We start from the raw sequence: 59531 nt of genomic DNA on the forward strand, positions 1-59531 counted from the left end.
TCCAATGCAAATGTATAATGGTCATCGACAGGAGGGATGGAGCCTCAAGTCCACAAAGCATCAGCAAAAGAGACCTTGAATAAATGGTGCATAGTGGGATTGTACTTAAATAATACTGTGGCATTAAAAACAAGGAATGTTTCTTGTACATATGCAGTATGTGTATAATTGTATACATTCATAATGAAAATCTGAATTCTGGAAGTATACCAATATAAATGTTGCTGTCCCAGCTAAACTATGAACTATGAACTTCATCACATCCCATTTTTTTTATTAGCTTTTACAATCAACCTTTCTTTATTTTGATTTCTGCCAGGAGAATCATGCTATCTGTCACACGAGCCTGTGCGTGCGTTCCATGAATGAGGGTGCACCTCTGTGTCTGTCCACGGCTAATCTTTTCTTCTACTGCCGCAAATATTTTTGTGCTAGTTATGCCCGCATGCTCAAGTACCTCTTTTGGGAGCGTTAACTCACACTTTCTCAAAACACCTTGTATTTTCCCCTTTGATAGAGCCATTGACTGCTTGCTGACTACTCACACACTACTCTTAACCCGCCGCCATCTGCTAGCAGAGCAGCAGCTTAGGGCCGGCGATGCAGTCAGCTGTGTGTTTAGTTCTGTGTTACCACTTGCGCTTCTCAAGTGGTAACACAGCTGAGTGCATGGCCGACCCCCAGCCGCTATTCTGCGCCCACAGTGGAGGAAAACAGTTTGCTCTCTTTGACCGTTTTGAACGGTGTGTTTGGCTAACAGCTTATAGAACTACACACACAGCTGACTGCATTGGCGGCCCTCAGCTGCTGCTCTGCTTTCAGAGGCCCAGGTATTCCATGCCTTGTTTATTGTGCATCAAGATGACGTTTATAGGATTATTGCCGAAAAATAGATCAGCCCAGCCATCTGCATAGATTAAAATGAAAGCGTATCTATGAGACGTGCAAGTGAAAAACACGTCTGACGCAGTTGTGGTCTAAGCAGGAGGGAGCCAATTGTGGGTTGTATTCATTTATTTAAACATTACAGCATTGGTTATTGAAGGCACACCTGGTATATATCTAAGTGCACCGTTCTAGTATTTAGTTTACAAGCTCGGATAACAACGCAAACAGAGGGAGAGCGACTTCATTCTCTGTTCAGGTGGACATTATTCCACTATATTGTCATTGTTAACTGCTATACTAATGTTCAGAATGTTAAATTCTGCTTTTTTAAATTTGGTAGCTACATGTAATGCTGGTTATTCCACACATACTATTTTTAAGCAAAGCTTCCTTAATGCTACAACAATTAGTTATATTACTGAATGTTAAATTGGACACTACAGTAATTGTACAGTAGCATCATAAAAATGCAGTCACGTGGTAATTTGACTATCACCATTATGGCACAGGACATTAGTACATCTAGTAAATCAACTTTTCTGTATGCTGGTACTATTTAAAGAAGTACAGTGTCACGAAAGGTCTGGCAGGTAGCAGGCTTTGTCATTTAACCGAGACATAGGAGACAGCTGACTCAGTAGGACTGCAGTCATCTCTCAGACAGACACACACAAACACCAACCCTGCATAAACTTTACTATCATGCTGACACTTTGAGACTGTAATTAGCTTCTGAACGCTTCTAAATGTAAGTATCAGGACAGCTGCACACATTCTCAGGCATACTTTGCCAATTGCCTCTTCAGTTCAGGGTGACACATAGCATACGCCAAAAAGGCTTGAGACCTTGACTCCCTGCTACCTCTACATTAGGAGAGGCCTAACTTTGATGCGGCACCGCAGAACCATGACAACACATAACAGGCTTCAATCCTCTCACTCAACATAATCCCCACCATTACAGCAACTATCAACAGAAGAAAGGGTGGTGCTGGCGGACAAGAGGCAGAGCTTTGTGCAGTTGATCCGTGGTAAAGTTCAGAAGAAGGGTAAGAGTAGCCTACGGGTAGTCATCTGAATTGTTGCGCACATCTTTGGCTCGTTGAGGGATTCAAATTGGTCTGGAGTTGTGCTCATAGATGACTGCCTCTGCCATTAGGAGGAACAATCGATCAATCAGAGGTTAGTAGACGAGATTGCAAAGGGGTACTCCATCTTCCTACATTTTCTAGTTGGCTTCCTAGCGAAGTGCCTAGCAACATTCAGGCCTATGGGGTTTAAGGACCCAAGCATGAACCACAACATTGATGGTTTGAGTCTTGCAGGAAAGCTTTATTTCATTTAGTTCCCTGTTATATCTCTGCTGTCAAAGCTTTTATAAAGTAGATACAAACAAAGTAGATAAAAATTACATAAAGCTAGCTAAATTGTATCCCCAACGTCAATCCCTGTGTCTGGCTTTTTGCATCTGGGGAACCACAACTTGGAGAAGCAGCAGAACGACAAATCATAACACTATTGAACACACATGAGGACATCCGGCTGGATATCAAGAAAGAAGTTGTTCCGGAGAAGCTGGACCAGGAGGAGCAGATGGTATCAAGTAGGGGAGGCAAAGAAGAACATGTCACAGCCATCACCTGAATAGTGATTGGCTACTGGGAATATGATATTGCCATCATCCCTGGCCCTGGGATGCGGTGGCGGCTTCAACAAAAAACAAATTAAGCACCTAGCCTGGTTGGAACAATGAATAGGCATCTTTCAAACTGAGTAGGGTTACTTGACACAAAGATACAGGAGCAGAGTTATCTGCGAACAAGTGGCCTTCAGGGACTCCAGGACAGGAACGGCTGACCTAAAAAAGCCACCCATAAACCTTAGAGGGGGTAGAATAAGGACCTGACCATTCAAGTTTCAAGAAAAGAGTGTATGAGTGGAAATCCAGCAGTGTCACTAGTCTGCTGACTGGTGTCTTTTAGTCAGCAGAGAGCTGACACAAACACACATCCAATAGTCAAGGACTACGACAGCATACACTTTGCTATCATGCTGACACGGTGAATACTGTAGTTAGCGTCTGAACTCTTCAGACACTTCCACATATGGACCGTTTTCACAGCAGAAATTTTGACTTAGTCATAGTAGGAAAACCACAGATGAAATTAATAAAATAAACAATAGCTTAATTTCATTAAGTGCTCCAGTAAGCTATTTCAGTGAACAATGAGCCAGTCACAATACCAGGGCCTCCCATAAGAGGAATGCAGCTATCATTAATGTCAATGAATACACCTGTGCTTTTCCTACTATTACATGTCAAAAAGTCTATTAGTAGCATGACACATGTAAGCAGGCTCCTCATACTCCACTTCCACATATATCCTATATCTTGAAGCAAAACCTGGCATGGAGCGGTGAGCATTTTGTTTGGTGTTTGATACCTTTTATGACTTAGATCCTCATAAAGCTGTATCAATATGCTGTGTGTGTTTGTGTCACGTGGTAATGTGTGTTTGTGTGTTTTTTATGCCTGCATGTGTGTCAGTCCTTTCATTAAAAGGACACAGTTGTTTCGAGGCGAGATGTTCTGCGCTGCTTGCTCGCCACTTAAATGGGAGAGCACACGCATTACCCACAGCTTTCTGCTGGCTTTCTGCCGTTCACTCCTTCCCTCCACACCCTCTCTCCAACCGTATCTTTTACCCCCTGCAGTCTCCTGTTCTCTGTATTTGATTAGGATATCTCAGGCAGTCCGATCAGAGGGCTGTATGCTGTGCAGAGATCCATCTGCATACAGCGGTCGTTTTTATGCTGTGGGTTAGCCCGCACAGCTTCCAGGCTCCTAATGCAATCTGAGCCATTAGGATACAATGGAGCCGGTGCAGGGCAGCGTTTAGAGCAGGCCTGACAGAGTGGGGGCCAGCCCAGTGGTCTATTAAGAGGGGCTATGCACCTACGCAATGCACTCACTCATCACCTCTCTGACATTTATCATCAGTCTGGTCAACAACAGGTGTCGGATTTGGAGAAATAGAGGAAAATCAGCTTTCTTTTCTTCATTGACTGCCCGTGTAGTTCTGTCAGAGTGTGGTTATGTTGTTCAGTAAACCAAAGTATAATTTCAAGGTACTTTTACTTTACTCTGGTATTTCTATTTGATGCAACTTTATACTTCTACTGATTTCGGAGGCAAATATTGTATGTTTTGCTCCTCTACATTTGAATGGCAGCTTCTAGTTATTATAACTTTGCAGACATATTTTATTACATATGGAGAAAGCCATGCCAGCTGTTCCCAGTCTTTGTACTAAGCTAAGCTAAGCTAACATTCAACTTACCAACATATGAGTTTTATTATCTAAGTCTCTGCAAGAATACACATATTACCCAAAATATCAAACTTTTCCTTTGAAGTAAAGGACTTGAATACTTTCATCCTTGTTTATTTACAGGGTATTTTACAGCTAAGAATAGGCGAGAGGAAAAAAGTAGCCTTTTATAAAAAAAAACATTTTAACATTTAGAAGGTGAATGGAAGAACTTCGCTGGAAATGCTGATTGCTTATTTGTGTGAAGGAGTGTCTAGGTGTGTGTGTGTGTGTGTGTGTGTGTGTGTGTGTGTGTGTGTGTGTGTGTGTGTGTGTGTGTGTGTGTGTGTGTGTGTGTGTGTGTGTGTGTGTGAGTGTGTGTATGTGTGTGTGGTGGGAGGGTCTTTTGTCGTTTTGGTCAGAATCTAATCTATCCCTCTTTCCCTTCACTTCTTAAACTCCTTGTTCATATGCTCACATTTCCTACACATTGTACAGGTTGTGTCACTTTGAAGTTTTATTGTGATTTACATAGTATAATTTCCTGTAGTCAAGCTTTTATGTGGCTTTAAACTCAGAAGGAAAATAGAGAGAGGACTCATCTGTATACTACAGCCTTGGCATAGCAACTGCCATACCAGTTTATTATTCCTCATTGTATTCTATTATTCACTTTCTCATTCACATATTTCTCACACCATACAGCTGACGTATGCTGCAGGGCAGAACTGTAGCGTAACCTTTTCATTCAATGGGCCCATCATTACTCCTCTGTCAATCCCCTCTGCTTTCATTGCTCCAAACTCTCCATCTTTCTCTGCTGCCCTCTAACCTCTGTCGACAACATTAAGACCAGTGAAAGATATATACTGCCGCCATTCCTATTTTCTGTCAGTCCTAAAGTCCCCCTGGGCCTCTGGCTGCCCTTTTTTCCATTTACTGTGTATCGTGTACGTATATCAAATCTCTTGCTCTGTCTGCTGTGTTTCATTGGCAGAACAGCTGTAAAGAAACTGATGCCAGAAGATTTGAGGAGCTGTATTAAACATTCTTAACATTAAGATAGCAGCACACCACTATTTGCTATGCAATAGTGGAGTATTAATTTCTACCTGAGCAGAGATTTGAGTTCCATCCTCTCAGTTTGTCTTGGTATCCAAGTTTCTCATTGTTTTGTTTACATAGCCGGGCCGGCCGCACACACGCTTTTAGTCCACGTTTGTGCATGTGAGCGTGCCTGACTGGTTAGCTAGGCCGCTGCTCTGCCCTGCTCTAGGCAGTTACAGCTAATAATGCCGTCCCAACCAACAGCGTTGTCGTGGAAGAGTAATACCAACCCTCCGGTTCCCCCTCAGGTAAACACTGATAGCTCTGTCAGCTCTTTTGCTATTGTTAATGATGTTAGCACGGTAAACTGCGAGCCACAGGCTCGCCATTGACATGTTGAGAACCATTGAGAGGCAAAATAAATGCTCCCAATTGCAAATTGGACGTTTTACTCCATTTATGGGCACCCATTAGTGCACTGCATCTTGATTTCCATTGGAAGGGTATAGAGCTCTTTATCATGTTTTATCTAACAGAGGGGCTTTGAAAAGGGCACTTTTACAGAATTTTCTTTACATGGGGGCACCAAAGGGTTTCCCCATTTGTTTTTAGACTCATGAACACTGCATTAATTCCTTAAGCGAGTGCATTTTATGATTATTTTCATCATTGATTAATCTCTTGTGTATTTTTCTTGATTAATAAATGTATTGTGTGATCTGTAACATAACAGGAAAAATGTTCTTCTTAAGCCCAAATTGACTTCTTTAAATGTCTTGTTTTGTCTGAAAAACAAAAAAAGAACTTAGTCTTCAATTAATCCCAAAGATCAGGTCCAACAAATACAAGAGTCGGATAAGTATAAACTGTACATTTTTTCTGCCCTATAGTCCCTAATCAAGGTAAATGAATGGCTTTGATCTGTGATGGTGCGTACCTGACCTTTGACCTTTCCCCAGGCCTTTCTGTGAAGAATTTACCGCTTTTTGAACCGTTGAGGCCACTTTCCATCACTGACCCATCACAAATCCGCCCAGGGCAGAAACAAAACATCACTGCATTTATTTCTACAGTAATGAGGAAGAAACAGATGAAACAATCCGCAGTCAAATTCAGTATAGGAACCCGGGAAGAGCCTTTATAAAAAAAAAAAAGGGCTGGACAAAAACAAATAAACAAACAAAAATTTGAATTGACTTAATATTAGCATCAGGTAAAATTTAGTACTGATGGTCTTTTTTATTCATTTTTGTCCTGAATGGACCTTGTCTGTCCTCCTTCCACATTAGCTGTCTGAGTGAGGCATTGGCATATTGGTGGTGTTTTCCAAATACCTGAAATTATCCTTCACCTGATATGATTTGCTTTATTGAAGCCTGTCAACTTGCATAATCGCAGGATAGGTTGACCTGTTATATGGTATCAGTCTAATCCGCTCCCACACTGTTCCGCGTCAGCGCTCATCCGATTAAGTGTGCCCACAACGCACACAGAGACCCAAAATGTTAAACCGATTAGCCCAGGTAGAATAGTATAATTATGTGGGATTATTCTGTATAGACTTTGTAAAGTTAGAATTAGAATTATACATGTAATAGTCTGCTAGGAATTAAATAAAAAACATCCCTGAATAAAAACTGCAGTTACATCCATCTCCTGCTAATTATCATTAGTTTTTTTTTAATGAGGCCTATCTTAGGGCATTAATTATAAGACTAATATTCAATTCAATTAAATGCAACTCCCTTTATCCCTGCAAGAGCAATTGGCAGCTGGTGGCCCAGATCAACAGATAAGAAAAGAAAAAACGAATGTATTATAGTTGGAGTCTATAACGTCTTATCATAGTCCAAACCATCAATTCTCCAAAGTGGTTCCTGTATTTATCAATCATAAAACAGGGAAGTGGGCAGGTCCTTCCCACCTGAAGGGGCTTCCACAATCCACACCCTCCTACACGTCATGTGTTGGGGGTTGTCTTTTTGTTGTTGTTTTTTGCAAAAGCAAGATATATTTTTGTCTTCCAAATTGATTCAAATAAATGTGCAAAATGTTATATATAATGTGAAAATGATTCTCAGAATTCCTGTGTTTTTAAGTTGCCAGAACCAGCCTCATTTTACAAACAGGTGCCATATGCGACCCAATAGACCATTATTACAGAAGCATTAGTTAAAAAATACCAAATAGATCACATGTTTTCTAACTCTACAGTAAAAAAAAAAAAAAAAATAATCACCCCTATATAGCCCGGGTTAAATACATTCGTTTGGCGCCTACATCTTACAAACCCCTCCACCTGTTTTCAGCGCTTATTTCGCTCCTCTGATTCCGTCCAATGGGAACGAGCGGCAGGTCTGGAGGCGGAGAAAGAGGCAGATAAGTTGGAGGAGAGAGTGAGAGACAGATCCGAGGAGACAGAGAGCTGGAGATTGAGTGGAAGTCGGTGGAGCTACATATTAAATCACAGACTTCACTGCTCGTCTGATGACTGTTACTTGACGTCCGCCTTTGCATCCCCCCCCACCCCTTTCCTTACCGGTCTTAATGTCGCTGCACGTCTTTGACGTCTTTGACGCGCAGCCACAGGTTGACCGATTTAATCCAGTCACTATGGATTATTCCTCCTCATGTCGAGTCGATTGTCACTGACGAAATCGAAATGGGCTTCGTCGAGAGATCACTGGTGATTGAGAGAGAAACAACCTGATCACATCCAGTGGAGCGGAGACGGAGGGAACATCTGCGGGGAGCGACGCACAATTTCGAGGGGACGAGCGAGGGGACCTGTGGAGGGACTTGTATGAAAGGAGGCGAAGCAAAAAGATGATGGGATGGCCGTGACAACATGAAAAAGAAAAAGTGTGGTGGTCTATTTTCATCCAGCCAGTGATTTCAACACATCTAACCTGGGGGACAGGGACTGAGAAAGAGAGAAGAGGTAGGAGGTAGGTAGAGAAACAGACAAGGGAGGAGGGGGCCGTGAAGGTGTCTGGTTATATCATACTGAAAGTAGGTTATTGTTTTGGATCAATCAAATGCAGCCAACTTATGGTTAACTGAGACAAACACACACACACAGTCACAGCACTTCTCCTGCTGTCAAAACTGACTGACGTGGAATTATTATTCTTTAGTCACTCAGCTTGATGTCATTTCGGTGGTGTAGAGCCTGAGGATGTGCACCATCCTTCTGGCTAACATCAGTGCAACACAGATGACATGTCATGGCATAGATTAAAGCATTGGGGGATGTGAGAGAAGGAGAGGACACTGGGTGACGGTGAGAGGGGCACTGACAGAGGCTGACTGGGCAGCTTACTCAAATGTAACTCAAGGAATAACATATTCCCCAATTATGGCCACTTTTCTTCACTCTGCTGCCCCTTCTTTGTCACACATCTTCAGCTTTTTGAGTTCAGTCGTTACCCTCATTTGTTTTAACTAACCGCACTCAATCACAGTCCTCCCCCGCTCCTCCCTCCAGCCACTCACTCTCATTCTGCCCTGTGTGCATTGCTACTGTCATGATGAATAGTCTGTGTTCTCTATTTTTCCACCATTTATTCTTCTTCACAGTTCTTCTTGTTTTGTGTTTGTCTGTAGACAGGTGCGTGGCCACATCCGTGACCATGGAGCCTCCCCCCTCTCTGAGCTTGGCTCTGCTAGGAGGGAGTGAGGATGAGGACCAGCGCTTCCTCCTTCCCCTGGGCAGTATATCCCATCCCTCCACCACTGGCAACCAGCCAGGATCAAACCACTCCAACCACATGGGAGGATCCAGCCTTGATCGTCTAAATGGCGGCACCCCGTCCCCGTCCCCTGCCACGCCCAATTTGCCTCCAGCATCGCTCCCCAAGTTGCCCCTGTCATCCTCTGGGGCCCAGCCTCTACCTCCGCCCATCCCCAACGCCCTGCACCCCACCAGCACCCCGCTCTCCTCATGCCTGGGCTCACAGCATAGCCTGAGCGGGGACAACTCCCCAGTGTACAACGCCCTCTTTTACTCCTCCCACTCGCCCTCCATGGAGCGGGAGAGGGACAGAGAGCGAGACAGGGACCGGGAGAGAGAGAGGGGCTGCAAACACAGACAGGCCAGCCCTCTGGTTCACCGTAGGGACAGTAACCCCTTCACGGAGATTGCCATGAGCTCCTGCAAGTACACGGGTGGAGTCATGAAGCCCCTGAGCCGCCTCAGCGCCTCCCGCAGAAACCTCATCGAATCAGACAGCAGCAGCGAAACCAAAGAGGGTGGCGTTTCAGCTGTTGCCGGGGCAACGGCAACCGGGGGGCACGACCGACAGCGAGAAGCCCCACCTACCTCCTTGGTGGTCCAGTCCTCTGCCAATCAACCCCTAATTCAGAGCCCTCCAGAGATTGTGATTTCATCCAAAGAAGACTCGCCGTACCTAAGAGCCGGGTATGACATCACTGATTCCACTTCCAACCAGATGTCCATCTATCACCAGAACCACGCACTGGTGGAGAGCAGGCGGGCGCAGTCCGGGAGGGGCAGCAGGCAGGCAGGGGTCGGGGCGGCGGGGACCGGGGCCAGGGGCAGCACTTCCAAGGCCTCCAAACGGAAGAACCAAAACATTGGCTATAAACTCGGGCACCGCAGGGCACTGTTCGAGAAGAGGAAGAGGCTGAGTGACTATGCCCTCATCTTCGGGATGTTTGGCATCGTCGTCATGGTGATTGAGACGGAGCTGTCGTGGGGCGTGTACACCAAGGTGAGGGGACAGACCAATGATACCTAAAGGGGAACTCCACTGATTTTACACATACAGATCCCTTTACCAGTCATGATTATTATCACCACAGTTGTATAATGTGTTCTGTGGCTCAGGAGGAGCATATAACCCTGATGATGTCATAGTGATGTCATTTGGTTTATATCAGCTTGGGCTACAATCTATCAGGCAGGGAGGATGTAATGAAAGATGGATTATGGAATGTGATGGATCCAGTGTTATTGGAGTTAGACTCTCACTAGGGACTAAAAGTTGAGATATCTCCACCTCTGAAGATTTGAACCATTCTGGGTTTAATTTGTCAGTGCAATAATAAATTGGTAGATTGCACCTTTTTAAATGTAGCCTCAGTACGTAAACAAAGTCCACAAATCTCACACCACGCTGTCTTTATGGTTGTAGCGTTGCGCACTGGTGCTTAGCTGGAAACTCCTTGGTTAACTTTGGCTAATTCTGGGTTAAATGTGTCTTTATTTTGATTTTACCCTTTTAAAGTGACTTAAGATAAGATAAGATAAGATAATCCTTTATTAGTCCCGCAGCGGGGAAATTTGCAAGGCCTGACTTGTAGTGCTTCAGGCCAGGACGACCAAACTTTAGGTGTTTTGGACACGTAATTGGCCAGATAATTAGAGTCCGCTTTCCCCAGCTAATCGTGTCATTCAAGATGGTTACACCCAACTAGGTCTGACCAGCACCTTGCCCATGTTGTTTGCTTGTTTACTGTTATGACCAGGCTTGACAGTTGCTGCTTCTGGATGATGTAATACAGCGATGCAAAGGACATGGGGGGCAGAGTATCAGCAGGAGGCCAGGATCTCATTTGTCTGGGTAATGGGAGGTGTAATAAGCTGAATGGGCCCCTGGCTGCTGTTGTCGGTTAATTTTGGTTGTATGTTTGTGTGCCATATTGTCTCAGGGAGCCTTGAGCTCACCTTCCAGATGCAGACATGCATTCTGCCCCTCGTTCCATCTCTTCTTTCTGTCCAACGTGTCACAGAGGTTTGGCTTTCTTTAGCTAATAAGGTAGAAACATTACTTCCACTTACGCAGTTTGTCGTGCATGGATCACTGATAATGTGCAGGAGGGTATGGGATCATATGAGAGCACAGGGTTACAGGTAGCCTATGAGATTAGGCCTGATGGGTGTGTCTCTCATCTCTATCTCCCTCCCTCTCTGTTTGTAGTCTCCAGTTGATTCCTGGTTTATCTCTGTTATTGTCATTGCTATAGAAATCAGCCTGTTTCCTTTTTGTGTCTTCGCTTCTTCTCCTTGCCTCTGTCCTCCACTGATTTATGAAAAACCTTTGTTTTAGGGGCTATGTCTTTTTATTAATGAAAATTCATGGTTGGAATTTCTTTCTCTCATGCCCTCCCGGTGTCCTTTCTTCCTTTCTGTCGACGTACTCTCCTCCCTGAAGGAGATTTCAGACACTTTTTACGCTCTCTTTCTTTTCTTTTCTTTTTCAACTCCACATCTGTCTCTTTATCCTGCTTTCTTTCTTTATTTCTTTCTTTCATTCTTTCATTATTCTCGGCACTCTCTCTCTCTCCCTCTGCTCCACTGCTCTTACAGTGGGCGTCAAACTGGGGGAGTGTGATCGGAAGAGAGAAGCGGCTGGGCGAGAAATTAAAGGCTGTAGAAGAAGAGGAAAAAAAGGAAAGGCGATAATGAAAAGCCTGATTTAGGTTCTTAAGCTACAACCAATACACTCCTCATCTGAATCGGGCAGCATTGTCTGTCAATAAGAATTGATGGACAACTGTGAATTCAAGAATGGCGGCCGCTGTGTTTGCCAGTGCTCTCCCTCTATATTGGTAAATTGATGTTTATTAAGGGATCTAGTTCAGCACAGGAAGTTAAAATTGAGGAAGAATAGTATGTTAATATCTTTCGCACCTCATTGTTTCCTGTCAGGGTTGAGAGTTAAGATTGCCTCAGCAAAACCTAATCAAAATTAATTTCTAAATGCAGAGTGCCAAGTTATATATTTCTTTATTTTTTATGGTTTGCAGATTTGGGTTGACTCCAACAGACACTGGAGTTCTATCAGACAGGTTATCTAAGCCCTCACTTAGATAATTGAGGTGGAAAGAAGCCCGCTGGTTGTTGGGGAAAAAATGGATATCGAGATTTGTGAGGATGAAAGAGAGAAAGGAAAGGGAGATGGATGGGAGGACAGCAGCGAGGAAAGTGAGGAGGTTCATGCAGTGCTTTAAACCAGTCTAGAGGGGAGGCCTTGAATGATTTTTCGTATTGATTATTGATAATCACTCTCCCACACATGCACTGTCTACTGTACAAAACAGCATATTAAATGCTGCCATACTGTGTGCATCTTTGATGTATGTATGTGTATATATATATATATAGATAGATAGATAGATAGATAGATAGATAGATAGATAGATAGATAGATAGATAGATATAGTTTCTGTAAACTTAATGTGTGCGTGCACGGGCTATGAAGGATAAGGGGAGAGAGGTTAACAGAGGAGGACACAGTGTTCGTGACTGTGGGTATAGTGAGTAAGCTTATGTATATTAATTTGTAGAAACAGTTTTCAAAACCCTTCAGCACATACTGGAGCTGAACTGTGACATTCATTGTATTGTAGCTTCTATCTTCAGTGATTATTCTGCCTGATTGCAACTCCATCATCAAGGCCGCTTTTGAGATCAGCAAGATAAGTTTTGATACAGATAAAACTGCTCTTACATCTGTATATTCAGCAGCGGTGGAAAGTAACATTTACTCGCATACTGCACTTACAAGTACAATTTTGATGCTTTGTGCTACCTTAGACTTCCACTTCACTACATTTCACAAGTAAATATTGAACTTTTTTTGTGCTACTTTAGTAAACAGTAACTTCCGTTTTACGATATGACATAAAAAACCTGATGAAGTTTGTAATAGACAATGAAACTGTTATTGATTAAATGGCCAACAGGATATATAGTAGTTAAAGCTCTGCTTCATCCAGTCCCAATACTTACACATTGATGCATCATATTAGCAATCTATTGATATAGTAAATAATAATGTATTATTCAAAGAGGCTAGAACCACACTTTTACTTTGGTACCTTAAGGACATTTTGCTGATAATGCTTTTGTACATATACTTGGGTAAGATATTACTTGTGAGGGAGTATTTTTGTGGTAATTTCTGCTCAAATAAAGGATCTTAATTCTTCTTCCACCATTAATATTCAGTGCTCCAGGCAGTGGCAGAGAAATATTGTATTGTATAAGACAAATCACAATTTTTGAGCCACAATACATTATGCAACGAGAATATTGGATGATTAATAATTCATGAATGTGAAAATATTTTATTTGCTTTGCAGAATTGTGAGTTTTCCTCCCAAAAGCATCCAAGACTATAACGTATCTAAAGTCATGTATTGAGAGTTTCTATATACTGTACATCTACAGTGTCAAGCATCACATTGTATTTTTAACTCCTTTCATGATCAGTTTCACTGAGGACCTTGACACTTCAAAAATGTTAACAGCGGCATGAGGACATTTCCTCTTAAAAACACTTTTACAAGCTTTCTATTATTGATTTTATGAGGAACAGGTTAAAGGGGAGGGATTCCCAGTCTGACACGTGTCTCTATCTCAGAATAACAGAGGCCTTTGGACACCTGGGACCTGTCAGATCAATAGATCACTTCACAAAGGCCCATGTGGCTCCTCGTTTCAGGCACGCAATGTCTCACCGCTATTCCGAGGGAGCGCACAGCTGTTGTCAACTTCACCTGTCATGCCGTCAATGCACACTATTGACACCTCGACATATAGGATGGGCGTGTGTGTGTGCGTGTGCGTGTGTGTGTGTGTGTGTGTGTGTGTGTGTGTGTGAGATATAAGCAGAGGGACGGGGTATCGTGTGAGCATGTGCCCACCTACATCTCATCCCAAGCATTGACGATTTCACAGATTAGCAGCAGTGCTCGCCTCCATTCTCCCCTCCTTCCTTCCTTCTTCTCACTTACGGGGAGTGTAAATGTTCCTCCCCTGGCGAGTCTTAAATACGTCTCCATTTCCCAAAGGGGAAATTGCCATCTCAGCAGGCTTTCAGCATCTCCCACATTTCCCCTTCCGCTACCTCCGTCTCCCTCCTCCCCACCCTCGCTCCCCTATCTGTGACATTTCTTACAGACATTTACTGGGGACCTTTCCAGACCTTTCTATTTGAGGCCACTCACAATGGTCGCATGGTGCTTTTCAGACAGCACATGAAGATCATCAGGGAATTAAACTCACCAACTGCCATCATATTCTCTGAAGGAGCTATCAGCCATCTCAGCACTTCTGCGCCGTTCTCCCCCTCCTCTCTTCCACCTCCTCCTCTCTTTTCCTCCACTACCACTCCACTCTCCCTTCATCTTTGAGATCACAGGCTTCTAAGGGACGGTAGATCCCACAGGTTTTGCTACTAACGGGTACAAATATGACCATTTCTTTCAGCGTAACAAGGCTAGGCTACCTCTCTCTTTATGTGTGAGTGTGTTGGCAGACATGGGTGTGTTAAAACTTGCATCATCTGCCAGTAACACAAACATCCATGTCTGTATACATCATCTCCTCCTCCTCAGAGCTCAATACACATACTACATACCACATAGAGTATGTGTATTGAGCTCTGTCATATTAGTACTCATGGATGCACCTGCTAGTGTGTTTGTGTGTATGTGTGTGTTCACCTCTCCCTTTGTCTGGATTTAATTGAGTGTGTAGGGCCGTAATGGCGTGTGTCAATGTGCAGTTGAGTGTCTGTGTGTATGTGTGTTTTTTCTGGTAAGGTGACATGGCTCCTCTGTCTACTGCCTGTTTCCCTGGAGACTGATTGCAAGAAGGCATCGCTCTGACAGGGAGAGACCCCCAAGGCTAACTCATTACAACACACTAACACACACACACACACACACACACACACACACACACACACACACACACACACACACACACACACACATACACACATACACATCCACCTTCATAGGCGTTACCAACACATGTAGTGAGCAACTTATCACTACGTGAGTAATGTGTTGGTAAGCAACATGTATTTGCTCTCCCATCTGTGTCAATAAGGTTTAGGTGGGGTCTATTGGGGAAAACCCTCAACTACATACTACCTTGTGTGTGTGTGTGTGTGTGTGTGTGTGTGTGTGTGTGTGTGTGTGTGTGTGTGTGTGTGTGTGTGTGTGTGTGTGTGTGTGTGTGTGTGTGTGTGTGTGTGTGTGTGTGTGTGTGTGTGTGTGTGTGTGTGTGTGTGTGTGTGTGTGTGACTGCTGATTGAACTAAAGAAGCTCAAAAAAGCTCATTATCTCTGTATGCTGTCCACCAAGCCATTGATCAATACACGCTAATCGCACACTTACGCACAGCTGGACAAAAAGGAGGAAAATACGCACACTTACACACACGCATAACACATGCACACACATTCAATCATACACAGTAAATGTCATGGTAAAGGGATAGTATCCTTCACTCAGGCCAGTGACTTCAAACTAACATTTATTCAAAACATTCTTGTTTACTCCTTCTCCTGTTTGTTTATAAGGATGTCCAGAGACACAATAACAAAATGATTTAAGATTACATTGTGTGGATGCAGCTATTTTTTGAAGTTTTAAAGGGAGTATTGGATTTCTTATGGAACGTCAGTTTATCTGTCTGCTTGTAGAAACCCGTTTTCATATCAGACATTTTGATTTGTCATAGTGGGAAAAGCACACGTTTCATTAATAACATTAATTATGACTCTGTTCTATTCAAGAATCCATGAAAGCCATGACAGCGTGACAGTGAACCAGCATGCACAAATACCGCTCATTCTTCATCGATTTGATTATTTAAACCTGTGCTCGTACCAGTACAGTGCTGGTTGCCTGGCAACCTCGCAGTGGCAACAGGATTCCGGAAAAGGTGCTCTGCTCTTCGGACAGAGCAGGCTAGCTGTTCCCCTCTGCCTCCAGTGTTAATGCTTAGCTAATGGCTAGTTCGATACATAAAGCAAGGACATAAGACTGGTACTGATTTACTTGTCCAACTCTTGGCAAGAAAGCAAGCAATTTCCTGCCAAAATATAAAACTGTTCATGCAAACAATTTCAAATCTTTTTAAGTAAAACCCAATTCACACGTGTTGCATCTGCCTGGCAGCGAGTTTCTGCATGATTTAAATTTCATTGACTGTGATATTATGTCCACAAAGGTCCATGTGGACTGTACACACTACAAGCTCGCCGACGGTTCTTGCACTCAAATGGTGGACGCTTGTTTCAAAAATAGGCTGCACAAGAATCTTAATTCTTGTGCAGCCTAATATTCTTAATATTTCTTAATTAAGCTTTTTCTTGTTGTTCAGCCAAATACAAATAACAAAAGGGCTCTTCTTCTTGCAGTTGTGCGGTCGAAATCTTATTTTCTTGTGCCACAGATTGTAGAATGTAAATAAGCGTGTGTGCATCTCCTTTACACATGCAAGTCTGCAGCTGTCCACATGCCTGTTGAAGTATGAACAAACCCTAATTTATGGACCCCTGCCAGCCAATTAGAAGCAAATATTCTCAGTGGTCATGGTATAAAAAGAACTAAAATGAACAAAAGGCAAGCATGTGCGCACATATGTCTCCGTCACAGTCGAGTCATTTACTATACAGGCAGAGTAAATGAAGTTGAAAAAGGCAGAAACAAAATGCTCTTGACAGTGTTGTTTGCAGAACTGAGAAAAAAGCCTGTGGCCAACAGACGGCTGGAGGTAAAAGTAGAGAGAGAGAGAGAGAGAGAGAGAGAGAGAGAGAGAGTGAACTCAAAGCAAATCACATTTCAGCTCACCACTGTGACTGTGTGTTCAAACAGATGCACAACAATGTTGGCTTCCTTTGCACCTAGTTTGCTTCAGTGAGTACAAATGAGATGTTAGCAGAGGAGAAACGGACCAAGACAGGGAAAGACTGTGAGCAAGCAGAGAGTGTAGAGTCAAAGATGGCTAGATGGTATTTTCCCCATCCAGTGCAGTGTATGGGCAGAAATATGTGTCACTAGAAACTGAATTGAATCAAAAATTATGAATATTACATGTTTAATTTGAATAATTGCATTGAAAGCTGAATCTGAATAGCACAATTTGAAAATGAATTTAGTAGTTTGGAACTGAATTCCAATAAACTTGAAACTAAATGTTATATTATGAAATTGAATTCAGTTGCTCTGAAACAATAGCTGATCGTCAGCTAGCGGTTGTAGCAACTAGAATTTGTGATTCAAATTCAGTTTTCATGGCAATTATTAAGTGGAGCAATTCAAATTCATATATAAATAAGTTTCTAGTGATACATATTTCACACTCACTTCATGCCTTTCATTAATGCCATTAAGTCCATGGAGAATCTGCAGAGACCGTAATAGAAACTCTAGTGCTCTCTGTTTTTACAGGAGGCTGACATGCAATATATACTCAGGAATCAAAAATGTAAAGTAGATTCTGCTTATTAAAGTCATGAAGGAAAGGCTGAGTAATGTGTCTAAACTCAGTGTGAACGCTCAGATTAAGTGTGTGTTTGGCGATGAATACTTAACAGCAGACATATCTGATCTGAGATGCTGCAGTCTTAAGGTTGCTCAACTCTCCTTTGAGGAGGACAGCAGGCTGTTGAATTCGTCAGGCAACCTTGATGATCTTGAGAATGAATGCACTTTGGGGTTTTTGTGTGCTATATTCTGCAGTTCAAAGACTAGTCCTTGATCTGATGTAGACAAAATGAATCATTTAAGCGAGTGTGGCTTTAAAGAAACCAAAGCACTGAATGTCTGAAGTCAAACTAAATGCATTTACCCGACGGGGCATTTTTTTTTTTTTTTTTTTGCAATAAATTTGTGCAATAAATACGTACGTCAATGTATGAAATGTTGGTCAAACACATGCTGTATTTGGCAGGTTTTATGTGCTAATTTCATTCCCTGAGTCCAAACCACGGCAATCTTTATCACTCCCTTTAACCTTTACAAAGGTAGTGCATATTAGATCCACTCCTTCCATTCTTACCTTATTACCTTATTACCACAATAAAAGCCCTCGACATATATTATTCACAGGCGGGTATTTTGTATTTTTGTGGCTTTTATTTGTCATGTACATGTGTAAAGGCCTGATATGTTTTGTTTCACTGCTGATTCCAGATATTTTGCATCAATATGCAGATTCAATTTCACACCAGGTTGAAAAAGCTTTTGAAACCGAACATTGACACCAATCCACTCAATAAGAAATTAAGAAATAACACCTGAAACCTGGCGAACAGGGACAAATTCAATCTCTGGTAAAAGCCAACATCTGTCTAAATCTTATTCATTCTCGTTTATAAATAATAGACACATACATTAAACAAAGAGAAAACAATGTAGATTTACCTGAATGGTTTGTTGTTTATTCATTTCTTTTTCCTCTTTTCTCAAAAATGTCAAGGATAATTCTACATTTTTTTCTTATTGTCAACAGATCCAATGAAAAGACCCAAACCAACAAAAACTTGATCATGCTAACTGTCACAGTTTGTTCCTCTGTCACTCTTCTTCAGCCCCATTCTCCATTCTCCGACCCCTCTGTTGCCATGTTCCTTCCATCCACCAGATGTCCTCGGACTTTCCCTCCTCGCCCTCTCACCTGACACACACACGCACACCCACCTACACACCTGCTTCCAATTCCCTCATCTGCTCTGCCTGGCTTTCCCTGCTCCCCACCTATTCACCTGCATCACCTAATCACCCACCTGTTTTCCATTCCCTATGATGAGATCCAAATACCCGTTCCTTTGTTCCTTTTCAGTTGTTTATTGTTGCAATGCAGTTTCCTACCACCTGTTGCCTGTCTGCCTGGCTGATCGCCTGCCTCACTTGGACCCTTGATTCCTATAAACCCATTCATATTCTTGTTTCTCCATTATTAATCCTGCTGCCTCCTCTACTGTCTGCACCTGGGTCCAATCCCTGTTGCCTCATACACCAGCAGTGACATTAACAACTATTGCCTGAGTTGCCAAAGCCTAATATATATATTATTCCACTGTGCCATAGATACTTAAACTATTATCCTACACATCAATGAGCCACACTTTTGCGCAGTGTTCCTTCATACAAGTCCTGCTGTCGAAACTCACCACAGCGCCAAAGGCAAATTAATCCAATGCTGAAAATAGTCCCAAACAAATTACCTTATACTCATAGTAACGTAAGCTAAAAACTACAGTGACCTGCTTTTTAAGAAAATTACTTAGTTTTTTTGTTGTTTGTGTATTTTTATCAAAAGCTTGCTATCATGATAGGGTGATAAAACAGAATAAATGTCCAAAACAAGATGTGCTTTAAGCAAAATGCTCACATCGACATGCTAACATGCTCCCAATGTTAATGCTTGCATGTTGATGCTGGAAGATATAATGGTAGTTTTGAAAAGTAGTTGTCATACAGCAGTTGTTGGATGAACCAAAATGTAGATGAAAGGTCAGGAGATACATTTTGTACAATTCATCCTCTGGGGACCATAACAACCTGTACCAAGTTCCATGGCAATCAATCCAATAGTTGCTGAGATATTTAATTTTGAACAATGAAAAAAAGGAATGTCTAGGGATCACCACAATCTGAAGGATTCGTACTATATGTAACATGAATGTTTGTAGAAAAACTCCATGACAATCAATCCAATAGTTGTCGATATATTTCAGTCAGGACCAAAGTGGTGGACTGACATACAGACCCACCAACCGACCGACAGACAGACTGACATTGCCATCCCTAGAGAGCCGGAGCCAAGCTACCAGCATGGTTAACAAGGTTGCCTGATGCATGACAATTATGGATGAGGTGAAAGCAAAGAATAGCAAAAGCTGAAGCCACATAACAGTTCCTAATTTTAGTTGGTTTACCAGTGTGTAACAGAAGGCATTATTTAATGTACTCCATGGCCACTTACCAACAAAATGAGCTTTGTTAAAATAGCTAACATGCACGCCTTCTTACTATCACAGCTTTTAACATCATGTTGCTCAAGCTTCATTTCCTTTCATTTATTCCCATTTGGTTGACACACGACCAACCATGCTCCTTCCAATGACAATATATTCTGAAATGAACACATAACTCAATAGAGAACAGCTTACAGACCAATCTAATCAGTTTCCTTTTTATATATCTTCTGGATTTCTTTATGTAGATAAACTAGTGCTGTTTTTCTGGGTGCAACTGTGCTAATGTGTTTGTGTGGGCATATATGTGTGTGCACATGCGTATGATAAGGCTTTGCTGTGCTCTGAGTGTGTGAGGTGTGGGGGTTAAAGAAGCCACTGAAGTGCTATGAGTTGTATTGATCGGAAGTTCCCCAGCGCATTGATTATAAGCCCTTTGAAACCAGACAAGCTAAGGATTTAAAGCTCAGCTGCAGTGATATTGAAGGGTGGAATACTTGCATTCTTCTTCCGCTCAGCGTTTTGAAGTCTGTTTAGTAAATGTTAGATCTTATTGTCTATGCTAAGGCACTGCCGCTATGATACACTTGCCATTTTAGCAGAGGAGTGACAGAGGACATAGTGTGACATCTGGGACTCGCTCCAAGATGAACCTGACTTGTGACAGAATGTGTGTGGGATCTTTAATAAAATAAAAAAAATGTCATTGTACTCTGAATATTAAAACAAACATAATTACAAAATGTACCTTCAATTTATGTTATGTTTGTGCTGCATGGTCCTAAGAATCTGTTTGTACATTTTCTCTCTACAGAGCTCCATGTATTCTCTGGCCCTGAAGTGTCTGATCAGCCTCTCCACAGTCATACTGCTGGGCCTCATCATAGCCTACCATGCTCGGGAAGTTCAGGTAAAACACGTACACAAACATCCACAGGCAGACATACTTTTATGGCCTATACATACCGACACAAACTAACTCACAGGCTTGCTTTGCTGGGTCTGTGAGAATCGATACTACACTCATGTCTGTGAGTATGAAGCTAGTGCTGAGAGGAGCTCAGCTTAGCATGAAGACTAGAAACAGGGGTGAACAGCTATTCTGACTAAATCTGCCTGTAAGCACCCGCGAAACTCACTAATGAACACGTTTAATATCTTGTTTGTTTAAACTGCATACAAAGTTTAAGTATGCTAGAAAGTATAGCTAGTGTCAGAACAACAATTTGTGGATTTGCTAAGGGCTACAACGATTTCAAGACTAAAGGGAAGCTGGCCAGGAAATAGAACCACAACTTTCGCAAATGAGTGAGCTTCAGAGATGCTAGAGCTGGTTGGAAGTATTTGGTTGCACGCACTGCAACTGACCTTAGAAAGTTCGCACTGTTGGACGCAGTATGCCTATAATTGAGATATCTACTTTTTCATTACATTGCCCCTTGAACTTTGACGCTCTTGCTTTTATATCTGGAGGCTCCAAGTTGGTCTATCTGCAGGTGCACAGTACAACTGGATGCCGACTACATGTTACACTCTTGAAACGGTCACAGTTTGGTAGGTTCAGGCAGAAAAACTAATTGGTTAGGTAAACAACACTGTTTAGGTTGAAATAAGTACATTAATCCCAGAAGTTATCTCACAGGGTGTGTCTTGTAGTAAAGTGGATGTGTCGTGTAGCCTTCGAGACTGCACATACACCGTAGATAGCGTCATACTGCAAAATGGGATTGCAGGCAGTAAGACATCCTGGTATTTTTGGCATTTGACAATGGGTATTGGAACATACTAAACCTCTTTCTGGCATAGTAAATTGTATGGTAGTATTGATATTACATTACCTTTGGAGAGAGCCAGGCTAGCCGCTTTAAGCTAAGCTAAACTAATGAACTGCTGGTTGTAGCTTCATATTTAGTGGAGAGATATGAAAGTGGTATCAATCTCCTTGTATCACTCTTGGTGAGAAGGCATATTTCCCAACATAGCGACTGCTTCTATAATGCCTTCACCTTTTAGTTTAAGGGTTGTTGTTTTCTTCAAATATTTAAGCAGAGGCTCATCTGAGCTCTGTCCACAGTGTACATTAAGTTGCCGTCCCTCAGGCTCCTGAGATAGACCAAGAGACCCAGGTGTGTGTTGGCTCCAGCCAATTAATGACTGTAATGAGGGTCTTTGTGGGATTGGCAAAACAGTCTGCATTGCTTAGCATCGAGTACATACACACTGAATGTTAAATACACACTCAGCCAATAACAACCCTGTCATTCAGCAGATGAATCGACACATAAACATGAAAACACACACACTCAAGGCACACAAACACACAAAGCAGCAACCTCTTGTACAGCTGAAACAATCAATCAGAAATGCTTTCATGCTTCTTGATATCTGTTTTTCTGTTTGTCATTTCACTAATATAATGGTACCACGGTCATTTAGCCGGGGTTTTCATCTGTAGCCATTTGCAATCGATGCACATTGACTATTTATGGGAGCCTTGCGGGAGTTGGACCCAATGAGTGCCCCCACACCAGCTATTACTCCCACCAGCTAAACCACTGAGCAACACTCATCCATCTCACCGGATATTAGTTTAATGCAGTGGCTTTTTTTTTTTAATACATCACAGCTTGGATGTTGCTGGAAATGTCTATTATATTTCCAGCGGGTCTGTGATGGAGATTCTGATGCATTCTGCTCTGAGGTTTAGGTTTTCCCTCTGAGGATCAATAACTAGATGGCCGTTGCTTATTCACTGACATACACAGGGGCTGATTGACTGGCAATCAGTCTGTAATGGGCAGCCGCTGTGTATTAAGTTTCAGGATGATAAGAATGTTTGTGTATATTGTTAGGCATTCATTGATAAAAAAGCCCTGGTTTCTGCTCACAAGTTTGATGTCACATACAGAGTCAGTCATCCTCCCACGCACACTATGGCTGCAACATGTGACAGGCACATTAACACCGTCAGGATAAGACAAAATGGATACTGTAAGGCCGACAGAGAGAAAAGATCTTCAGTTAACGTCGAGAAATGGTTGCTTTTGATTAAATGTGTTTGGGAGTTAGGGTAGACGGGCTGTGGAGGTATATGGGGGGGTATCACAGCGGGGGAGGTGATGTTGGGATTGAACCAATTATCTCTTTTGATTTTAAGTGAGGACGGTAATAATTTATAAGCATTTTTACCACACAGCAGCACACAGCTTTAAAGGATAATCTTGGTCTATTACTGCTTGAGTATTCTTTTTTGTCCTTTTGGCCATCATTGCTATTGGTCATGATAACACTGTACTCACAAAGATTTGCTGAAATCTGGGATCACACTGACATTGCAGTCAGATAATCAGGTTTCAACAATTTTGTGTAACTGCAAAGTTGAGCACACCTGCAAACTGAAACTAAGGCTTGGTTGGAAGTTGAAACAGCAAGTTTAATACATTTTACAGTTTTTGTTTTCCAAATATCTATTTTTCTAATTAACACGATGTTATTATAACCAAAAGTAATGAAAAAGAACTGAATTATAGTAAACTGGAATTATCCTTTAAACGCGTTATTGAATGTTCCTTAAACCTGCAGGTTACATGTCTTTGGTTACTTGGTGGAAGCAGAACAATGATGATATTGTAACTTTGTTAGCAAACAGTTGTTTATGTACATATCCAGCAGTTACGGAGCAACTTTATACATGGGGCCCATAGAGCAAGCGCACCAGCGTTTCCTCTAAACCCGACTCCCAGCCCTCATTTCAGCTCTGTTCTCTGGCTCATTTATGTCAACAGAGGAATGTAAAAATAACTCTGGATTAAGCTACTAGTACAATTACAATTCAAAGACCTAATGCTTTAAATATGGGCCATTCAAGTGTTTGTACTGGGGAGTTGATTCACATCAAAAAATGATCCGCTGAGTTACAGACATCTCTTTCCCAATGTAAGTCTATGGGGGAAACTCTTTTTGGGCCCCATTGCATCACCTGACCGGCTGCTATTGGCCACTATATAATATTTACTTCAAAGCTCTGCGCTCTTTCCTGGGGCTTGAACACAACCTACGTTTCCATTTACCTTGCTAGTTAGCAAAACCACAAAAGGCAGTGTTGCACACGTCATTCGGTCTTCTGCTTTGGAAGCAGTGATAAACAGCCTGGCTCTGTCAGTGATGGTGTGCAGCATCCTAGAGTGCATGCTTTCGTATATGTAGGCTACAACTACACCTACAACCATACACATGTTTCATTAAATGCATGTTCCTTTTATTATTCAGTACCTGCCTGCTGGCGCCGAGCCCCTTTGCTTAGGCTATAAACATGAGCAGCATAAGAAGTGCCAGTTTTTCTCTGCTTTTTATGTTGGATTTTGGCTTCAAACGCAAACACACACACCAGGAGCTGTGCAAAATGAAAGGCATTGTTCAATAAAGATCTCATTCTCAGATTATGACACACTCTGCCGGAGCATTTTGCCCAGCATGTAACAGGATATTACATGCACGGACACACAAACTTATACACACACGTGCACGCACACACACACACACACACACGTATAGGCTACATTCGCACATAAAACGTTAGAGATCAGAATGATCTTATCGGGTTTAGCTGGCATTAATACCACCTTTCTCTCTCTCACACCGATCTCCATTTCTCTCTCTCTCTCTCCTCATGTCTTTTATCTCACAGTACGTTCTGTTTACCACCATCAGTGTGCTTTGCTTTTTCTTTCTTTTTTCTTTCTTTCTCCTGCTGCTTCTTCGTCATTATCCGATTAGATCTGTCTCCTTTCTCCTCTACCGGGCCTCAATTCAATTTTGTTGTTGAGTTTCACATCCTTTCTTCCTGACTCCTCTCCTGCCTCGTTACTCAGCATTCAGCTTCTCACCTGTACCCTTCTCCTGTTGTACTTTAACACTCGCCTACTCTTCTCTGTGCCTAAAAACCCTCACTGTCTGTTTTGTTTTGTTTTGTTTTTTTTTTATCTTTTCCCCTTTTCTCACTTCTTTCTTCTCTGCCTTCCTCTTTTGAATGTTTCTCTCCTCTTCCTGCTTTCTTTTCATCCTCATTGTCTCTTCTAATCTGTCAGGGGACAACTCAAACCAATTGTTCTCACACAATCTAGACTGTATTGAATTCTCTGTAAATCATCACTTATTCACTGCCATCAAAGAAAATAATTTGAGTTCTTGTAAATTGTTGACAGTAATTATCTTGTTATGGAAGAGATGAAATTGTTCTCAATATAAACTAAATGCTGTAATATGAACTCAAAGCAAAAGTGTGTTTAATTTAAAGGGTTTTGTCACAGTGAAAAATGAAAGGGAGATGAGAAAGTATTAATTAAAGTGAGGACATTGCAGTTTTGTGATGTGGCCAGTCAGCTGAGCCAAAAATTAAAACAAATGACAACTTGGAACATAAAAAATCGTCTGTTCTAACTTTCTTTAGTTTTCTCTATTTTTGGATTAAATCAGTGAAACACAAATTAGCACATTGCTAAATCCTCTTAATATTTGACAGTGAAATATTTGCTGTTGAAATACCCAAATGTTAAATTTTCACAGTTATCAGTCATGTTTCAACATTTTACTTTGATGGCTTCTGATTCTTACCAAATTTGATCAAGCCTGTCATGTTCTCTCGGTTGTTCTCAAATACTTCTTTGAGCAAACTAATCTCAAGAATCCTCCTTAAACGTGTGCCAAATGCAGCTGGGGTTCTGACTGTAACAAAAATACATTATCCCTGAAATACCATCTCATCATCACATATTACCAATTTATCAGATTGTATTAGTGGTGTGGCACAAATGGTTCTAAGACCCATTACTATATTATCTTTCTATTTTCGGAGGTACATAAATGTGTTTACAATTCTATTCAATACAATTATGATAAACGAATTAGAGTGTTTCCTAATAGGGATTTTCTTCATTAATACAATAAATATATTCTTCCAACTATTTAATAAATCTACATTTTGATCATCAGCCTACAGCTATTCCATATGTTCATAATCAGTGATCATAATAATACAATGCTTATAATTCAACAACACAAAAAAAGAAAAGGAATGTACTTTCTCTTCTTTACCTCGTGGGAGAAATAAGCCTGTTTTTGTCCTGATCATATCTTGGACCTTGACAAAAATGTACAATTATCAAGGGCCTGTTTAGGTGGATATTGGTGTGTCAGCTGGTATTTCCAGCTCTGCTGTGCAATTTGCATAAAAGCACAAGATTGGACTGCAAGTGGCCATCGGACCCCACTGGCTCTGGCTCAGTGAAACATTTCTGACATTTCACTTGGAAGCAGTCTAAAATTAATCATTTCAGTTCTTAACAGAACAGTTTGTTCCTACACATCTACAGGTTGAGACGTGTGTTGAATTAAGCAGTTTAAGATTTTTTCTTATCAGTGGTTGTATTAAGATTTCTTCAGAGAACAATGAGTTGCACTGGTTTAACTGAACTCATGTTGTCCTCAAAGGGAAACACACATAAACATCTGTTAACAGGTGTTGGGGAGTACATGGGTACAAGTATCAAGCTTCTTGTGGCTCCAGAGGGAGCTGCATGAAGTCTGCCTCAGATGATGTCACTTTAATCAGCGTCGGTTGGTTCTGAAGACTACAAGTTTGAAAACAAACAAATAATCTGTGGGCTGTGGTGTTAGAAGTGAGTTTACCAGACCTCCCTGACAAGCTCCTCACCTCTGCTTGAGGCTCAAGGCTACATTAACACATCCAAACCTCTGAACTGTTGGCTGTCAAGTTGCCTTGTGGGTAATGTGGGTGCACGGTTTTTATATATATATATATATATATATATATATATATATATATATATGCATGAAAATTTTAATTCTCTCTGATTTTAAACCTATTTTAAAACTGTCCATCATGAGTGTGACAGTGTATGAGTCCAATGCTAAACTAGTGGGGTATTCTTTAAGATATATCAGATGTTGTCCTTAAATATACATTCACAAGGGTTTTGAGACAGAGAAACTTTAACCAGACAAGATAGATTATGTTGTACATTAATTATTGCTGTATTTTTCAGGTCATATTTATTCATTTCATACTGTGTATATACACTACCCATTTTCTCTACATAAGATTTTGATAACCATTCTCTAGAAACACTGACGATAAAATACATTGCCGTTACAGACATGATTGTAGTAAATTGAACAGTGTTACCATGGTAACAATACCATATTCCTGCTGGACTGTGATAAATCATTTTGTACCTACTTTAGGAATACATTGGATAACTTTCTTCCAAGTGTAATATATGCAAGACAAAGTTAACATCTTACAGAAATTTTAGCTCCTAGTAGCTCCTTAACTCTGCAACATCAACATAAATCCTTTTCATGTGATTTTGTAATCATGGTTTCATCTCGCACTTAAGAATGTGCTCATTTTATTTTTTTACCTTTTGAGTTTTCTCTTTGTTTGCTTCTTTGTAAGATTGCATCTCTGACTCTTTATTACTGTGTTTAGACAACTGATGACAGATGGAGACAATTATAGTGCAGATATTATTAGAGTTTGAGCAGAGATTGTTATCACCACCATGAACTCAGGAGACATTTTGAGAGAGCTGTGATTGACTGTCCAATCTGTGAAACCACACACCATTAGTTTGAGTTAACATTGTACCCGAGTGAATGAGATTGGTCAGGAATAATGGAGTCTGAGGATTGAAATATCATTGGTCTATGATGAGCCAAGAAAACCCTCTAAAGACAGCTGTAATGATGAACCACAGATTCCAAGTGGCCCTTTGGCTCATCGGAAAGATTAATTATGAATACGGCTAAAATCAAGCTAAATGTTTGCTTAAAAAACTATCTGCAGATAGTGTTTAGTGCAGCATCACCGGACGTCCATGCATGCACATTCATGTGTGGGATGTGCTGGTCTTTTGTGCTCCCTAATCGGCCAGCTCACCAGTGGCCTTCTCTTTATTTCTTCACACACACACACACACACACACACACACACACACACACACACACACACACACACACACACACACACACACACACACACACACACACACACACACAGACAATGACACAGGCACAGACACAGACACACACACACACACTTCCAACAACAAAAACCTGAATGAAATGATTCATTTTTGCTCATAAACTTGCAAGGAATTCAGACTTGAAAGGCAAAAATTGAATTGTTGTTGAAACTAATCAAATAGAAACTCTCAGGGAGTGTGTGAGAAAGAGATATTTCTCCATTCCATTAGTGCACTTTAAGCATTGGTGAACTTTGTTATTCAGTTACTTTTAGAGGATTTTAGAAGCAGTCCATTCATCAAGAAGACACCAGCTTGGCACTCTCAGACACTCAAGGCAAGCAGATGGTATTAGGAAAATAAAGTGAGCACTAGTTTTCTAAAAAAGGATTGTCTCCTTTAGTGAACCCGCAGTCGTGAGATATCTAATACTTTGGACAGACATTTCATGATGTCATGTTCTGCAGACTCTGCATAATGTACATCCGCCCAGGGAACTGTAATGGAATAGATAACGAGAGTGAGGTATAAACCAGCATCCTCCTTAGACTGTAGACATGAAAGAAGCATTTCACCCGCTCATTTCAAAGAAATGTTATCAGATGCAATTTTTGTCTTACTAGCCTCTGGCCATTTTTAGTAACAGTTTGTTTTTTGTATTTTCACTGAGTGAAGGAGATTCCTGGTCTCAAGACACCACTGGTGGAATCCTTTCTTCACTCTCTCCCAGTTGCTATTTTTAGACTTTCTAGTTGAAAACTAGGCAACATCGCTCCTGCACGCATCAAAACAGTGAACCTTTGCCTACCTCTCACACTTTCCAACACTTCCTTTTTCACTTTCCTCTGTTGTCGGTGTAGAAACAGTCGTGAGGGTGTTCCCCTCAGAGCTGCAATGACAGTCAAGGAAAGCGTGTTACCCTCTCTGCATATTCACGTATATCTGGGTGTGTGAAATTATTGCTTGAGTGTGTCCCAGTTATTTTCTGCCTGCTCCAGGAATTTCCATGCTGTAGGACCTAGACAATTAACCAGACATGTGACTATGTGTGTTAAAGTATGTGTGCTAGCTTTTCAGTGTTCGCTCTGTCACCGTGTTCTTCAGTGATTAGGGCCGTCTCCATTCCACACTCAGGTTTATTTTATTTTTTTCACCCCTTTGAAATGCCGATTTGAGGCTGATTTGCCTACATCTACCTCTTTTTGGAGAGTCTGTGCTGCACTCATCAGGGCCGTCTGGATGTGTGTATGCATGTGATGTGTGTGTGTGCATGTGTGTAAAATTGCTGGCTTGGCAGAGTCTGGCCAGCGCTGCGTCTGGCCAGCGCTGCGTCTGGTTCCGTGATGAGAGGTATCTGCAATCGGGGACTTGACACGATTACCAAGATACGATGGCCAAGGGCACTGGAAGGGGTCGAGGCATGGGTGGGTGGATGGATGGAAGGAAGGCTGGAGGGGAAAGATAGGGGGGTGACAAGTCCAACCGGCAGGTTGCAGATGTAGAAGTAGGGGACACTTTAGGTGGAGAGTCTTCTCACCCGTGAAAAGACCTCAGCCCATCTTTGCTGCCGTCATATTCACACATTTATACTTTTTCCTTTTTTGCCTCCATACTCTCCCAGAGGCCTGCTTTATGTTTGTCTTTCCTCTTCCTGTTTCTGCCCTTCTTCTGTCTTGTCCGCTTTCTGTTGCCTTTCACTGTCCCTTGCCCTTTGCCCTGTGATGCCACGTTTTGTTAAAATTAAGAAAATAACAGAAGATTTTCCCTGTGGGTTTGTTCTTTATGTCCCAGTTTATTTAGCTTTGCTGTTCCCTGACCTTCCTCCCCTTTCTCCCATGATAAAGTTGACAGTTTTTCTGTTTGAACTCCCTCACACACACACACGCACGCACACACGCACACACTTTTCCTCTTCTCATCCCCTCCTCCCTCATTCCCTCCCTCTGTCCTAGTCATGTAGGGCCAGTGGCACTCACTCACTCCCATTGACAGATGACTTTCCTAATGGAATTTAATTATTTATCCCTTCCTCATGGCGATTTAGCCAGGAAAAGACCAACAGCAGGAGCGCGAGGGAGGACAGGACAGGAGGGGACCGATGGGTGGAAGGAGGAGGAAGGGAGAGCCGCTCATTTCCTTCAGTGGCAAGAAACTGGATCACCTCTGTTTTGATTTGAAGAGATGTCATTCAGAGAGAGGGAGGACGGGGAGTGAGGGAGGAAAAACAGGGAGGTAGACAGAGAAAAATGAATAATGACTGGTTTGCAGAAAAAAAGCAATGTTCTGAAGTGTGAATGAATATACATCAAGTTTTGGTGTCCTACTCTCTGCTCAAACAAGCACACACACAAACTTGTTTTTGTCACTTATGAGAAAACTGTGTTGACTTGTATTAATTTCATTAGACTTACCATAACTACTATCCTAAACCTAATTTTATCCATAAAACAAGTCTTAACCCTTAAATTCAGTGGCTTACATCATGGGAACCAGCATTTTGTCCCCAAATAGGACGTCAGTCCTTGCAATCTGACGGCTAGCGACTAGTTAATGTCCACAAAATGTGACTACACACACACACACATATAAACCTTTGCAAGTGTTAGACAACCTGTCTGTGCTTTCCTCTCTGTACCTCTTCACTCACTGTCACACACCTCTCCCTCTTACTCCCCATATCTCCCTTTTCTTTCTTCTTGCCTCGTCTCTCTCACTGCGTTTCTCTCTTTTTGACTCCCTCTTGCTCCTACTCTCGCTCTCTCTCTCTCTCTCGCTCTCGCTGGGGATCCTAATTAAGCTTGGCTGCTCTTTGATGTTGTCGCCTTGGCAACAGTCACCATGACGAGGCTGGGTCTGCACACTCTCTCTCAAACTCACTCAGGCATACACAAATACACACAAGTACAGTACACGCAAACACACAAACCGACACACACATGCACGCTCACTGAAATCATTAAAGAATACAGGCAGCGTTTGACCCTTGGTTCAAATGAAGGCTTACACAATGACTCAGGCGTGTGCGTAGGCTACATATGTGTGTGCACACATGTTGACTGCGTGTGTTACAACAGCAGAACAGGGGAAACACTTCCTGCTGAGCGAGATAAAGATAATAGATGAAACATGTGGTGTGTGCATCCAAAGGTGGGTGAGGGAGTGGCAGGGCTTCAGTTCGCCTCCCCCGCTGACAGCGACCAGTTGGCTATGACACAAAACGGCTGGCCGCCATGCACGCTTGTTCTAACGTTTGACCTGTAATCGTAGTTTTTTGTTATCCAAAATAAATGTTTGTGTGGGCCAAAAGCCCTTGAGATGAATCATGTGGTAAAGAGCAATTGTTAGTACCGGCTGTTTCTCCAGGCAGCAGCATCTGGTTAACTCTGCTGATTTACAGCAGGGGAGTTCCTCGTTTCTCTCACTGCGCCCCGGCCTTTCTTTATAGGATGATGTGCCTCGCTCTCTCTTTAACCTTTTCTGTCCACTGCAAGAACCTCCTGTGAAAACATTTTTATTAATAATTGAGACCTAGAAATGTAATTCTATTTTAATAATAGCAATTTCACTGCTAAATCGAAATCGAATCCGGTTTCCAATGTAAACCAATCAAGTTAAATTCTTCTTTATTTATATGAGGTACTATGTTTTGTCTACAGAAAATCCCTTAAAAACAATTTCTCTGTGCTAGAAACAGGTTGAAATCCTCATTATTCTACTGCCCTGGCAAAAATACTGGCACTTCCTGAAATTTACTGACTTCCTATCTTTATCTCCTCATTTCCTCTGCTCTTCATCCATCTCTTTCCACTGCCTCTCCTCATCAACCACATCTCCTCCCCCACCCTCCAGTTCCTGTCAGCCCCATAAGGAGGATCGCCCCTGTAATGAAACCTTGCTCTTATCACTTCCCTATAACAACAGCTTTGGCAACATTATCAAGAGTAACCAAAGCAATTAGGAATAAACACATACATACAGGGACAGAAAACGCCAATTAAAGTAACGATGTTAGGCACGTGCTCATGACACTGAGAGAAATATAGTGGTGTTGTTTTTGTTTTTAAATTGTGATTGCGATCATTAGCAGCAGGTTTTGCAGCTTAGATGACTTTTATTTTAGTAAGAGTTCAATTCAGTTTATTTTGGAGTTGTAGGTTACATAAAAATGAGCCGAATCACTGAGTAGAGACTGAATAGATTACTGATTAGATGGATGGTATTTTACATCTCAGGAAAAAGACATTTACTCTAAATTGCTGCTTGTTCCTTTAATCAAAAGATCAGTCAGCTGTACTGATGAGTGGACTGTGCCAGCAGAGGATCACGATGAAAAGTTTGCACAGTGGCGCGTTAAAAATAAGTGTAACTCCTTCCCTCTTGTAACTCTGCTCATGTCCTTCCTGTCCTCGCAGCTGTTTGTCATCGATAACGGAGCCGACGACTGGCGCATCGCCATGACGATGGAGAGGGTTCTGCTGATCGCTCTGGAGCTGCTGGTGTCTGCGGTGCATCCAGTGCCAGGGGACTTTAAGTTTCAGTGGCGGGCGCGGCTGGCCTTCTCATACGCGCCGTCGCAGGCCGAGGCTGACCTGGACATGGTATTGAGCGTGCCCATGTTCCTGCGCCTCTACCTCATCGCCAGAGTCATGCTGCTGCACAGCAAACTCTTCACAGACGCCTCCTCCAGAAGTATAGGTGCCCTAAATAAGGTCAGAAGGGTTTTGTGCTTGTCGGTGTGTGTATGTCCCCAGTGCAGTTAAAAAAGTGTGGTTGTCAAAGCTTTTGCGAGATAGAGGCGAGGGGGGTTGTTGTTATTGTAAAGGTATTAAGGTCAAGAGCTCTCTCATCGGAATGAAATCTGTGTCCACCTTGTCCCTTTCATTCGTTGCCTCTATCTCTCTAACTATCAAGGCCTTCCTTCTGCTCAGTCCTTCCCGTCAACCTGTTTCTTTTCATCTACCAGTTCAAATGCCCTTCCTCTCCATTGTTATCACTGGAGATGGAGACTTAGATGTAAGCTGTGGTGGATCTTTTCATAATACAATGTGAGATGGGAGCATGAAATGAGAACAAGATATTGCGTACGGTTCAAATGGAGCATGACAAGGACTCGAATGAGATTGCAATACCAGTGCGGAGAAATGTGCGCAAGCCGTGCAATAAATGATTGTCGCCACGTTTGTAACGACTTCAAACGATAAACACATTATTGTAAAATCAGGAAGAAGGGATGTAGCGTGTGGTGGAAATATGCAAAGTACAAAACGGAGGAGGAGAGGAGGACGGCGGGAGAGATGGAGTAGATTTTTAGATGAGTAATTTAGCGGGTTGTGAGTGTATCTGTGATGGCACAACTCTGACCCGCAGGTTACAGTGATGTGGAGGAGGTGAATCTGCCACTGAAATGCAGCTCGAACACAGCAACTCATTTATTACATTACATTACAGTCATTTAGCAGACGCTTTTATCCAAAGCGACTTACAATAAGTGTATTCAACATAGGTATTCAAGAGAACTACTAGTCACCAGAAGTCATAAGTGCATCTCCTTTCTTAAACAAGCATCTAAAAGCATAAACCAAGGAAAGCAAATTACTACGAAAACAATAATTGCAACAAACTAATACGAATACAATAAGTGCTACAAACTAATTATTATTATTATATTCCTTTATTGATCCCCATGGGGGAAATTCAAGTGTTGCAGCAGCTCAACTACACAGACACAGACAATAAATACACATACTATACAACAAAATAAAAAAATAGAACAGGAATAATACGAATACAATAAGTGCAGCGTACTGATACGAATACAATAAGTGCAACAAACTAATACGAATGCAATAAGTGCTACGAGGAAGGCTCAGGGTAGTACTTCATGAAGAGGTGAGTTTTCAGCCTGCGCCGAAAGATGAGCAGCGACTCTGCTGTCCTGACGTCAGTGGGGAGTTCATTCCACCACTGTGGGGCCAGGACAGAAAAAAGCTGTGAGGTCGATCGGCCGCAGGGACCTCTGAGCGACGGGGCAACCAATCGCCCTGAGGCAGCAGAGCGAAGTGGTCGGGCGGGGGTGTAGGGCTTGACCAAGGCCTGGAGATAGGAAGGAGCTGTTCCTTTCACTGCCCTGTAGGCTAGCACCAGAGTCTTAAACTGGATGCGAGCTCTTACAGGGAGCCAGTGTCGAGAACGGAGAAGGGAAGTTGTGTGGGAGAACTTGGGGCGATTGAACACCAGACGTGCTGCAGCTTTCTGGACAAGCTCCAGAGGTCTGATGGCCGACGCCGGGGCTCCGGCAAGTAGTGAGTTGCAGTAGTCCAGGCGGGAGATGACCAGAGCCTGGATGAGCACCTGCGCCGTCCCGTCAGTGAGGAAGGGGCGAATCCTCCTGATGTTGTAGAGGAGGAATCTGCAGGAGCGTGTGACCGATTTATCAGCTGCTTAACCCTTCCAGGGCTCAAACGTTGCTCTCAGATCATCCATCTGCCAGATGTTGATGACAAATGAGCCACGGATAAAAACTACACTGAAATAGGCCAATTACTCAGAGACACTGTATAGCTTGACCGGAGTCAGAGGGTCGAGCCCCGATCTTGACTCCAATTACAGTTGAGATTCTCAGAGAGCTGCCGCTATCAAAAGCTACTCAGAAGACTAATTAGTAAAACACCAAGTCTAGGTGGGAAACGGTGAACAGGATGAGGATTCAGAGCTACGCAAAACTAACCCATGAGTTGACCCATTTTGTGTGTGTGTGTGTGTGTGTGTGTGTGTGTGTGTGTGTGTGTGTGTGTGTGTGTGTGTGTGTGTGTGTGTGTGTGTGTGTGTGTGTGTGTGTGTGTGTGTGTGTGTGTGTGTGTGTGTGTGTGTGTGTGTGTGTTTGTGTGTGTATTGCAGGTGCATTTTAACACCAGGTTTGTAATGAAAACCCTCATGACTATATGCCCCGGGACGGTGCTGCTGGTCTTCAGCATCTCTCTGTGGATCATCGCTGCCTGGACCGTACGAGTGTGCGAGAGGTCAGTGCTGAGGCTAGTTGAATTCGATTTGTTGTGTTTTTCAACATGTGTGTGTGTGTGTGCTAAAGATGGAGTGACAGACTGACGGAACGTGAGTGGACGGGGAATTCAACTGAGAAATTAAATTAAATTGGCAGGAAATATAATCTGGGACATGTGTGCAACATGAGCCGTCTTTAGACTTCAGTTTATGAGGCTTTCTCGCCAGTTGTACACTTAATTTAATCCAGGCGATGGAGTCATTACATCCTTTGTCCATTTTGTCTCATAAATCCACAATATAATTGTGTCCTGAAAGGCAACACTTCATTATTTAGCACACTATGACAACTATAACTTATCCTATTAATGACTGTAGTATAATTATATATATATGAATGAATGATTGATAACATAGTATAACATAGCCAGAATCACAGTACACTATATGATATGATAAACAAATGCACATGAACAAATCCTTACAGTATGGTATTACATTCAAATTTTAAACTGTTTATACACATATAAAAAAGTAATTCACAGGCCAGTTTAAGACTGTTTATGAATTTGTTCAGAACATATTGAGTTTAAAGGTTCATTTTTGACCTTGGACATAATAGTTTGACAAAATCAAAGGAATAGTTTGATTGACATTTTGGGGAATAAAAGTGCAAGATAAGCAGCCAGCAGGTAATTAGCTTAGCTTAGCATAAAGACTGGAAACAGTGGTGATGAGAGGATTTTGTTACCCTTTTTTAAAAAGCCAGGGTACAATTCTTAATGCTAGCCGCTAAGCTAACCAGCTGCTGGACTGTGGCTTTATAGCTAAAAGATAAATATAAGAGTGGTATCTATATTAAAATAATAAAGTCCATTCCCTACATTTCTCTCAGGCCTTTCAGATGCATCTTCATAAATGGAGGATGTTTGCTCAGTTGTCATTGAGAGGGAAACGACATTTATTCATGAAAATACTTAATTAATACATTTCATAAATAACTATAAGAAACAAATGCATCGTATATCATAATTACTACTGTGTACATATATTTAATCATTGACTCATCATTTGGTTACATTTACAAATTACATCACGGATGGAATAATAGTTGTTGACATACAATAATGAAAACTGAAAAACGAACACAACTATATGATAATGTGTTGTTAATGGTTTGATAATTGTTTATTCACTGGTAATAGGTGCAAAACAGGGGGTTAAACTGAAATCTTACAGAACATTTTTATGTTCTCAAAGTTTTTTTGGGACATTATATGAAAGTAGAAGGCAGATGCTCAAATATGAAACAGCTATTGACATAATTGTCTCACTGCTATTACCGTTTTCCAACGGGATATCCAATTGTGTGCCTACATTAAAGATTGATAATCAGATTTTATGAATGATGTATTATTATTGATGTAACATCAAGTGGAAATCAAAAAGTGACCATCCCTTTTGCCAGTTTAAAGGCTTTTAGAGATAATCAGGGAAATATGGAAAAAATGTCAGCTGGTTAATTAGCTTGATTAGATGCAACATAGCCCAGCTGCTGGGAGGCCTTTGTTTGGTTTACATCCAAGTTTAATTGGCATTTCCTCTCCAAACCAAATTATCAAAGGAAAAATCAGATTCAATGAAACTGCTTTAAACATGGTGAAAATTTGTGAATTTAGAGAGTCTCTTTAGGCTTGGAAATAGAGTGCTCAGAGCAAATGTCCACATCGCCAACATTCAAGGCTGAACTTTACGTTTATAGTTTTTGTGAAAACAACTTTGTGTCAGATCTGCACCAAATTTGGTTGCTATGGCAACAGTCTTGTGCACAGGCTTGCAGGATTGACGGCAGCAAGAGCTGCTGTTTATGTGTTGTGTTCTCTTTCAGGCAAAAAAGAAAGGTCACATGTTTGAGGTTTGACGCCCACATTTGCAGACAGGACCAGTTGGCCAATGATGTTGTTTTTTATTTTTTATTTATGTATTTTACTCTTGACTGACTTTATCCTCTGAACACGGACGGTGTTTCCTTTAGGTATCATGATGCCCAGGATGTGACCAGTAACTTCCTGGGAGCCATGTGGCTTATCTCCATCACCTTCTTGTCCATCGGCTATGGAGATATGGTTCCTCACACTTACTGTGGAAAAGGAGTCTGTCTGCTCACAGGAATCATGGTCAGTACATTTCCTCCCTCTCTTCCTCTCTCTCTCTCTCTCGCTATCTTTCCCCTTGGCGCTGTCCTTTGCCTCGTTCAAAGGTCAGCAGATTAGAGAGCATGCTGTCATTTGCGAGAGAAATTTTGCCATTTGTGTAATTTGGGCAATCCTCCTTGAATTAGCCCGCATCTGTGCTTCTGTGTGTTTAGGGTGTGTAGGCGTGCAAACAAGAGCATAGGGGGTTGTGTGTGTGCATGTTATTCCCCTGTCTGTCCTCATTGCATAATGAAGGTCCCACCTTTCAGTGTGCCATGTCCTCCCACTCTCTCTCTCGCTCTCATTTTCTCTTTGTACCACTATAGCGCTCTCTAGTTCTGTCTCTCTCTTTCTATTTATCCCTCTATCTTTTCCTCTCCGTCCGTCTCTCCTTCCCTGAGGCCATGTGTTTATTTCTATCCACCGTCCATCTGTTAGTATCAGTGTATAAGCTGCCGACTGCTCCTCTATTTGCATAACTTCACAGGTGTTCTTCCCTCCTTAAACTATTCGGTTCTTCCTGTCTGTTTCTTTTTTGTATTACTGGTCTTTTCTAGTTCATTTATAGCGTACTTTTGTTTAAGGAAATAACCACATGTTTTGGGGCAATTTATCCAATTGGTCAATTAATTTATTACTGTTGACTAAACATTGACACTACTTAATTTTTGTATTTCATCACTTTAACATACGCTGTTTTTAATAATTGGACAAAATAAATGTTAATTCAAATGTAAGAAAATTCAAATTTTTGTATTAGCCCTAAAGCTAAATGTTAAGTAAATTAAAATGTCAATGTAAATGTGCCCATAAGATTGATGACTTTTTCTTATTCTTTAAGCTCAGGAAAGAAATAATAGGGCTCAATATATGATAATGACATGTTACCTGGTGAAATGTATCTCATAGTACACGGGGGGAGAAAAAGGGGAGAGTACAGTGAGTAATAGAAGACTGTGTGCAGCTAAATACATTAAATTGACTTCACAGTGGGTGCTCTCCTGAGTTGGGGATAATGCAGGTTTTTAACCTAATTGCGTAGCAATATTACTTTTCTGAATTACAGACTCTCCAAAAAGATGAACAAGTCTGCATGAGATATTTGAAATGGCATATTTTATTACCTAGATATTGCAATAGTAGGGCTTTTTTTCCTTGTTATGTTTTTAAGAACTGAGGGAGTCATTGTGCATAAGCTTTGATGTTGGCAGTAGCGTAGCTGGGCTTGTTAAAATTGAAAAAGAATAAAGGCAATGTGCTAAATACAAAAGAACGCTACTTTACTTTTATAAAAGCAGCCTCAAACAGTTCTCAGGTCAAGTTACATGGTAAGATGTGATAATGGCTCAGTGATTATAAAAACTGCAGTAGAGCTTCTGAATTGTTTTCGTTTCTTCGGAAAAATAAGACCATAAGCTGCTAAAATATCATTTTATATTCCATTTCCACACTTGCATCCTCAATCCTGTTGATATGTTAAAGTGTGCCTGGAGTCAAGTAGCAAACAGGGTTGAAGCCAATGTAGATGTGCCATTATGCAGTTTAATGACTTGATTGTCAGAGAAATATCAAGAGAGCAAATTCAGAAAGCCCTCAACATAACTCTCAAAATCATAGGTCTGTCAACATTTTAACGTTAAGTTACCTCACTTAATGTAATTACTAGTGTAATTTTGCAAATTATTTAACTTTTAGTCTCAGTAGTGTGAGTGTGCAGCACTGTCTGGATCATGGAGTCACAAAGATAATTTTGGTGTCTATATACAGTATTTCTCACTGTGTCTGTCCAGCATCCCTGTATTTGCCAACTCACCTACTTTCTTTACTGTATAGTCCATTAAATGTGTGAATAAACACATTCATGCACAAAGACACACTGACAGACCCCCATTTGCTGGATGAATCATCCAATCAGTGTTTTGGAGTACAACCTTTACTGTAATGTAACACACACACTCACAAGGACACAAACAGGGGGGTGGATGCAGAGCATCCCAAGCCCACTGTTACAGACTGCATCCTCCACACAACACTAACACAGAGTTTGACATGCACTCTTAGTGTGACTCCCCCACACACTCTCTCCTCTCCTGTCACACAAACACTGCTCTCTTCAAAAGGGGGTGTATTTTCGTTGATCATCAGAGAGGGAATCAGCATGCAGGTAGACGGTGAGGGAGACCAGGGGGCAGCAGGTCATGGGAAAGCAGAGCGGGGAGAGAAGTGAAAAGAAAACATTTAAAATGGGTCAAAGGTGGAGGGCAGAGAACAGGATATGATTATTTTTTTCTCGCTTGCGAATTATTGTAATGAGTTTCTATAGGAGAAACTCTCAACGCCGTAACTATGACAACACATGAAGGCCAATAGTGTTGGAATATACCACTGCCCCGAGGCTAGCTGGGGGTGGGCCAGGTGTTAGTGTGTATTTGTGTGTCCTTGTGGGTGGGTGGTGGGTGGTGGTAGATTTCCACAACATGTTGATGTTCTTATATACATCAAAAAGGTGTGAGTTGTCTAAATCACAATATCTGTATTTCATTCATACATATACCCTCCATTTAGCATTTATCGCGGCATATACATATTTGATAAATGGTTTCTAACACATTATAATGTAGTTGAAAGCAGATAGTGTTGAATGTATTAATTTGTCAACAACTACAGTAAAGTTCGCGTATAAACAGATCATGAATGACAATATTTTACAACAGTTATAATTATATAATATGTCTTCATAGGCACAGTTATATATGTTAAGATATCAGTGTCTTATATCTGCTTACAGCTCCATTATAGTGTATCATAAGCCATTTTTCAGCTGTTTATATACTGCTCATGAATACCAAATGGGGTCAGGGGTTAAAGTAAAGTGATAGCGTATGATTGTGTGTTTGGTTTTGTCTGCAGCCTCTTGATATACTGTAGTTCTGGAAGGGTCATCAGGTTGAAGAGATGCAAAGTAGCTGCCATTTCAAATCTATTTTGTGCTTATGTCTGCCTCTAAGTGCTTGTACGTTGCGCTCTAATTGAGCAAATTAAATGTCACATTTTTTTTTTTCTCTGTACGTTCCTGCTGACCTGTTTCGGGGAAACTATTTTCCACTGCTTTAGGCTTAAAGAGATGCAGTTTTTACCTGGAGTGTGTGGATGTTACACAGAAGCACAGATGGGTGATTCCCCATTTCCTGACAGCTAAGTAAATTGCTGCACGGTAGTGGAGGAGGCGACGGAAACCCGGGTGTATGAAACAAATCAAAGCAGCACAGCCATCATCAGCCGTGTCACTCTGTGGAGATTGCACAGGGAACCCTACTGAAATCAAATGGATGCAGGCATATACACAAACAAACTCTCTAGCACATACACACACACATTCAGCCTGCAATGACAAACCAATCAACACCCCACTGTTTGATGTGAACGCACACACATATACACAGTTGCACATGTGCGCGCCTGCCCTTGTACATACTGTACTGACGCAATTCGTCGAGTGCTCTTTTCCCTAAAGCACAGACATGTATGAACGCTCGAAGGGTTTTCCATCGGCCCTCATCATATTTTATTCATAGTTTTTGAATAAACACAAATAGAGTGGATGAGTGTATAGACGTGGGCACTCATGCCCATTTGTGCATAACATTTTACTGAACCCAGCCAAAGTTATTTTTGCTAAACCTGTGTTGTCATTCAAGAGTGTGCACGGTGGAGTCTTGGCTATTTCTTACACGCTTGAAAACCTTGCATGCTCCCTCGCCTTCGCTCTCTAACTCACCATGTTTCTCTCCTTATATCTTTTTACTCTCTCTCTCCCTACATTTTCATTTGACACTCTTAATCTTAATTTGTTACTTATCAGGAAATAAGTGACCTCATTAACATTGCCTGCTTCTCCATCTTTCTCCTATTCTGTGCACACACCCTCTCTCCATACACCCTCCATGTTTCCTTCCTTCCCCATTTATATTTACTCATAGCTCTTCACTTTCTTTATCTTTTTTTCCCCCTAAGTGCTTGCCCCTTCAGAGGAACCCGTGAGCACTCAACAGCTCCATTGAAAACAGTGTCTAATCTTAAAGTTAATTAAGTCTGTCTTCCTCCCCGTGTTCCTGCTCTTCTTCTCCTCTCAAGCATGTCTTTCTGGTTGAGAGACTGCTGTCACTCTCTCCCAAAAGAATTTGCCATATGTCCCATGTGGGTCGAGCTGGAATACAGACAAACCAGTCTGTGTTTCATACTTTTACACTTCCTGCAGGCCTCGAGCCTCCGGTGACAGGAAAAGACTGACACCATGTAATTCAGATTGGCAGCATCCAATTAAATGAAGTTAGGTGGTGTCCATCTTTGATGTGTTTTTCATCTATAAAGGGGATATTTTTTCAGCTCCATATAGACGCGACATAGAGGGGATCTCACACCAGATGGATTGGAAGTGAAAATAGACTTGGCTTGCCGCTCAACATGAGGAAATGTGGATCTGGAACAGAGCTATCCCTCTTAATCCTCTCCCCTCTCCAAATCACTTCTCCTTCTGTCATGCGGCTCCGTTCCTCAGATTTGTCCTCACTCCCTTCAATCATCTGAGCTAATTCCTCGGCCCATAAGCCACCGATTTACCAATTCGTCCTCCTAACTGACTGACTCAGTGCTCTGCTTTCTCCCCCTCCCTCCCTTTCTCCACTCTCTCAGGGTGCAGGCTGTACAGCTCTGGTGGTTGCCGTGGTAGCCAGGAAGCTGGAGCTGACCAAGGCCGAGAAACACGTACACAACTTCATGATGGACACGCAACTCACCAAGAGGGTGTGTAGGCTTGTGTGGTGTGAATGAGTGTGTTTTGCAGAAATATATTGAAAGACACACATTCTCTTCAGGCAACCATGATTGGGACTACAACAGAACTGTATTTATAAAATAAGTTGCTATGTGTAATCGTCCTCCCGGTGAATTTATACAAACTTTCCAGATTACATCAGGGGTTGAAAACAAGGTGGTTGAGAACCCGGCAAACACGGCTTGTCCTTTCACTGCCCCTCCTGCCCCCTCTCCCACTACTACATCACACTATCACCCTGTATTGTTGTGACAGAGTGCCATGTTATTTGAGTGAGTGAAGGCAATAAAAGGTCATCTCTCTTTTTCGAGTTCTCTGTTCTGCTCCCTCACTTACCATCTCTCTCTCTATCTTCCCATCGTCGATCTTTTTCCTCCCACATGGTCGTCCCTCCACCCTACCACCTCCCCTCTCCTCTGACATTTGTCTCTCTTACAGTAAATCCTTTCTCTCTCTCTCTCTCTCTCTCTTTCTTTCTGTAACCTTCTCTCCTATCCTCCCTCCTATGCCCTCTCTTTTCCATCATCCTTGCCCCCTCCCTGCTCTTCCCTCTCCCCTTCTTGTCTCTTCCCCCTCCATCTTTCAGTCCCTCCTTCCTGTGGTCCTTTTTAATTTTTCATACAGTTGAAAGTTCCAAGTGTTAAAAATAGCTCCCATATCAAATATGTAGGGTGCATTATGGCAGCAGGGTATTTGGGTGACTGAACGTGGGAGGGTTATCGATGATTTCAGTGGGGATGAAATATCGACAGAGAAGTTGAATAGACTGTCTGTCGGGCTCTCGCCTCATCTTCCTGCAGGCTCCCGTCAGGTCAACCAGAGGGTTTTCACAAGACGTTTAACACCTTGAACAGTGTGTGAGCATATGTGTGTGTGTGAGGGTTTTTACTTTTTAATCAATGCTAGCAATGGTCGTCAATCAATCCACCGCTTTGGTCCGGACTGTAAGATCTCAACTGTTGGATGGATTGCATGATAATGATTTCATTTGTGGTTTCAAGAGGATGAATCCTAATGACTTTGGTTGGCCACTGACTTTTCCTCTCGGGCCACCAACAAGTGGAAATCTTTGGCTTATAGTGAGACATCTTGATTACTGTTGGATGGACTGCAATGAATTCGCTTCACTCACATGGCTGTAGACTCTTGTTTCAGTAGGTTTGGTAAAGTTTACGTCTATGCTGCTCAAACAAATGGAATTTACCAATTTGAGTTGGAGAAGCTATATGGTCAATTAATGTATTCCTTAAGCTGTTTCAACTTCCTAACTTTTCTAACTAGAAGCTCATGGTGTCAAGATAAAGCTAAAACTGACTCAGGTTTGTGGGAGTTGTGTTTCTGTAGCTGGTTATTGTGACTGTAAATATTTATGAAAGACCAGCCTCACACCAATTTGTAATCTATATGTGTGTATCTTCTCATTGATCTAGGGAGTGATTGCATAAATATAGCTCAATCACTCCCTAGATCAATGAGAAGATCATACTATACATTTTAAAGGGAATTTTCTCCTCATTCAACTAAACCACTATCTTAATAAAGCCAGTCATCTAGTAATGGTAGCGCCATACAGCAGTTTTATTCAACACAATGCAGCATGCTCCTTGGTGACATTTCCTTCAAAGGGTTTTCCGGTTTATGCGGTGGTAATTGTCTCCTGCCCTCTATTACTGAAAGAGCAATCATTGAAGCTGTTGTATGCACATTGATTTACATGGCCTGGGCCGTTCCCCCCATATCATCGTAACAAGAGAATAAAATCACTCGCGCTTCATAATGAATAATGCAACAATAGACTTTACATCCTGCCGTATATGCACACAAACACATAAATAGACACAAAAGCCCCCCCCCCCATGCTTTCTACATCCATTAAATAGCATTTCCTTCACTTTGAAAGATTACTAACAATGTCAAGTAAATGCCAATCAGTGTCGCCTTTAGCCAGTGGATGCTGTAGTCATATATGTCTATGATTGAGGTTGTTGGTTTTATCTTTACATGTGTGTCATGTAAGAAAAAATGTTGTTTGTGGTTTTATAAAGATTCCTAAAACTTAATTCCTTAGACATCTGTGTACCGCACAGATCATTTTTTAGTTCAAATGAGTGTGGTGTGTTTGACACATACTTCAAAAATATTTCCCTTTCCTTCATCTGTGTGTTTTCTTCTTTCATCCTCGAATCAGATTTTTAGATGCACCTACAAAGACTGAAATCTTATGTGGTGCATATTGGGTGCAGAGGACCTCATAAACTTATCAAGGAGAATTCAACTTCCAATGCACAGGGTTAATTTTCATGCAGGGTTCAGTGAAGTGTCCCTTTCCCTTTGATCTGAACAGTTCATATAATATAATAATAATAATAATAATAATAATAATAATAATAATCAATCCTTTATTAGTCCCACAATGGGGAAATTACAATTCTCTGCATTTGACCCATCCTGGAGGAGCAGTGGGCTGCTAAGAAGCGCCCGGGGGTTAGGTGTCTCGCTCAAGGACACCTCGGCATGTTGGCTGTAGAGGGGTTCGAACCACCTCTACCTGGTGTGCCACAGCCGCCCCATATAGCCCTGCAGTCGACCATGTCGGAGGTTGCAAGTGCTCATGTTTGAAATCAGGACTTGTTTTCTTGATGGAGCGTGTTAGAGGTGTGTTTAAAAGGCTGACCCTCTGATCGCAGCAGTGTACTGTGGCCCTATACTGAAGTAATAATTCAGAGCACTGCTGAGGTCCATCTGGTCAGAACATCACCCTGCACAATCACAGAGCACCCTCGACACTGAAAAAAACAGGACACACTTACTGTAGGCGCAAAATCAGAGGAGTGGAGCAGTGTGTCCTTCCTTTTGATAGCACTACAATGTCAATTTAATGCCATCCGTTGAAGCCATAAGCCAATTGACTGTGTTAATATTGCTTATTCTGAGGTCAGTACTTTTATTTCCAGCTTTTTAAGTCGAAAATGTTACATCTTTTTATAAATGGGTACTCCAAATGTGTATTCTGATTCCAGTCTGGACGATTGGTTAAAATCAGAGCACTTTGAGAACTCCCTGTGGCATATTCAGAAATTCACCCTCTCTGAATATTCAGAGTGCACTCTGGGCTCTGGCCAATGGGGAGGTGCTGCAATGCCTCCCAATGTTTACACCATAAGCCCAATGGGAGCAATCTAACCCCCGATGATTTCTACTAAGCTAGCTTTCACTCCACACAGTAAAAATAACTTCCTTCCATCAGCCCTTTAAATTCACACAGAAGTCAAATGGATCATTATAGGTGTGGACGTATTGTGATTTCCACATCTCTCTGACGTTTTCATCTTTTTACCAATTGAACTTTTCTTTTTAATGGAGCACTAACTAGATCTTTGTGCATTAATGGATCTCTGGCCAAGTCTGCTTGTGTGCGTGGTCCTTGTCTCTTCCTTGTGTCATTATGTCCGTGTTGGGAAGGTCAGAGCAGGTAAGGCCACATGTTGCAGTGGCACATGGATGAGGCTGGAGGTTGTTGCCAAGGTAATTGGTCTGTTTGTTTATGTTTTCTGCTCCGTTGTATCTCTAGCACCACTGCACTTAATCAGGCTGCTAATTGCATTCATAGGTCATCAAGGCTCTCCTGTGTTTTAGGGTTCAGGTGTCTCCATCACTACTGAAAATAAAGGGGGAAATTATGTATTTCAGTTTAAACAATGCAGAGGTATCGTAGCCCAATGCCTATTTTTATTATTTTCTATGTGGTTGTGTCTGTAATGACATTTTAAAAAATCTTTCTATTAGTACTGATTTATTTATTTTCCACAATATGCCATCAACCACCCAAAATGCTGAGTTGTGGGAACCCCTTGTCTTAACAGATTTGTCATGTAACTGCCATAAGGTGTGCCGTGTAGGGGAGCAACCAGAACAGATCTTTGACCCTAACAAGCCATACGGCCACGACATGGTTGCCCAGGTACATGCCATATGGTCCGGGAATAGTTGCTGCTGCTGTCGTTTGGTTTCTTGTGGAGTATTTTTCGCGGCTTATGTTGAGTTTTTTTTTTTATCTTGGCAAATGGAGTTCCCTCAGTTTCTACTTTAACTCTCAGGAGGATAGAGAAAGATAAATAAAGAGGGTGGTGGGGCGGATTAACTGCAAAATACTAACAGCGTGATATTATCAGTAATTTGCATGTGGAGCAGTCCTGAGGATTTTAAATTAAGGGTGAAGCGTCTAATTAAATGGCCTGAGGCGGTGCAACAGCTCAAAATGCTGGGCAGATGTTGGAATTTTTGGGTGAAAACTTCTACAGTGAGCAAGCCGGACAGACACAAGATGCCATCATTCATCATATTTCTCTCACCATGCAGTGATTAATCAACTGACAAATATGATTTGACATATCAATTTAACAATGGGCTTGCAGATATGAGGGATATTAAATGTGATATTCAGTAACCTGGCCCATGAGTAAAAGAGATGAGACATAATCCAGGCAAATTAATTATCTGATGATTGGTTGCAAATATCCTCTAAAGCAGTGCAGTTGTGACTCTAAATGTTATGTTAAAAACACTATCTAAAAAAATGCAACACTACCATGAAGATATTAGCATCGATGTTGGTGTATAGCGCTGTTGGCCCATTGACAAAAATGCCTTCATTTGGATGAAGCCTCCTCAGGATCTTTGCAGCTCTGTCAGTGCATGTCCTTGCTAAATGGATGGGAGTTCTGTAATCCTATTGACACACACAGGGAGATGAGCCTCAGAGGGAGAAACATGGGATAGCAGGCTTTACCTCATACTCCAGCCCTATAGCTTTACATCCAAATCCCATTGGTCATGGCGTGTGAACTAAACATATTATATAATCTTTTTTATTTATTTAGTTGGGTTTAATCACATGGGATATACATACAACATTTAAATATCTAAACCGTAAACAAGCTGTGTAAAGGTGAGAATGAATACGTTTGTTATGCTAACTGTTATTGAAAGTGATTGGTAACATGTAAGCTGTATGACTCAATCTCCTGGAGGGGTTTATATATTATCTATAGTATATTGGATCTGCTCTTTTCAGTTTGACTTCCTCCATGTCATTGAAAACACATCTGCAAGGCCCAGGGCCTCCTACTCTCTTCATCTGTGGCCAATAGTGTGTGTTTGTCTGCATGTGTTTATGTGTAGGCGTGTAAGTGTGTGAGGAGTCCTTGACTGCGGTGGATAGGTGCTGATTAGCCAAGCTGCCGGGGTCTTTTGTGCTCCTCAGACGGGGGTATAATTGTTCTTTGTTCAGTGTTCGGCATCTCTTTGAAGTCTCTCATTCAATTCATGTCCTTACAGATTCTCTCTCCTATCTCCCTCCTCGCTTCTCTATGGTATTCACCCGCGCTTTTTTTTTTTTTACCGGGTGTCAGACCCCTGTGTTGTAATTACATAGCAACCTATTAGGATGTACAGTACATGAAACATAGTGGAGCACATATGGATATAAATTAATGTGACTAAATCCTGATCCTTGTCCACAGAAGTCAACCTAAAGTCTAAAGTCTAAAGTCATTTTTAATTATTATTTTATTAAATCACAGGAATCTCACACATATATGGTAGACATTAAAAACAAATGAGGCCTATGTCTGACCAGTAAACTGGAAAAATACCCATCTTGATTTTAACTCTGATGGCTATAAGGCTTTCCACGAGTAAGCATCATAACATAGGCTATTTCTCTAATATGTCTCTTCTCCAGGGAAGAGGATTGTCTTTGACAGCTAGTTTAAGAGCAGCTACTCATGCCACCATTGTTTCTTTCAGTTGTTGTCATAATTAAATGGAAGATCCCTGGTTTTAATGAACTGCGGTGGTACGGCAGTGAATTACTTCCAACAAGCCGAGATAATGACGCCCATTTGAGTTAGTCTAACGTATAATGTGGCATAAAGACAGACCAAGAGAGGAAAGGAGTGTGTGTGAGAGACTCCTGTTGGTTCTCAATGCCAAATCTCCCTAAGGAGAAGACTGTTTATGCACACATGAAAATCATTGGCAAGCAGGGCGGATTGTGCAGAGAGAGACAGAGAGAATGAGAGCAGCCTCTAAGAAGAAACAAATGGTATAGTTTTTTACTCTTTGAAGGGAGACAATGGAGTATGGATTTAAAAAAAGAGATTCTCAAAAAAAGTAAGAACAGGGCCCCAGAGAACAGGGTTGGGCCCCAGAGAGAACAGGGCTGAGCACCAGAAAACAGGACCGGAGCCGGAGAAAACAGTGCTAGGGCCCCAGAAAACAGGGCCAGAACAGGAGAAAACAGGGTTGGGCCCCTGAGAACATGGCCGTGGACAGAGAAAATAGGGCTGGAGCCAGAAAAATATGCCTGGGCCCCAGAGAGAACAGGGCTGGGCCCCTAGAGAACATGGCCAGGCCCAACAGAAGACAGGGCTACAGCCAGAGGAAACTGGGCTGGGCCCACAGAGAACATGGCTGGGCAGCTGGGGCCCCAGAGATGAAACTGGGCTGGGCCCACAGAGAACATGGCTGGGGGGTCAAACCATGTTCCCTTTCTCTTTTGAACAGGTTTTGCCGGCCCTGTTCTCGGTTCTCAAACCTGATGCCAAGGGCTACCTGTTGCTAACAATGTGTGCATGTGTGTTTACTGTCTGCGAGCAGATAAAGAATGCAGCGGCTAACGTGCTGAGGGAAACCTGGCTCATCTACAAACACACCAAGCTGATGAAAAAGATCGACCACTGCAGAGTCCGCAAACACCAGCGGAAGTTCCTCCAGGCTATACATCAGTAAGACCACACCTCACATCCACCCACACATACACACACACACTCAAAAACACACACGAGTACACAAGCCTTTGAATTCAGCCGTACTTTCTATCCACCCACAAGTTGAATCAACGCTGAAAATCAGATAAAGTGCATGAATTTCTACACACAGACACACACACACACACACACACACACACACACACACACACACACACACACACACACATACATATAACTGTGGGACTGGATAATCAGTGCGATATGTACTGTTAGAGACATTCTGATCATCATATCATCTCTACTTCCAAGTGTTGTTGATACAAATACATACTGTAGACCTCAATCACGCTTTAAAATCACTTTTTCAGAGCATTGTTTGGTTATATTTGAATTTCTACAAGGGTAGTTGTCTTGTTAAAGCTTGTCTTACTCAAATATTTGTTTCACAATTAAGCGTCCCTTTAATGCTGCATGCTCCTTTGATCTTGAGCAGTTCAGTCTCGACTTGAGAACATTAAACAAATACCTTCAAAAGCCAGAGTCAAGAGACCTAAGACTCTTTTAATTGTGATATGGAAAGGCTCGTCCTGAAGCGTGTGGACCATGGCTGAGAGGCTGACTCTGTAAACACAGTAACAGTGTGATTTTTGGGGAATTTAAGTACATTTTACTGTTCAACCCTGTTAGCGTAAAAAAGTGGGACATGTTCATCTGGAGGTGCAGCCTCATAAAACTGCACTTCATTACATTTGAGGAAGCCACAGGGTTTATTTGATTTAAAAAAAAACACTAATTATTGTTTTGGGTTTTTTTGTGTCAAGAAAGATTTATTTTATTTCATCTTTATTCCCCTTAAGGTTTCTTTTTTTTTCTATTTAAAATATGCTGTCTGCTTACTCTAGAGCTTTAGGTCTCAGTTTTATTTCAACATTTAATTTGTCACCCGCATTACAAAATTCAATGTTTCCGAGCACACTATGTTGGTACATTCAAATTCAGCGACACACTGCAGGTGGAAATGAAGCTGAATTAGGCAAGGTGACCGCTCTACAGTGTTGTTGTCTGGACCCGGAGGGATTAGCTCTCTGGGCTGACCACTGTGTGTTTACTGCGTTTCTACTTTGTGTGTATATTTAATGTGTGTTTATCTGTTTGCAGATTACGCAGTGTGAAAATGGAGCAGAGGAAACTCAGTGATCAGGCCAACACACTAGTGGACCTCTCAAAGGTGAGTCACACACACACACACACACACACACAGTTGACACACATCTGTGCTCTTCATTTATGTAGGACATCCACTTCACAGACATGTAGCCATTGCACAGGTTAGTAACTCATACCAAACATGCCTTTGCCCCCCCCCCCCCCCAAAATATATCCCAACATTCCTCCGTTTCAACGATGACCTGCCCGTTTCCGTGGCTTTGCGTCTCCTAGCAACAGGAACAAGTGTTAAAACAGGGATGACTGTGTGAGAGAGCGAGGAGGAAATGTGAGGAGGGAGGGGGGTGCTCATGTTTTTCTGTTACCGTGTGGGTGTCTGAGTGAGAATGTGAGTGCACACGTGTGTGTGTATCTGTGTGTGATTGTGAAAAGAGAGACCCAAGGAGAGGGAGTGAGTGAATATGAGGGAGAAAAAGATCGAGCGAGGGTGTGTGTTTGTGTCTTTTCCTAGGAGCAATGCCTTTATCAACAAATATTTTGCAATTATGCCATCTCAATGACTCCATCTCAATTGGTCACTTGTGCGTTTACCATGGTTACGGAGGCCAGGTTGTGCAAGGCAGGGACATTTCATTCTCTCCTCTATCTTGCTTCACAATGTAATAACGCCCACATAGAGACTTCCCTCCAGCCTCTTCTTCATTCCAGCTTCTGCTCCCTCTTGGACATTTTTTTGCTCACTGTCTTACTCACTCCTCCCCAGCCTCAGGCTTGACCCTCTTCACACTTTTACTTCACACTCTGACTCTTACTGTCTCGTTTACTTATGCAACCTTTAATAAGGCAACCATCATCATACTGTTGTATGTAATGTACTCTGTGTGCACTGAGTCACATCTCCTCTCCTCTCCTCTCCTCTCTCCTCTCCTCTCCTCTCTCCTCTCCTCTCCTCTCCTCTCACAGATGCAGAGTGTCATGTATGAGCTCATGTCAGAGCTCAACGACCGCAGCGAGGACTTGGAGCGCCAGATGCTCTCCCTGGAGCAGCGGGTGGAGCAGCTCACCGCCGGCTTCAACACCCTGCCCGCCCACCTCTCAGCCACCCTCAGCGCCCAGCACGCCGCCCTGGTCCACTTGCTAAGAGAGAGGGATTCCAGGGATTGGAGAGGAGGTGTTGGAGGAGGTGCTGTGGTCCCAATCTCCCCAGCTGTGTCTTTAACCGCTGCTCCAGCTTCAGTTTCGCCAGTCCAGGTCGCAACTCCAGCACCGACCCCATCCCAGGTCCCTACTCTGGCCTTGGAGTCCCCTCTGACGCCCCCACCTCTGAGCCCAGAGGGGAGCCTGGAGGCTAGTCCCAACACCAACACCTGCACTTCTAGCTGCTGAAGACAGCTCTGAGGACCAGGAGAGGACAAATATGGAAAGAAAATAGGGAGGGAGGAGGAGAGAAATGTGAGGTGATCCTCTGAAACTAGAGCTCCGTGAGGGAGGGCTGAAGACGGGACTGTGAGGAGAAATAATGGGATTAAGATGGAGGGCCAGTATGAACGATGAGACATGTTAAGGACTTTGGGGCGCTTTCCTTGACAGGGGGAGGAGAAGAAAAATGGAGACTCTAGAAGGTGTGAGGGGGAGGAAGAATGTCAAGAGGGTGAGAAATGGAGGTAGAAAGGATGAGGAGGGGGAAGGAGAGAGGAGGAGAAATAACTAGGAATAATTATATAAACTCAGAGCTCCTAAATGGATACTACTCCAATTACTGAAAAGGGCCTTTTATTCTCTGTCTCTCTCTCTCTCTCTGTCTCTCTCTCTCTCTCTCCTTCCTCCCGATCTCTCCCTCCCTTCATCAGGAATTAATGACCATGACTTTTTATCCTTATGATGTATTTTCTATCTGAATGCTAATTGTGTGTTAACGAGCATCCCTTTAACAGAAGGTTCAATCAATACGACCGAGATATAAAAAAAAAAATGTAAAAAATAGTGGCGTGTACTGCACACACATACACACAACTTATATTGACGTATCATGCACGCAATACAAGTTAACACAGCACAAACACAAATACACAATATTTTACAATGCAGGCCCTATTTACACTCACACAAAGAAATTGTGTGTAGAAGCCCACATGATAATACTAAAGCCTATACTGCCAAGCACTCGATGCACTGCCAAGCAATGTAGACACACTGTAAAAAAGAAATTCATCCATCATCTTTTGTGGGTGTGACCCGATGCATAGTTGTGACATTTTAACTTCTCAGTTTGGAGAACCGTAACCGTTCACTGAGCTACACAAATTACAGACGAAGCTGAAATAAGTTGGTATGACACTGAGGGACATGAGTCATCACAACGTCTGTTTGTGACAAAGAAGACAGTCGCAGATCAAGATAACCCATAACAACTACAAAGGACTTTTTTATGACTGGCTTTATTGAATTACAGATTGGGTTGAACGGATGTGTACTTGTAGGTTTGCTGTACTGAAATTAGACTTTAAAGAGTTTGATTTTATTTAATTTCTGTTTGTTACTTATGGAAAAAAAATAGTTGTATCAAGTGCATTAATACTGAAATGGTTGTTGGGAGAAAGAATAGATTACAACACAAACGTATATTAAACTGGCATTTCATTTTAGGCGATTCATTTTGAACACTTCAAGATAGAGCTTTGCATAAACATAATGCTCCACATCTGGTTAGTGTTCTGCAGACAGGTAAAATAACAGTTGAAACATTCTCCATCAATAATAAATGATCTGCTTATTCTTTTACTGCTCAGTTGAGTCAGATTGACTGGGATGCTGTAGTATCTATTGTTTTGCTTTAATTCTCTGATAAATATTTATACTTAAAATGACTAAAATGTTGATTTTTATATTGGAAATTCAATTGAATTTAGAATCCAACAATTGTTTAGCTGTGTGATTATAAGTTGGTGTGATTACATATTTTTTCACAGTGTACGGTTGTGTCTATGACCCTTTATGAAGGAAAAGAAGACCTCACTCACTGCCATTCTTTTTCAAGCTTGCAGTCACAAAACAACGCACTGTTGTCATGAATGTATGCTGTGTAAAGAAATACACTCAAACCCACTTGCTTGCTCGATCACTTAAACTGCCATGCAGACACAAGAACAGACACCAACACGCACGGACACACGGATATACACACACCTCGACAACCAAAGTGCTCTCTCTTAAATGGACTTCAATAAGAGGCAGGGAACGCTGCTGTCACTGGGGACAAAAGATAGCAGGAGGCGTTGCAGATATCTTGACAATATTTCTGAGGGAATAACTGTGAAAATCTGGGTATGGACTTGTTACAGTGCTGTACATGGACTGCTCTTCACTGCTTTAAAACAGATTCAAGGTGGACTATGGATGAACACAAGGGAACACAAATAAACCTTATAAAGGATTGATGGCCATGAAGGGACAGCTGTTTATAAAATAAATAAAACATAGAAAGAAATTCTTAGAGGAATTATAATGGTGTGATGGGAAAGAGACAAGCCTACCCATTGGAGACAATATCGAAAACTGTCTTATAGCGACACGCTGTGGCCGGAATACTGAATTACATACGCTTGGAATATTGTATAGTATGCTGTTAACGAAATATAGCTTTGTATTGCTTAGTCTTTTCTACCATTATGATTAAACGCAGTTATAGCTGATATCTACTATTACTAAACTATAGTATTCTTCTCATTCGTCATGACAATTATGATATATGTATTAACAATATGTTAAATAATTACGAACAAGGAAAGTGCCGTTTGAGGTTGAAATTATTTTGTAATTTTTATTTTATCAGAGAGAATTAATAAAGTATATATCTATAACATTACAGCTTCCACGTTTTCTGTGTTGCTGTTTTCTTTTCTTTTTTTAATTTTCTTTTTTATTAGATTTTCTTTTTTCTTTCTGTGCGATGAGGTTGTTAGTGAGATGCTTTTGAAAAATAAAAGACACCAACGAATTCACTTCGGGCTATTAAACTTATTTTGTCAGTCAATTGTCGGACTATTTTCTCATATATCGCTACGTAAAAAAATATTATCTCACTGTGATTGTGACCAACTAAAATCTGGAGCACAATAAGTTTGGGTAGTTGGTGACGAAAGAAATTAAGAGAGCCGTATATTTAATTTGTTCCGATTGGGCCGTGGATGTATAAAGAGAGCAGATATTTGCCTTCTTTCAGTAGTTCGCAGGTTAGAATTCGTCTGTAGACTGGGTCCGTCACTGACAAGGATTTTCAGTTGCTCATCCTATCGCGATATTTGGAGAAAGCCCCAAGAACAGCGACAACCTGGTAAAGGTTGCTTCTTTTCTAAATTTGGCTTTAAATTCGTTCTTTTTTTCATTATCTTTGGGCGTCAAAATGTAAGATGTTGGAGTTTCGAGCTAGCTAGGTTATAAAAAAAATTAACTCTTACTTAGCTGAGATGGAGAACAGGATAAACAATCAACTTTAGCTCCAAAACGCAATGTTTGTACCGATATACCGAAAAACTCACTTTTGCAAGAACTTTACTCTTTGAGCTAACATAAGTCAAAAAGGCTGAATGGCTGAATTTGCATATGTGTGTGTTTGTAAATCTGTCTTTGTGCTTGTGTTTAACCCCAGGAAATCATCCAGTCCTGACACAGTCGTGTTCAGCCTCTGTCTATGTCCAAGTCTCCCTCTGTCCATCAATCCTCTACCTGCAGCCATTAGGTCCTAGCCTGAGCTCTGTCAGTGTCCCATGGCAACAACATCATATGAGCATGGGACTCTGGTGAGGGTAAGTGGGGACATGTGTTGGACATTCAGGTGGTCAGTACGTTTGTTTCTGGTTTTTAACTTTGTCAAATTTTGGGACCACTTTCACATAATGTTAGATAGTTGAACGCTGATGACTTTGTGCTCATGAAGAGAACTAAGACTCAAATCAAGAAACATTATTAGCTAAATAGAATAACTGCATGGCTTAATGCCTCCTCCAACCTCATCAGTTCAACCAAGTGGACGTTTGTGCTAAATTCAAAAGATAATATCACGCGAATGTGACAGATTGGAGGTCACAGTGACCTCGACCTTTGAGCACCAAAATCTGATCAGTTTATCCCAGAGTCAAAGTGGACGTTAGCGCCAGTTAAAAAAAATAAAAATACACCAGGCCCTTAATAAGACATTGCATCAACGAGAAAAGTATGGACGGACAACTTGAAAACATAATGCCTCCAGCAACAGCTGTTCCCGTGTAGGCATAAAAATCAAAGGCATGTATCACATGTATATTGCTAAAATGTTTCTAGACTAAAAGTCAACAAAAATAATCAAATGTACTTTAATTGTAATGTTTAATAAAGCCATTGTTTGCTTACATTTTCTATGATTGGCTGGTGTGGGTTATACAGAACTGATTTCCAATTAAGTCCTATCTTAACTTGTAATATCTTGAATGCCACTTATCAAGTAATACTACGAGATTGTCTGTCTCAATAGGCATTTTTATGTTATTCAAATTGTGTTTAATGCCAGTGAGAGATGGATTTCCGACCCATGATTGTTGGTTTTAATGATCGGCATATGTTTGCCAATTTTCCTCATTCTAATTGAGTTATATAATTTGTTAGGTTTATAATCTTACCAGAGCAGGCCTAGCAACGTTTGGTATGGAGTATTTTTTTACTTGGTTTGTTCATTTAAACAATTGTTAGCTCGGTCTTAATTCTTCATCAGGGTAGTGAAGAAGTTGCAGTTCAGAATAGTCGGACAAAGTACCATGATTTGCAGTTTTTTACATATTTTTCTCAAACTGCTCACTGTCCATACCTCATGTTTCAAAATAATGAGTCACATTCTATATATTGAGATCGGAACAACAACTTGTTATAAGTTAAGTTCATTCCTTATATTCAGGTCTTCTTTCCAATTAGTGACAGATGAGTCGAAGCTATTTAAATTAAACACCTTCCTATTAGTCCACAGCAGTGTTTGTCCCAAAGGTGACCACACACTAATCTTCTCAGGGCTTATCATGTGTAAGTGCATTTACCTGAGCATTAAGATAGTAAAAACATTCTTCATCATCAACATTCAGATTCTTAGAGTACATTTATTTTTTTATATTTTCATGAAACAGGCATCATGTTATATGTTTAGCCCAGGCTGAAATGAAAACAGCCTGGGCTAAACAGAGTTGTGAAAGCCCGGCAGCCTGAGGCAGTGCTCTGCCCAGGGCACAGCACATACCCAGATGTGATGAGCTTGTTATCTGTGATATTTACTGGCTGGTGCTCTACTAGCTCCAGAGGCGTTCATTATCTCTTGTGCATTTTCATGATTGTGTTCTATAATTTTAAGGCCAGGGTTATGTCCGTAGCCTGCTTTTAAAATCTCTTTTCTGCTTCTCTCTTTCTGTCTCCGCCTGTCTCTTTGTCCTTCTCCATTTTCAGGAAAGCCATTTAGTCTTTCAGGATTGCCTGTTGAGCAGAGGAAAGCAAAGGACCGAGAGAAAATGGAAAATTGGATCGCTTTTTGCTCATATTCCAGCCAAATTTATCCAGAACAATATGACTGCAAGAACATTTTGTCACACATTTTACGAAAAAGCCAAAACAAGAGATGGCCACAATGTAACACCAGAAACTACAAAATGTAAGAAATGTAAATAAGATGGATTAGTATAATCACAAACCTAGCTAAACATTTTTTATGTTTCAAGCCATTTATTATAAAACACAATACTTACCATTACCTCTGCAGTCCATTTAGACAATCACAAATTACTTTGAATAGGAGCATCGGGTATTGTGCATTCCATGTTTTAAATGCAATGAAAGAACTATCACTCTCTTTTACTTATTTGGCTTTTTATGCCTTTCCTCTCTCTGACTGCCCAGATGTGACCCTTGGTTTCAGGAGTTACTAGCCACTTGTAGAGCGACAACACCCAGACAACTATAATAATGCCTTTAATATGAGCCACGGCACAGCCTCTCTGACAGCAGTCAAGAGTAAACTACACTGACTGTTTCACATCCAGGTAATAAACCCAACGCTCAACCATCACCGTTTACATTTTGGTCTATATTATGGTTCTCGTGACCGACTGTACAGATATTCCTCAGGTAATTGTAAAGAAACGCATCTTTCTTGTCGAAGAGTTGACCCTTCATCCCAACTTATTAAAGACACTTAATAATTTGAATTCTAATCGTCTCCCATATCTCTAAAATGAAATACCTGACAAAAATAGAATTTTTGCTAAATGCTTGTTCCCTGAAGATAGTTTGACCGTATCATTTCTAACCAAATCTATTGCTTATGGCTTACATGCCTTTACACAAAGAATACATTCAGACAAAGGCGTATTTTCCTCGTGTTTTTTTCTCTAGGATTGACTGATTCTGCTGACCTCCATGTGCCCTGCTGCTCTGTCTGCATGGTGGAGTCATGTAGCCTCATTACCCTTAAAAACTGAGACCTAACCTCTGTATTTGCGAGGATGACTTGTGTGTGTGTGTGTGTGTGTGTGTGTGTGTGTGTGTGTGTGTGTGTGTGTGTGTGTGTGTGTGTGTGTGTGTGTGTGTGTGTGTGTGTGTGTGTGTGTGTGTGTGTGTTTGTGTGTGTGTGTGTTTTGCAATGGAAGAGCATGTGTTTGTGCAATGGTGTGTGTGTGTGTGTGTGTGTGTGTGTGTGTTTTTAACGCATGTGTTTGTGCAATGGAAGAGGAGGCAGGCGGGTGGATGCTGGATGTTGGCCACCGTTATCACCTGCCTGTACTGGTCCAGGATCATGTGGTACACCAGTCAACTATAATGTAATCATGGCAATTGGCACAAATGTCACCAGATTCTGTCAGCGGGAGACTGTTTCCATCGCAACAGGATCTTTTATCGCCCACTCGTCCTTGTGCTGATAGTAGAGATGAGTGGTGTTCTCTATGCTTCTACCAACAAAACAGTTTGTAGTGGAGATGTAGCTCCTCAACATTGTTGCAGGGGACCGCACACACATAACACCGTAGTTTTATACTCTCCCTTCCTTTTTAAAACCGTAAAAACCTTACGATTACCCCCACCCGTTACAGTTCACCAAGAATGGGAGAGTTATGAACCCTTTATTCTGATACCTTATCTCCTGGTGTTTCCCTGGCAACTAGAGGGACAGATCTACCAACACATACAAGTCTGTACATGCATGCATGCATGAATCTGTGTATTTATGTATGCAATGCAATCTTTCTGAATGCAATAGAGTCTATTGCATTCAGAAAGATTGTATTTGTTGTGCGCTTGTAAGTTTTTTTATGAATGTGTGTGTGTATACATTTATTCAGGTAGAAATGGGTAATCAGCATTGTGAGCTGCTCGGAGAGTGACAGTGATGTTGCCGTGGTGATGATGAAAGGAGAAATAAAAGTCTGAAAGAAGCTGGGCCAGACTGTGATTCACATAGAGGATACACTTAACCCTCAACACACCACCACAACACATACACACACACACTGTGTGACACTTGACCTTTCTTTTCTTCTCCATCCCCTTTGTCCCTGTATTTTTTGTGACCATGTCAATCCATGGCTGCAAAGTCCTTTTTGCTTAGGAAGGTTCTTAACTGAATGAAATGACCCGAAAGTATCTAAGTGGTGGCCATGATAAGAGCTGTTTGAATTCTCTAAATGATAAGGAAAGGTTCTTCAATGCTTCCTTTCTCGTCTCCTTTAGCATACTATACACGGAACAAACCTTTTCGAAAGAAAAGAAGATAATCCCGCCCCACAATTCAGCAACATTTAAAATGACGCACCATTCGGCCGTCCATCAAAACAAACCATATGCCTGTGTTACACAGATTTAATAATTGTTTTCATACAGTCATCTACTTATGGAATTTATGTTAATGAATATGAGTGATTATGAGTTATAACAGTGACAAGATTTTCGTTACAATGTCCTCATATTTATTTATTTTGAACATGTAACAAATAAGTAGCAAACATTTTTTACAGTAAATAAAGCAAATTTTCAATAAACAAATTCTCGTAAACAATGTACAAATTAACTGATATAACATGTCCAAAAAGGAATAGGGAGAAATACACACATATACACTTCTCCATAACTCAAACAATTAACTCACTTTTTACCAAATAAACCTTTCTGACTGGTAGTCTTAATCCTTTTTTTAATTTAAATTCCAACCTTGGTAATAAAGTAGTATTTTACCACAGGGTGTCCACGATTAAGATGACATAATTCTTTATTCCACGGTGGGGACATATGCAGTGTTACAGTAACAAAGGGGACAGTGCAATACAACAAGCATATGTTAAAAACGATAGGTTGAATTGACTTAACGGTTGAATTGACATTAAGGAACATAGGAAATATTGAATTTTAACAGTTTAATTAATATTGCACATGAATGAATTGTCAGATTTGGTTTGTTTGATCTACTGGAAGCAGTGTTGATTGTAAAGAATGACAGCAGTAGGAAGGAAGGACATGCGGCAT

General features: G+C 41.5%; 1 protein-coding gene across 1 annotated transcript; it reads left to right on the top strand.

The window, feature by feature from the left end:
• The first annotated feature begins 8120 nt into the window (after window positions 1-8120).
• kcnn3 (potassium intermediate/small conductance calcium-activated channel, subfamily N, member 3) lies at window positions 8121-53834 on the top strand. Its single transcript, XM_054621310.1, has 10 exons — window positions 8121-8194; window positions 8853-9979; window positions 20808-20903; window positions 32451-32747; window positions 34936-35057; window positions 37073-37214; window positions 41925-42035; window positions 48727-48854; window positions 49998-50067; window positions 50970-53834. The coding sequence occupies exons 2-10, from the start codon at window positions 8879-8881 to the stop codon at window positions 51390-51392; spliced, it is 2490 nt and encodes an 829-aa protein (XP_054477285.1). The 5' UTR covers window positions 8121-8194; window positions 8853-8878; the 3' UTR covers window positions 51393-53834.
• Window positions 53835-59531: the final 5697 nt, after the last annotated feature.

Source organism: Anoplopoma fimbria, chromosome 20 (assembly GCF_027596085.1).
Source record: "Anoplopoma fimbria isolate UVic2021 breed Golden Eagle Sablefish chromosome 20, Afim_UVic_2022, whole genome shotgun sequence".
In the NCBI taxonomy this organism is placed as follows: domain Eukaryota; kingdom Metazoa; phylum Chordata; class Actinopteri; order Perciformes; family Anoplopomatidae; genus Anoplopoma; species Anoplopoma fimbria.

Coding starts and splice junctions, on each gene's coding strand:
- kcnn3 (XM_054621310.1), top strand. CDS start 8,879: ATGGAGCCTCCCCCCTCTCTGAGCTTGGCTCTGCTAGGAGGGAGTGAG. Junction 35,058..37,072: donor ACCGTACGAGTGTGCGAGAG/GTCAGTGCTGAG, acceptor TGTTTCCTTTAG/GTATCATGATGCCCAGGATG. Junction 48,855..49,997: donor TTCCTCCAGGCTATACATCA/GTAAGACCACAC, acceptor ATCTGTTTGCAG/ATTACGCAGTGTGAAAATGG.